We start from the raw sequence: 51,285 nt of genomic DNA, 5'->3' as shown, positions 1-51,285 counted from the left end.
ACCTTTTATCTATTAACAAGAAATACTTTTTCATTCCTGTAATGCTTGATGTAAGTATCATTTTCATTGATGCAATACTTTAGGTACACTCTCTGAAACATCAGATTTATACAGTATGGTCCTTTATGAAACCCATATTGAAACAACAATTGCAGCGATATGCCACAGAGTGACACTGCTACTCCGTACAGAAACACTGCCCTCCTTTACTCATGATATGCACACCACAATGAGCCATAATAAGCATTCACAATGAGCCACCTTTGGGTCCCAGGACCATGGTTTGAGAGACAGCTCTGATGAAGACGGAGATCAGAGGACTAACAGATGAACAGCGAGTGTTACCAGCTGCACGCAATAATGTCGGACAACTTCAATAATCTCTGACAGGAATAATAATAACATGTACCAATGGTGACAGAAGCAGTTAAATGCGTTTCAGTAGTTTGGATTAGCTCAGTGACATGTTAAACTCACAAAACGGTTGTGTTTGAAGATTAGAAGCAGCTTGTCTGTGGTAGTTCATAAATCCGCTGGGTTTAGTTGTGATAAGATGTGTTTATGTGGTGGGCTGTGAAGAAGGTCCAGAATTCTGATGTCAAACAAACTGGTTAACAAGATGTCATCATTAGAAGGTAACATTCGGTAGTGAAGCTTCCCTTATAATTGCAAATCATGGAACTCAAGCTTCTCTGTTAACATGAAAAGACACTTCACAAATGGAAACCTGTCCCAGAGTTATTCGCAGTGAATAAGAAATGACAGGACAACCCAGCCAGACCCCACACATGACTGACTCACACTACTCGACAGAACCAGCAGGCTCTAGGGCTGTAGCCAGCGTTTTAGAAAAATGGGCAACAGCCCCCCACCCAATACATTTGACTGGTTACTCGAAAGTTAAAAACATTCTGTGCCATAAAGTACAAGGATTAGCCAATTTCTACTGACGGATTTAGAGCTGAGATTCTGTCACATGTGTCTCCCTGTCTTTGTTTCCTTGTTTGTTGTTTCTCTGTTCCTTCATTCTCTTTATTCCAATGTTGGGACAGAGGTTCAATGCTTCTGTCATTTGCGTGTGTGTGTCTGTGTGAAGTATGAATATATTTTGGGGTGTCGGGAAAGGGTTTTTGCTTCGCTATTAGTTTATTCACAAATGAGGAGGGTGCTTTATGAAAATATTATTTGTTACTTAAGTAACCGGCAAATACTGTTTGTGAATGTTTGTATGCATGTGTGAGAGGGGGGAAACGAGAGAAACAGTAGGTATGTGTGTAAGACTTGATGTCATGTATTCCAAATGTTAGGACTGCATATAAATCAAATTTATACATACTGTACATATAAAGTTATATAAAGTATAATATATAAGGTTGTGTGATTTTCTTCCCTTAAATCTTGGCCAAGGCCTGTAGAAGTCCTTCAATTGAATCTGAGGGGAAATATTGACATTGTTCATAACTCTGATGACACATGATGAAGGGTTCATGCAAGATCCCCCCCCCCCCCCCCCCCTCCACAAACACACAGACACACTTTAGGCCCCTGGTTATTTTTTTTCCATTGGCTATACTGTGATCTGGTTGCAAGTTGATCTCTAGATAATCGTCTTTTCATTTTTCAAGCAAGAGCGCCGCGGTTCAGGCTTTTCAGATGTGCTGCAGGAAATCCTAACAGCCAGATCAGGATATATTCATTTTGAGGATCGAGCCAAAACGGTTGTAAATCACTTATGTTGATACTAACCAATGCAGTTCTTTCTAAAGTCAAGTCTGGTTAAAACTGCAGGGCCAAGAAAAGTCCTGCCAGTATACGTACTCAATATTTATGCCTTTCCATTTCCCCTAAATCAAAAACGTAGGTGATTCTTTCTACATCTCGTGGCCAAAAAAGATGACGCCTCTGCTGTGTTACGAGTTTTTGTAAACAAATACGGCTGTAAACCATTTGTCCTAAACATCTTGACTTGGCCCTGGATCTAATAAACCCCACTTGGCTCTACCGTGTCTGTTGAAAAGTTACTGGCACCGTGACAGACACCAACCTCAACACATGCCTCAGGTCCTTCTGCTATGAATAAATGCTCTGTAATTAGTCTGTTCCAATAATTACCAGAGTTAATTCCCAGACTTTAAAGGAGAATTTGTCGTTCAGAATAGTAATTGTATACAAGTGTTAATAGGCCCGAAACAGAAGCCTGCCATGCAGCTCCTTCACTGCTCTGCTCCTGAAGTTAAATCTAGCAGCTTTTACGTTTTCAACAAAGTGTTCCTTCGATTTCACTTAGTGAATAGTTTTTTGGAGAGGATGTTGATGGCGTAAATAAAGAGCATTGTTTGTATGATGATGAATTAGAGGATGATAAAGGGAGGAAATGATGAAGGTGAAAGCGAGGATGGAAATAATCACGGCATGACGATTACCTCGATAATGTTAAAGAAGATATTCAAATCAACTTTGTGTTGGAGGTGATGTTTAATTAAAAAATAATTCCCTGAGCATCAGTGCAACAAGAGAAAATATGATGTTGGCTTAAAATAGGAGGTATGCAGGTCGGTCAAGATGGTGATGATTATAAAGAGGACGAGAGGTGGGGATTACTAATCATTATGAAGAGTGGAAGATAGAGCAAACAAAAAAAGTATTCGGTCAAGTCATGAAAATGTGACAATAATCCGGTACAAACAAAATGTGCGTCAAACAGATGTGCGCCTGTGACGATGATGATGACGACGATGAAGGTGACAGTGACGCTTGATGGCCTCGAGAATAATGTTGGGATCCAGGATAATGATACTGTAAACATCAGGTAGTGGGTCGAGAGAGAGAGAGAGAGAGAGAGAGAGAGAGAGAGAGAGAGAGAGAGAGAGAGAGAGAGAGAGAGAGAATCTAAAGATGGTCATCATTATTGAGCTGCGTTCATAGGTGTGGTGGTTTGAGGGACAAAGATTATAGTCGAAAGACTAATCGGAGGAGGAAGTGAGTGAACTCCAAGAGGCTGTCATCGTGAGAATAAAGACGGTTAAAAAAAGAGAAGAAAAGAACCACATAACTCCGCGTGGTGGGAGTGTCCGCGCGAGCGGGGGACAGCCGCTCCGCTCCGCCGAGAGCACGACGTTAACTTGCCGGGACGCGGGGAAGGAAACGTCTGCCGTGTGCGACTCGGTTCTTTTCTCCGCCCCCCCTCCTCCTTTTCCTCGGTGTCATGTCAGTCCGTCGGGCCGCTTTGGTGCTCCTGTGCGCGGGGCTGGCGGTGACTTCACCGGAGCACGAGGACGTCCAGGAGAACAGCGCGAGGTGCACGTCCAGGTGCCTCAGCCTGCACGTGACCCAGCTGAGGGCTGCCTTCAAACACCTACAGGTACCTCTTCTCCGAACACTGTAACCTTACTTAAACAAATTTTGACGGGGGAAAAAATATATACTGGGGATTCCGGTTCTAGTCACTGGAACCCGAGTCGTTTACTTTAATTAGCTTGAAAGCGAGTAGACAATAATTACCCTAAACTGTTTCTTCAGGTGCCTTTCGGATGTTATTACAGGCCATTTGCTATCGCTGCATTCGTTGTTACTTTGAACACTGTTTGCTATTGTTTGTTTCATCTTGAGTAATCCTATTTTATAGTTTTAAATAATAGATCTGCTTTAATATTCAGACTATCCTTTCCCCCTAAAATATTACACGGGGATATTGAAGGGTCAAACTAAGAGGTGTGGGTTCAGGCACGAGCACTTTCAATCAATCAAGGGCAGTCAAGTGTCAAATTGACACAAAAGATATCAAAGAAGAATACAAATGCTGTCTTATATATTCCACTGACACGAGACCACAGTGAAACAGAAGCAACAGTGCATAAGTGGCTACATTTGTGATGCATTTTGCCACAGACATTAACATTACATTCAAATTGCACGTTAACACATTATTCAAACAGCACATTAGTCATATTTATTTGGTTTGATTAATTAAAAAGGCTCCACTGATATTGCTTCATACAATTTTTTGTCCATCCTTAAAATTCTTTCCTTTATAAGGGTCGTTACAGAATGAACGGCCTCGCATATCGACTTTCAGGTGTTGCTATACACAAGAGAACAAGCACAAAGGAGACTTCGGGATTTCAACTAAAACAACATTTGAACAAATGTTTGGATATTGCTCAGATTGAAGTTGCCCCGTGTTAGTCCTCAGACGGCTGGCGAAATTGACAAGATTACTCATCCCAGTGAAATCGCTGGCCCGTGTTCTGTGGCCTTTGTAGTGAGGAATGTGATTAACGGGGACATTAGGACGTTACTAACTTTGAAAAGCCACTTATTGTTAACGGCTTCAGCATGTGCATGCTGTGTAGTGGGTGGGAAAGTCATTAACCACAGGGTTCAGCCCCAGTTGCTCTGAGGTGTGTAGAAGAAAGTGTGTCTATTTATATGTGTGTGTGTGTGTGTGTGTGTGTGTGTGTGTGTGTGTTTGGGTGTGTGCATATGTTCATGTATATAAAGTTTGGTCTGGTCCCCAACCATCCAGAATAGGCCCACGGCACCTGTGCATCTGGTAATGAGGGTGGCCCCATGATGACTCTGAAGGGAGATGTGTGTGTGTGTGTGTGTGTGTGTGTGTGTGTGTGTGTGTGTGTGTGTGTGTGTGTGTGTGTGTGTATATATGTGGTGGGTTTTCTGGAATGGAGGTGTGAGAGAGGAACTATTTAATTTAAACTTTAGGAAGTGAAGTGCAGCAGACCGATGTTGAGCATCAAAACGGCAACCAACCAACGGATTGGGAGTTAGCAAACAGGCCAGAAAGGAAGTTTCTACTTCGGTTTCAAATGTAAAAGTAATGTTGCATTTGGGGGCTACATGATGTGTCTGCTTTGAAGAATGTGTTCACATTCGTATCCCAAATCCTGGGAAATTCCCCTCCACGAACTATCGCTCATTTAATCGTCTTAATATTGTTTTAGTGATGTATTCTGAATGTGGATAGCCAGTCTGAACCTCTTCACTCATCCTCAATTCAACGTCAGCATCCATTTGGGTTTTCCAGTGCATTTGCAGTTAGTGGAGCTCGTGGTGTATCGGCCTCGCAGTCCAGATAAACTGGCGCATGATGCCCCTGATGATGAAGGTTACGCAGATGTGGGGGATAACTTCAGCTCCGATCTCTCACTCAACCCCATCAGTCATCATTCTCAACCCATTCTTGACACTGAGAGACAATAAATGTATTGTATTTTTTGGGGTCCCATTTCACCGTCATGATGTCTGTGAAGTTTGTCTGATTTGCCAGAGTTGACAGCATGGGGTACATCGAAGAAAAATTGTGTCTACTTACGGAATTTCATTCAATCTGCCGCAGACTGTTGACAAGTTGACATCGCAAACACGTTAAAAACATTGTATATTGTGGAACTCCATCATTTCTTATTTGAGTTTATTTCTGTCATCCTCCTGGCATTATTTATTCCAAGAAGTGTTTAGACTAGGACGCTGAGGTAAATATTATTACAAACTATAATCTTTAGTTTTGGGATTAGCGTTTGGACAAAATGGACAAAATGAGACATTTCCAGTCGTCTCATTGAAGTTAAATTGCCGTTTAAACTTTGAGTAAAAACAAGTTTCCTCTGAGCCACGTCCGGGGGAATCAAATATTATGGGACAGTGTAGCAGAACACAGGGATTTATGGGTGGGAGAGGCTGTGTGTTCATTCATTTAAGCTACATAACATTTAAAAACACAATAATGGCTTTTTTTGAGAACAGCTCCAGTAACTATAACACCAGTGACGGCAAATAGAGCTTTACTCATCCACCACCACGCTCAGACACTAAGACACAAACACATGCATTGCTTCCTCTGGCTTCATGTGGCTGAACCCGGTGTTTTGGGCTCTAACTCTCTCTCACTGTGTGTGTTTGTGTGTATGTGGCCAGTGTGTAGCCACAAGAATGCGAGTCACCACTTTTCTATTTACACCTCTTTTTCTGCCTCTTCTCTGGGTTTTCCACTACTTCCCCTCGTATGGTGTAATAGTGTAACTATAGCTCCTTCCGTGTATGTGTGTGTGTGTGTGAGTATATATTTGCTGGTATGTTGTCATAGTCCCAAATTCCTCCTTGATGTAAACTCCTAAAAATAATAAGAAAAAAAAGTGCAGCCTTGCCCGCAGAGCTGGATCTGGATTTTTTCTGCACATGCATAGTAGCTCAAATCAGTCGGTTTGTCTCAAACACTCACAGGTCCGTGGTGCTGAGGAACCGGTTAGCGGTCCCAGCCAGGGCTGGTGGCCAGTGTGAGTCTGAATGAAGTGCCTGTGCATTTATATTTGTGCGTGTGTGTGTGTGTGTGTGTTTCTCCCAGCTGCTCTGCGGTAGGTAACTCTAATCTATCCAGGAGCCGGTCACCCAACCAGTCACGCTCTGAAAAAGACCAGAGACAAGGGTCAGGTCAGGTTTCACAGCGGGACAGACGGGGAGATAAGTTCAGGTAGACCGACGCGGTCAAGCACGAAGACAGACTGGGGGGACGGGAGGGAGGGGGGGGGGGGGGGGGGGGATAAAAAGATGTGACAGGAGAACAGGCTGGTAGAAGCACACAGACAGGTGTAGCTAACATACAGGCAGACAGACTGCCTGACGAGCCAATGCCCTGGTTAAAGACTGCCGTGCAGGTAGACAGGTAAGCAGAGAGACAGGCAGTAGACAGGAGGGGGACAAAAGGCCCGTTTGATTCACCTCAGAGATAAAGCATCTGCCTCTTTCTGCGGCTTCGGGACTGCGCTGTCATTCGATCAGCGGAGGCAGCGCGAGATGCTGATAAAGACGTGGCATTGTAGGAGCGACTCACCTGAAACCAGCACATTCCAAGACAGTAAATTGCAGCTGGAACGGCATCGCATCGCATCTGGCTGGCTTTGTTCTTTACCTTGTTCTTTTACCTCATAAAAACCTTGACAGCATATTTCATCTGATACTTGAGCAATAAAACCCGACCGGTCCCAGTGGCGTCCACTCTCGTACTTGCAGCCAGCAGGTTAAACAGCAAAGTTCTCCTTTCCCGACTTCACTCGAGGACCCTTCGTAGCAGATTGGGTTAAAATGAGTACGGTTGTATGTACAGTAAATACTTGTGTCGACTTTTGGTTTCAGGGGGACACAAACGATGGTCTTCTGGGTGAAGGTCCTGTGTTTTTATGACCCTTTCACCCGCCTCTTCTTCCTCGTCTCCATCGGAGTTCCAGGTGAAAGCCTGCGAGTGGTGTTAGTCTTCTCATCTAACTCGCAGCAAGGACGCAAATAAGCTTCTTTCCCAATATGGGAAACATTTTCTGATAACGTCTTGATCGTTTTGAGTTTGATTATTTTTATTGATGGTGTTTTACCGTCGCTGCTGTGGGACGAACGAGGCAACATTCAGGACCGAGTAACAACCAGTTTGTTGTGACTCCAGTTGTTTACAGGATGTGGGGCACCACAAACACTGCGGTTGACACACTTGCACAGAAACACACGCACGCGCACACACTTACACACACACACACATACACACACAGATGGGTGTTCTCTTCTGTCGGGAATGCTCAGACCTCAACATGAGCTTTTTTCGGAAGAACTTCATATTCTGTTTTGTGGAAGTTAGTCAGGATACTGGCTGTGGCTGTGATTTCTTCTGGGTCATCTGGGTGTGATTAGCAGAGTTAATGCCTCGTGTTGAATAGACTCTCTACTGCGCCTCACCGCAAACACTGACCACAACACGCGCACACACACACACACATAGTATCTACACACACTCTGCCTTCGTCTCACATGCACACAAACACACAGTCACTTTTTATCGCTGCATCTGGCAGAAGTAGGATTTATATCTCACTCTCTTTCAAACACTGAAGGGTGTGTGCAGCTGTGCGTGTGCATGTCGGCCTTGCGCACGTTGTGTGTGTGTGTGTGTCCCTGCTTCTTTGCTGCTGTTGCGTCCAGTGCGGTCAGAGTGTTATTCTTAAACAATGATCACCTTGGACGCAGCAGTCCTCAGAGCATGTGGAAGTCCTTTGGTGCGAGTGTTTCTTCCTCCCTGGGCTGGTTCTGGTTCTGGTTCTTGACGTCTCTCGTGTCAGAGACAAATTTTCAGGGTGGAGAAAAAGTTTTAAGACTAAGTTTTTTGTGTTGTGAAATCCAGCCATGTGGAAATCGATCATGAAAATGAAACCGTATTTTAGCACGTTTTTGCTCTGTCATACCGTAGATCATAAAACGGGATGGATTGAAACTCGATTTATTTTTCATGCAAGGCTTGTTTCCTGCCGTTTGCTTTACAAATTGCACAAAATTTCTTGAACTGGTTTTAATATATCTAATAAAGAAAAACTTTTTTGCAGTTAAATACCTCACACACGTCTTTAAGCATAACCATAATCAGTATGGTGCTACATACATGCAGTTTAAAAATATCTTCGACTGTGGATGAAAATAAAGTTTTAAAAGTTGGCTACCTAATAATAAAACAACCACAGCCAGATGAAGAGATTTCAGCGGAATTTATTGCATCCTGTTTCTTAAGTAGTGTGTGCCATTCCCAGCCAGTCTCCTTTCTGTTCCTATTAACTAATATTTATTTCCACTTATCGTCTTCTTTTGTCTGTCTCTCCCCTCAACTTCCTCCCTCGCTCCCATTTCCTCTCCGTCTCCCAGATCCAACTTCTCTTCTCTTTTCCCGCTCGCCTCGATCCGATCCTCCCTTTTCTCCCCCAACTTTGTCTCAACCTTTCCTCAACATGTGCAGCTATTTTGCCACACACACACACACACACACACACACACACACACACACACACACACACACACAGTGAGAATCAACAAAACTTCACTCTGACCACTATTTAACAGCCATACGGCACACATCAAAACGGCCTTGATTGGCTCTGACAGCAAATATGTCCCATGAAATTGACTGGGGATCAATGAGCATATGCGTTAATCCACGTGTACGTGCACTAACGCGTGTGTTGCCGAGGGTTCTGAGGTGGAGTGACAGAAACAGGGGGATGTTATGGCAGGGAAGACAGAAAAAGAAAGGGAGCGTATAAAAAGATTAAGATCGGGGATGAAGATGTGAGGCCAGCAGCGGGGGCAGCAGCTTTATATCTCCCAAGTGAAAGTCTGGAGATGTTTAACTGTCCTCTCAGGTCTTTCAGTCAAGCATCTAACATTATGTCATTGTCACCATTTTTTTTGTCCCCTCCTGTCATTTTTAGAGAAGTTGGCAGACCTCTGGAGATGCCGGTAGTGGGATATAAACTGCTACTATAAGAGCCGTATCCTTGGCAACGTGGTCCGTCTTTATGTATCATGTAGCTCCCTGACGGCGTCTGTTTTGCGTAGTCAAAAAGCGCTTTGAAGAGAGGAGGAAAGAGGGAAAATGTTGGCAGAGGAGAAAGGTGTTTCTGTCTCTGTAGTGATACCATGACAGCCGGTCCTGTGTTTCTCCTTTCATCCGTCTCTCCTTCCATCCTGCCCTCCCCACAGACGTGTTACTAATATATTCATCAGAGATTTAACCATTCGTTTTATGCCTTACTGCTTTCTCATTCTCCCCCCTCCATATCCAGGGAGGCTTGTTAAGCAGCAGTCCCAGTATTATCCCGTTTGAACAGATTACTGTTAAACCAAGGGTGTTAAAGACATACTGGCACGGGCAAGAAATACACTTATACACTATGCAAACAAATTATGTTTCACAGACAGAATTTCTGCTTGTGCTTTTTAAAAGGTGCAAACCATTTTAAACGTTGTTGTATGATTTTTGGTTGCACTCTTGAAGTCCTGAGGTCTCTGTGAAAACTCTCTGACCACCTGGTCACTGCCGCCAACAGCTGGCCGACCGAGGCAATGTTACGCAGCTGCAGCAGTGGCCAAGGGTGAGAGCAGGAGAGGAATGAGGCAAACGTGATTTGTAGAGAGCTCTGACCATTTTAACACATTTTTCTCAATGGCCAGTCTCTGTAGAAATCAGGCGTGACTAATGGTTAGTCAGTCGGATTGTGGGAGCCCTCCCCGTCTCACAGTCAGAAAAAAAGACATCCGACCAGAACTTATTTGACTGTATCTGATGTGGGAAACGTCACTTGGATGAATAAAATAATTGCATGATGAGTCATAGTTGTTTTTACTCATAATTAGTAAATTATTACAACACAAATCTGACAAAAAATACCCCAAACTTGAAGTGACATTCTATATTGCTGAGCTATATAGAGTGCATCCCATGTAATAAAATAAACAATTAATATAACAACGCAGAGGAAAAACAATGGATAACACATGCTTGTGACTCTGAAGCCTCTCAAAATGCCAAACCATGACAATGAACAAATGATGCCGTTTTTCATGTCTGATACAATTTCTCCACAACAGTAATCTTACAATCACTTCATTTAAAATCCTTGGCTGTCGTAGTGACAGTGAATTCTTTAGACTGCTCCATGCAGCATCTTCACAGAGCTTATATCATTGTCATACATCAAAGTCAGATTTAGATTCTTTTTAGCAGTTATTTCACAAATTATTCACTAATAGTTAGTATCTGTTTTCAATGGTGCAAGTGAAGTGAGTTAAATCCAAATCTTCTGTTCCGCTAAAGCCCTTAACCCCTAATCTCTAACCCTTAACCTCTGCTCTTTTACCCCAACTCTAACCCCTTCACCCTCACTGCGCCAGAAGCACAAAGGCTACTTAAAAGAGCAGAATCCCTGAGAGGTGTGTGTGTGTGTGTGGAAAGAGATGAGCTTGGTTTAGGCTAAACAAAGCCCGCTCAGGAAAAGCTTAGAGAGTCGTTAAGGAGGCTTATCACACACACACACACACACACACACACACCCACACACACACTGGGGACTCCTACAATCCCTGCAGGCACGCACATGACAATAGACAGTACACAACTGCACACACACCAGTATTGTAATAGTTGTTTCGATGTTGAATGATGACATCATGATTGTGCTGAGCATGACGAAACAAAGAGAAGCCGTTGAGCCACACCGGCTCACTCTCCTAAAAACAGCTGACAGGGTTTCCATCCTCATCCAAACCATTTAAGTAAAAAGGGTTGAACGTAAATCAAACCAAATCACTTCATGGGAAGCAATAATTAGAGCTAATAAATCACAAAACAATTTGCTAATTGGTTGTTTAAGTTGATATCTATTTAACTATATATGTGTGTATATAGTTAAATAGATATTGTCAAAACAAGTATTGTTTGTGCTTTACTTTATATATGAACATGTTTAACTTCTTTACTTTGATTTCAAACAAACAAGCAAATGGAAGCCTTGTTGTAGGATACAGGATAAAGGATACGTGTTGCACACCTCATAGATTTGTGCGGTCCTTTGCATTCAAGTGTGGATGAGTTTTTCTTTAAATGTGTTTTGTTTGGTTTGAACGTCCATTTATAAATGTGGAAGGGACCTGAGGACGAGGAATCGGTTTGATTGTTCTGTATTTTTGCCCCCGTGGTCATGAGATGACATCACTCCATGTCACGGTGGTCAGAGTAGCCGTGTTTACTGGTGGTCTTGACTCACTTAGCAGTAACTGTGCAGACACACACACACATGAAAATACATCTCACCATTTGACGTGGCCTTTGCCTGGTGCAGCAACCACACACCCAGTCTCTTAAGTCATTTCGTGCCCACAGGATAATTTAGTAAATGGGAAAGGTTGACTGTCTTTCGGTCAGGTTTACTCTGGTTATGCTGACCTTTTTATTAACAATATTTAGCTTTCTGTCTCTTGGTATGTTAGACGGAGCCTTCGCACAAATGGGTCAAATGTGGGCAGAATGTGGTAAACACAAGGCTTGTCTGGTAAAGGTTTATTTCACTCTGTTTATTTCTCTTTCTGTCTTTACAGAGTGACCAAGTTCTGGTTTGGTGTGAAAACCACAGACGCTGCGCGCAGGTAAATACTCGTGCACACACGCTTGCACAACTTTACTCTTAAATATATTTTACTGACGTTCATTCAATTTCCTGAAGGCGTACTCAAAAAGAAACATCTCTGTCCCGTAACCCTGTTCTTAAACCAGTCATAACCCTAAAACCAATTCCTCAATGTAGGAGGAAAGACCAGACGGCCAAAACCATAAACCTCCATGTTATGTTTATATTATAGATAGGCATCTTTGTACTACATTTCCATCTACTTGTGTAGTTGTCCCGATAACGGGTGCAATAGTATAGTTGATCGACAGAAAACTGAGTCTCCGCGAAGAATCATGCTGACTGATTCACTAAAAAGGAGCAACCCTGAAAGGCGTTCTTGATTTTTTGACCGTAGTAAGTAGCCATAAGTATGCTAGCAGACAACGAGAAAACCCGAACACACCTGACGGGTCCCTCTCCAACTCTGAGGGAGAGAGAGTCTTTCTTTGCAATCTTAACTCTCTGCCACACGTCTTCTGTTGTTTTAAGTTCAAATAACATCTTCCTTTTATATCCTCATCATCCATCCAACCTGGAGCAAAAATAATCCCCTGTTTATGCACTTAGCACTGCCTGCCAGGAGGCTTCACCATGTGTGTGTGCGTGTGTTATTTCATTGTTTGATTCAAGAGGAGTTTCCATGCGCTGTATATTTAGCTGCCCGTCTCAGCTGCAGGTCCGGCGTGTTGCAGCTTCCTGGACGTTTCTGCTGGTGTTTCACAACGCTGTCCAAAGATTTGGAATAAGACACAACCTGCACTCCATAGTTTCTTGCAGGTCATCATGTTTTAATTCAGAAAGACTACAAGACGAAAATAGATGATTGTAAAAACAAGAAAAGGATCTTTAGACTGAAAAAGAAAATTGCCATTACTAAACAAATAATGTACCAGAAAGTATTTTATGGACTGAAGGATGATGCTGTGTAATCTGCAGCCAAAACAATGTCTGTGAAATATCTGTCCACCATGACGTTTTACTTACTGACCTTGCTCAATATTAATGACTTGTTGAAAGATTCTGTCTGGTTTCTTATTGATGTGCTTTCTGAACTCTCCATTCGTGGTTCAGACCTAAAAGCTTGATCCGGGCTGAAAGCACACCTGAGTCATTTCTTGTAACGCTTCCAGGCTTTTCCACAAATGCTCAGTTGGAGGCAAAGAAAAGAGGCAGACGTGAGAGCGATATAGTCTGTGCAGCGTGTATATGGGCAGCGCGTGTGGCGATGGAGGTCAGTTGGGGCTAATATGAGCAACAGAGCTCGCCCCCCCCCCCGCCCCCCCTCCAGAGCTCCCACCAACAGACCGTTTCAGTGGATACCGCACTGAGCAAACTCACACACACACACACAGCTCCTTTGACCTTACCCAAACATATCACTATATCCCTTCCTTCCCTCTCTCCCTTCCTTTGTTTCTGTTCCTAATATTTAGATTTCAACAACAACAACAGAGCGAAATTGAGAAAATATTTTCTACTCCTGCATTTTATTGCCTTGGCTTTGTGTCTTGCTTTTGTACATGTGTGAATAGCAGCGTGGCACTGTGCTGTAACCACCGTCCACCAACAGTCCCTGCGAAGGCTGCCACAATTTCCCCCCTCAGACAGGCTGATACTGCACAGACACGCAGTGTCTCTTCTTGCTCCTTTTGAATTGCAGTCATTATTTTCTTACCGTTTTTACAGTCTGTTGAAAGTGGACGCAGCCCAATTTGTAGCCGCCCAACACAAATAAATTAGAAGAAAAAAGCAAGTATCCCAGTCCTCAGCCCTAATTTCCAAAGATTAATCAAAGTAATGAAATATGAAGCGGGGGATATCCCTCACTGTTTAATGCTCCCTGGTGTGTGTATTTGTTAACAGGATGTGCAGGAGATATTTAAGGCTGGTGAGTTTGTGAAAATTCATTATGCACTTTGGGAGCAATATACAACGAGCACAGTCCACTAAATTATTGTATTATTGACTAACTAATGTTCCTGCTTCTCTATTATGCATTCTACATTTGTTCGAGTAACATTATTGTTAAAGGAGTTAAATGATAGATCCCAACAACAACTTCTAACCAACTATAGAGAGAGTTTATAAACATTTGAGTCCCGCTCTTGGCCAGAGGGATTACAATGCGATTCAGTTTTGTTCACCACTTTGCTCTGGACTGAAACAGCTAATACAGATGTTCATGTTCCCCTCAGGATGGATTTTCCTAAATATTGTGATCTCATGAGTTCTTATCATCATCCATCGTCAAGTCCAAATATGTATTTAGCCGATTCCTACTGCAGCTGTCCAATTAATAGAGTAGGACTTCTCCAGATGTTTTAGTCTCTCTCCAACCATAGCTGCCACTGCGTTTCGGTTCTTGTAGTAAAAGGAAATGGCATCAAATAGGTAACACGTCATTTTAACTCCACTAGTCTCGACTGCTTGTATGAAAATGAGAGTCTTGGTAAACAAAACACTATACCTCAATTTTAGAAATGTAGACAGAAGCCAACGTGATACTAAATATTGTCCAATTGCAAGCATCCAAAATAAAACACTTAACCTGTATCAAACACTGCAAGACTGGAGACATTTAATTTGAAATTCGTTTATATCACAAACCAAGCCGCACAGCCATGACAACCGCGAGGACAAACAGCCAAGTAAATGAACAACGATGCTGTAATAACTTAAAGGCAACAAAAGAGGTGAACTAATATTGGCTTGTGGAGTCAGAACGCATGCAATGTTGTAGGACAAACCACCACGTTCACAAAACACCAAAGCAGCGTTTCAGGGAGGAAAGAGAGAGAGAGACTCAAAGAGGAGATTTCAATCGAGACGCTGGAAACGGGGCCCGCTGGCGTTGACAGTGTTGCTGATGAGATCAGATGTTTCCACTCTGCCGATGAACCTCGGCATCAAACTACCTCCAATACCTGCAGGCACACCGACAGGTTACAGGCAGACAGGGCAGCACGAGAATGACCTGATTCCTGGATAAACGGATCGGAGCAGACATCCAGGGGATTCGGTCCCAATGTTACTTGGTGCTACGGGACATTGTTCACAGGCTTTTCTTTGAACAGCTTTAATGTCAGGATATATAGGAGACAGTTAAGTAGAGCTGCAGGAAATGATATTCTCAGTTACACAAAGTTAGAGAATTTTAAAAAAGGGGTTGGAATGCCTTCATGTTCAGGAGTACAAAAGGAATGAGGTAAAAAAAAAAGGGACGGAGGTTAGCATGGTTTCATTGAGGACGCTTCATCTGTTCCTTTTGTTACGCAAGGGCCCGGAGGCTGTCGGTTTGAAGACGCACAAACGCACACCGAGCAGATGTTGCCTCAATACATATGGTTTGTCTCACATCACGAGTCAACCTTTCTCATGGAAACGCACGTGAGAGTTCACTAAAACTGAACTACAGCCCTCAATCAATTCCTCAATCTGTCCTTCTCCTCCTCCTTTTATCTTGCTCTCTCTCTCTGTTACACACATGTAAAGTAGAGTAATGTGTCCCAGGTGTGTGAGGCAGCAGGATGTCCACCAACAAACAGGTCAGACGCAGAACAAAGAACAGAGCTATCAAGTCACTGTTACTTTCCCTCTTATCGTCTCCCCATTGTTCATTCCTCATTGGGAGGATCACATTACTTGTAATCGCAGATGGAATAGTTTCTGGATGCCTAAGTGTCCCGTCATACTGTACATTAGAGCTCTAGTTGTACTTATATGCACGTTACTGATATCGTTTTGTCAAAATACGTATCAATAATAAGTATCAGCTCGTGTTCGCCGGGCATTGAGGGAATAGAACAGGTTTTCAAATCTGCTCCAGATTGATTCTGTGTTTAGATTTTCGGCTTTTCATGAGAGAGAGAGAAATCCCCCTCAGGATTTTCTCTGAGGTCATTGTGGGCCCATGTGTTTTGAGAGGTGAGGAAGTTAACCACTAAACCAACGCAAAGCATTTGTCTCTTTGACTCTACTCCTGATCTTTTCCTCGGTTCCCTTTGCTGCAGCTTTTCCTCTCCTCCCACATGCTCCTGACTGATGTTAGCTCTGGGTTGTTGTATATGTTTTTTAGAGGAATTTGTTGTGCTACTTTTTTACTACAGGGCCTCCTGTACTAACGTTTTTGCCGCCCGTGGAAGCGCGCCTCTGTTTTGCGGTGAAAATTCTCTGCCTCTGCAGGTGTAAAGTAAGACATAGGCCAAGGAGACGAGCCGAAACGAGTTTTGCTACAAGGATCACACTTTTTGAGTGAACACAAAATCATTACGCGTTACAGGTTAAGCAGCCATGCAATATTACAGTTACTGATCATTTCAAAAATATATTTTTGCCAAATTAGTCTCAGATAAGTCACAAATAAGTGCTACAATTATTTTTATTTTGTAATTTTCATGCAGTTATGCTCCTGTAGTTTGGAGTGGCCCTCTATGTTTTTCATTATACCTTTAACCACAAAACTTCACGTCACAATGTGTGTCTCCAGGTCCAATTTTGAGTTCTGACGAATTTATTTTTGCAAATAGAACTTTTTCTATAACTTTCCAGTTATGCTTTGTGTTTAATGTGGCGAATAAGAGAACAACTTAAAGAAGAAGAAACTTCAAACAGAAACCTTATGTTGGAAGCAGAACCTCCAGTTCTAAAAAGGGAAGCTGATGAGGACTTGCCTTTAACCTGCGTTCTTCCTAAAAGACAGCAGGGGGCGACTCCTCTGGTTGCAAAAAGAGGTCTAGAGTAAGATGGACGTGAAAGCAGAGTACCTTAGGGCAGTGGTTCGCAAACTGACCTAAAGGTACCCTTCCGACAGAGGGGTCGCGGCTTCATCACCGACCCTAACACACAAAAAAAAGCGAAAGTGACATGAGGACTGGACATGCGTTGTGTTCTAACCACGCCCCCCCAGAGCCGCTCAGGTTACAATGCCGCTTTATCCTCAAAGCGGGGCCCTGACAGAAAAAGTTTGGGAACCATTGCTTCAGGGCATGGTTACCTCGTGATTGACAGGTCCTCACGAAGCCGTTGTCGGGTCTTGGTTTTCTTGTCTTAGAACTTAGATCCTTCCACAGAGTGTGTTCAACTGATGAAATAATTGCATAATTTTGAATCCCTTTAAAATGTCTTGTTCAGTGTTTTGTCAACTTAGCCTCCACCTCCTGTGTCACTGCTGGCGGAAAACAAAACAAAGGTGTGGACGGCCTAAAACCAAGACATCCAAACGTAAAACACGGGGATTTCAAACCGTAGCTTCAAATGTGCCGTTTCACCACATATAAATAAAGAAATATTATAAATATGACTACATGTCATCTAGGTCCCCTGAGATCGAGCACAGGCATTGCTAACCCGCTACAGGACAGCTTGTGTGTAGACAACTTTGGATTCTTTCGTTAAGTGGATAACGGGTGGATGTTTGTTCAATTGAACTGGTTATGGATCAACAAGTTGAACACAAAAATGAACATAAGGAGTTTTCACATTGCAGCCACTGAACAAATTGTACATGAAGAGTGAGCACATCTGGTCTCGGGCTGTATTTCTTTGTCTCTCTCTCTCTCTCGTTCTCGCTCCCTTTTCTCTGGAATCGTTTCACTATTTGTCTTTCATCTCTACTTTTCAACTGACACTCACTTCGCCGCCCCTCCCCTCCTCCTATCCACTCTGAAACCATATCTCTCCTCCCCTCCCTCGCCTATTTCCTCTCCTCCCTCTCGCTGAGTGTAGCTGTCACCCCTCTATCGTGGCAGGTGAGGCCATAAAACAGCAGGGAAGGCCAGAGGACGGGCGAGAGACGAGGTGTGTGTGTGTGTGTGTGTGTGTGTGTGTTTGTGATTAATTATAATCGCGGCAATTAATGAAAGCCCTGCTGTTACAGTGTGGTGGTGTGTGAGGCGCTAACTTCTCTGACCTGTGATCAGTGTCTACCGCTCTCTCTCTCTCTCTCACACACATAACTCATCATGTCGCCTTCAAGGCCAGAAGTGTCCGTTTGTCTCTCAGCTCCTCTTACACTAATGTAATGCGTGTACTTTTCAGGCATTTATAAAGTCTGACTGATATTTGAGTGTAATGTGTGTTTTCAGCATCAATCTTCTTCGACTCCTTCTCTTCCTCCTGCCTTTCTCTCCCTATCGAATGTACACTAATACTTATGATTATCACTTAAGTAAAAGCAACATAAACTACTATGTAACATGCAAATGGTTTGCGTTGAATAGGTCCCATTAACATGAGTAAAATAAAGGATTATTAGTATTACTAGCAAAACGAACTCTAAATATCAAACAATCCATAGCATTTATTTAACTGTTGAATGAATTACTGGATTATCATTGTTATTGCATTAATATTTGGGCGGTGCTAAAATGTTGGAGGTATGCTCAATGTAGAGCTATGGAAGTATCACAACCTTCACCACCACAACTTCAGAACAGACTTTTTTACAACCATTTCAGACCATTTTATACTTCTGTTACACAAGGTGCTCTGTATTAAAATGATAAACAACCAACAATTAGCCCTGGAGGAAAGGGAGAGCAGATGAAGGATGTCAGGGGAGGTCTTATGGTGAGGCAAGGAAGGAGGTAGAGAAAGGCAGCACGGAAGTGATTAGAGGTCAAGGAGAAGCAGAGGAGCGATAATGTGAAGACAGGAGACCAAAAGAACAGAGGATTGTGGAAAGGGGAGGGGAGGGGAGAGAGGAACAGGGGAGGGTATGAAAAATTAAACATGTCTGTAACTGATTAAAGTGGCGGCAAAGGAGGAAAGGGGATTTTGGATGCAGCGTGCATGCGTGTGCGTGAGTACGTGTTTACTGGATCCCCTTTAGCGGACACCTCAGCGGCCGCTAAGCTTCCTGGGGTCCATACAAAGCATGTAGAACATGACGTAAATCAAACAGTTAAAAATAGTAATAATCAATAATACAGTCAGATAGTGCAGTTGAGGATTAGGATGTATGTTGTCCAGTGCATCAGTAATCTAGTATGAAGAATCAGATGAGTGCAAAGCAATGAAAAACGCCAAGATGTTAACGGCCTGAGGTGCGCCTTTAATTGTTTTTTAAATAACAGAATATTACCTGTATGAGTTATGTGAGGAGGTAGTAAATTCCAAGCATTAACTGCCCTTAAAAAGGGTTTGTTGTTGGGGTTGGAGGTATTATGTGACCTAAGAATATTAGAACGAGGACGAGGACAGCTAGATTTGAAATAGCCGGCAAACCAGCTTCATTTACAGATTTGTTTACCTATTCATCAAACAGAATACAAAAGCTGAGACATTAGGAGTCAGCAAGTTTAAGTTTTATAGTCATTAAAAAGAAGAGAGAAAACCATTGTGCCTTAAAGATGTGCATTGATTTTAGTGAAGCGCATATAAGCACAACAGAGAAGGTGCTTTTGTCATTGGTTCCCTTATTTTTACTTTTATATTGTCACTTTTGGTGTCCATTATAGCCCACGTAATTCTAAGCTGACCACAGCCCTGTGGAGAATCCATCTGCAAACGTCTCACTGCCACGCTTTGAGCCTGCTGAGTGTTTAATACTCAGTAGGGACACTTTGGAGGTGGACTATCAATTCATGCTAGACCAAACTTTTCCTACCATGACTTGAATGATATGAGCCAATAACAACATTAAAGAGCTATCATGCTTCACGCCCACATCCACCAGGTGATGAAACCAGCACATGTGTCTTCATGGTCTTTAGTTTTTTGATGCTAAAATAAGCCAGCGAGAAGTTACTCCGTAGCATTTGTCCAGTAAATGCGCAAACGGGCCTATTTGGAGAACACGTTTTCCGACAGTAGCTATTTTTGTGTGAAAAAGCAGGTTTTATTGCTTTTTGTTGATTCTATTTGTTCCCGGGAATCAGTGAGATGGAATATATTGTAAAAATGATTAAAGCCAGGCACACTGGGGAGCTGAAGGAGACAGACGGAGGGAGCGGGAGAGAGAGGACGGGGGTGGAGGTTTGGGGTGAAAACCGCAGTTTTTATATGTTGTCTGGGTTTAATTTGCTAAGAGCCATCATTCACAAGTTCACTGAGGTGGCAAACCAGATGAGTGTGTGCATGTGTGCTCTAGGCGGGTGTATTTCCTCAGTTTTACCTACCTGCTCACACAGAGCTCTGCAATGCTAAAACCTATTTCTTTACGCCTAAGCTACTTTACGGAATAGGCAGTTTTGGAAATATTTTATTTTAACTTTCTGGAGTTACACTCTCATAAGTTGATTTTAAACATACGGCTGTAGTTCGTTAGACTGGAAACAGGGGATACAGCAGACCTAGCACACTGCCTTTTACTGCACCTCTATGTGTGTCTGACTATGTTACATTTTATTTTTTGTCTCTTCACTCCAAAAAAAAATTCAAAACAATACATGAAGAAAAATTCTCTTTTTTATGGATTACAAGTGACAGAAAACACAGCAAAGAAACCTTCAGGCGCATTGTTTCAAATTAAACAAACAAAATATGAAAAACCCGCTTTAGAGGTGCTTGTTGGTGGATTTGGTTTCCATTGGTCAGCGTCAGGCTAGCTATCTCCAGTCTTTGTGCTAAGCTGCAGTCTGTAACTATATATTAAACAGACAGACTCAGATTCTCTCAACTAACATACTATAAATTGAGGAAATAAGTAGACGCTCCAATGTTGAACTAATGCTTTTGGTCTAGATTTTCTTAATTTATCATGTTTTATTCTGACAGGTTTTGATTATAAAACCGTTACTTGTGCCGTATGCATCATTTTTTTGCTTATTTCTATTTGTCTTTTTATGTGCAGTGCCTTCAACCATGCAAAGAACTGTTGGAAACCAGGAAGGTGCTTTCTCCAAAGTCTTGTGAGGTAAGACAGAAAGAGCTTGCATAGTTTATAACTGTGTGTCTATGTGTTTGTGTCCGTGTGTCTCTGTGTGGGACTGCACCCTTGGTGGCGGTGTGCCTCCTGCACCAGAAACGTACTTTTGTTGTCACCACGAAGCTGCTTTTTGACTGTGAATGCCATGAATGAGCATTCCTATGTCGGTTTATGCAAGCTCATGTGTGCTATGCATAACATTTTTGTGACATTGTATATGCGTGAGTTTGCTGCAGTTATAAGTGTGTAATGTGTGTCTGGCCCTAAATTATTATTTCTCAAGCCAAGGTCTTCAGATAAGTTTTTCATCACAATAGCTGAAGCATGTTACTGTCTGGAAGGCTGACTGGCTGGCTGGTTGGGAACACAGGACGATTCAGAGCTGTTTGCTAAAACTTGTGTTTACATTTTGATGATTTGCAGCCATGTGCACAGACGCAGGCGTATATGCACACACAGACACACACTCAGACAAGTCTGCCTTTAAAGAGTCCGCAGGAGTTTACCAAAGGAAACACTTTCACCTCTGCGTTGTGTCCTTCTCTCCACGTGTGTTCATATTTACACATTATTTCCATTGCGTGACAACTGTAAAAATAACAGCCCCCCCTGTTCACTCTCTCAGAAGCAGACAGAGTGTGTGACGAGCAGAGAGTTTCTGACCTCGCTGAGGTTGTCTCGCCAAGGGGACTGCCCTCCCCCTCAGCGAGCCACTGGATTCGCTGCAGCCTGCGTGGAGAGCTGCTCGCTGGATAAGCATTGTCCGTCCTCCAGGAAATGCTGCCCTAATGGCTGTGGACACACTTGCCAAGCCCCAGCCAATCTATATAAAGGTAAAGGAGGCTGTTTGGGGCTTGTTGTCTTTTTTTTAATCTTGTGGGCTCTATTGTCTTTTTTAGGGCTCTTATTCCTATTGTGTTTAAATGTACTTGTGTACTCTGTTCAAAAGTGTCAGCCAAATGGAAGCAATGAAATTTGATGTAATGAAGATCCTTAAATATTGTCCGCTTCCCTGAGTGGAGCTCTTCAGGAGGACAAACTGCCTGTTTGTCAAACACAGAGAAATACGGTTTGACATGTTTTGCATTACCAATTTTTTCATCAACCTTTTATTAGTTTACTTACTAGTTTTAAATTGACTGACTACTTAATGTGTGCGGTCCATGTATCACCTATTCCTTGTGTCACTAAGTTGATAGTGAAGTTACTTTATTTACATGTCAATCAACAAATCTGTAAACAATATTGTACAATTTTATCCTTAAGACGCCACAATCAAATTGTTTTATGTGTTATTTACATGTCTTTCCTTTTCTGCCTTCATGGTTGATGCTTCCATGATTTCCTCCAGGTGTCCCTCTGAAGCCTCGCAGAGAGATGAGCTTTGCGGAGGATCCAGAGGGCCGTGTGAAGGTAGTGTGGGTGTCAAAGTTCAATGTCACCGTGGAGCCGGTCGTTTACATGCTCCAGTCCCGCTGGAATGCCGGGATTCATCCCAGTGAAGACCATGCCTCTCCATGGACCACCGTTGCCATGGTAACTACTGTACAGTAGCTATCACCCCCCAGAGTCTTTATTTATGAACATTTTGAGTTGTCTTTTATTATTAAAAGAGAACATTCTGTCTTTAGGTTATTGGGGGACAATAGTTGACGTAGGAAAGCTTACAGCGTGAAGAAAACAAAGACATAACAATATGACACGTAACTGATTGTCATTGTCAGTCATTGAAGCTATAAAAATGCTGTGCCTTTAACAATGGAACATCCCCACAAAGTTTATAACATATCTTTAACTCATAACTCTAAATTTGACTCGAATGATGAAACTTCTCAAATATGGAGATGGATTTTAGACTCTATTTCCACCTCATCAGTCTGCTGCCTTGCTGTCTAAACCTCTCCAACCCTGGCCGTCTCTTACTCTGCCAGGGTAAACCGTACGCCTGCGTGTGTGTGTGTGTGTGCGCGCGCACCGTACGTCCGCCTATGTGTGTGGCTGTGTGAGGTTAGATAAATAAGCAGAGCTTTAAAAGGAACCACAGGCAGCCACAGTCGTTCCACCGGCTGACTCTGAATGACTGAACGCTCATTATAGACTTAAATAGATGGCAGCTTGTGTGTGTGTGTGTGTGTGTGTGTGTGTGTGTGTGTGTGTGTGTGTTTGTGTATGTGTGTTGGGGGGATGAGTAGATTTTGAGTAGTTAATTGAATTTGCACCGTCGGAGACAAATCATGTAAATTGTTTGCAATTTCAACCATAGTTAGGAAAATATTGTGTTTTCCATAAAAAAAACTCCAGCAGTTTAATTGTTAAAAAAAAAGTATTTAAAAATTTGGGGAAATTAGACGGTTCTGTCCAGACATCAGACGGCGTGCCCACCAGCACCTCTAAAGCTCCAATTAAGGCCTTGCATCTAATTTGTTTAACATCTGCACCATACCTGAGCTGGATGCAGTCCAAGTAATAGTCCAGTACACTTCTGTTGGCAGAGCTTCAACAAAACTGAGCGATAGTTTGTTAGTGAGCTTTAGAGGCAGGTTTTGTTTCTGCTGATCAAAGCCCCATAACCGTTTGCCCACCTGTTTCCAGTCTTTATGCTAAGCTAAGCTAATCGCGTCTGGCTGTAGCACAGACTGGAGAGTAGTACCATTCTTCAAAAGCTCTCAGCAAGAGATCTATTTGTGTACTTCGAAAGATTGTAATGTCACAGTACACCTTTACATCCCTGTAATAAAGTAAAACGTTAAACGACCGGTGGTCAGCAAAAACACATTTTGGAGGGATGTTAAGTTACTGTTAAATCTTTATTGAATCATGGGAAATTGTTTCTGTCGGATGGAGAGAAGTAGTGAGAAGGCTTTTGAACAAAAGTATTTCTCGGATGTCATAGTTATTTGTGATGTATTTGTATTTGTAGACGCTCTCTGAAGATGTGGTTCTGTTGGATTTGAGGCCTCATCGCTGGTACCAGTTCAGGGTAGCAGCCATCAACAGCCACGGCAGCAGAGGCTTCACCACACCCAGCAAACACTACATCTCCACTAAAGGTAGTACAAACTCAGTTTCAACACGTGCTCTTATTTTCTCTCGTTCCATACATATCCTTTCATGAGAGATGCTACTTTTCTCTGAAGACAAGTCCGAACCTCAGGGAAACCCGTCTTCTCCTTCCACGTTCTCCATATTTATTTTACACATTAGAGTTGATGGATACGTTTTGCACACCCAGCAGAAATGAACAGGCAAAATACGTAATTTCAAATGCACATACCCACACATATAAATGTATACAGTAGGCCAACCACAACCACTACTCATTCATTTATCAGTGATAAATCCCTGTTGGAGGTTTGTTAGACAACACCCACACACACACACACACATGCTGACACTGTAGGAGGTCTTCGCTCTAATGCTTAGCAGGCTTAGGTCATATTGGTGTTGTGCCAGGATTGGCTAGGGATATGAATCCCCTGCCATGATAGGCTGAAGCTCGTCGGCATTTGAATAATGACTTCAGGTTGGACCGAGCTTTGGAAAAAAGGGGTCTTTATCAGTTGAGCACATCAAGGAGATTATGAAGAGGTGTCTTAGATTTTCCACTGCCCTCAACAAAGAAAAAACTACTAGAATTCATTATGTAATATAGTGAATATACAAGCTGAGGAATGTTTTACGGAAACCATTCTGTCAGCCCCTGGTTGTCCATCACCAGGTTAGGTGATTCTGTCCATAATGTCAAATTACACTTCTCTGGCCTGTATATAAGCCAGAGTTTATTTTTTTCTCTTACGAAAGGAGGATCAAGGGTATCTGAGTCTGACTGTGTTTAGCAAACCACAATTCAAAAATTAAAAGAAATCAGAAATGAGAAATCTATTTCAACCCAGTGATGGTGCTTACAATTACTACATCACTGAGGACAATGTGAAATAATTAAATGTATCAACATATAACATATAAACAATATTGACTTCCTTGAAGATTAAAATACTCTTGTGCTCTATTTAAAGATCACAAATGGCAGAAACATTACTGTGCTGTCATGTAAACTAAACTCCAAATCACCGGCCTGCGTTTTTCTTGCGAATGGATTGAGCTTTATTGGTGATGTTTGGTGGATTTTTTTCAGTTTTCCTCTATTTCCAGTCTTTCTTCAACGCTTAGCTAACGGGTTATTGGCTGTAGTGTCACCTACAATGGACATAAATTAGCATGGAATCTGCGCCCAGTATTTAACTCTGCAGAAAGCCAGCAAGCTTATATTCCCAAATATACAATTAATCATCTAAGACTGTGTGTGCGTGTGTGTGCGTGTGTGCGTGCATGTGTGTGTGTGTGTGAGTGTTGAGGACCAGGGTTAAAGGTTAAAGACACAGACTTCTTTATTCAAAGGAGTCCGTCTTGTGTTTCCAGTTCAATGGTCTGATTAGTCGGGGGCTGGAGGTCAAGGGTCAGATCAGGAAGTTTGCAGATGTCAGCATGGTTTGAGTTCCTCCATTGTGAACTGATGCTAACCAGAGAGCGAATAAGAATTCCAAATGCTCCCTTTCCTATTCAGATATGAGGGTTGCGCTGTACCTGCCTGCCGTAATAACCAGGGAATGTCTGGTTCAGAAGAGTTTGATGTCTTCATCTAATGAAACAATGGACAGAAATCCACTCATTGAAAAAGAGACACACAGTGGAAAAAGCCCTCAGTGTGTTTAGGTTCTGTTCTACCGCTGGCGTTGAAATACACCCTGCTTATTCCGAATACGAACCACGAACACACACAAGCCAGGTCCTCCAAACTCACCCTGCTGCCTTAACTTTGATCTCTGCACCGGAGTCAGCCGAGCGCAGCCTGAAGCCTGTGGGAGGCCTGCCATGGGGGATGTAGTTCTAATCAGATACATTTAGTTGTTTTAATCAAACACAGGATTGGGGTTGAGTTTCTAATGAGATACAGAGCCAGTGCTGAAAGAGCAGCAACCTCAGGATTTAATCATGGAGGCCAACAGTGACTAGTGGAGGTTGCCTTTGGTTTGTGATGTAGTAGCTACTGAAAAGGGCAGCGTCGGGCTCAAGTATCCCTCAGCTTTGACGCTGTTAATCTAATTGGCTTTGAAGACTTGAATGGGACTAAGGGGAATAGGAAATTCTCCTTTTGCCCCCCAGAATGACATCTCTATTTTGCTGAGCTGTAATGAATTAAAATTCAGTTATTTGACTATTCGGTCAAGCTGTTGAACTGCATCTGCGTTGTAGGAATCATGAGCTTAACCCCAATTAGTCTTTGCTAAATATCCGTGTTTTGTTGCCGTGAGCAATAGATGACCTGGCATTGGACAGCGGATGTCTTCTCGTCTTTTACAGTTTTATTTGATTTATGGACTGTAGTCTCTCTCCAACTCCCCAAATCCCCATTAAAGAAGCTCTGACATGCATGTGCTACCCAGGGCTGAGAAAAGTACCAACCAATATGATTTCTCTCTTGACTGCATTTCTCTCTCTCACTGCAGACCCTTCACCTCCAGAACCACCAATTAATGTCAGAGTGAGCAACCAAACTCTGGACTGGACAGCTTCCCAAACAGGCCCGCAGCTCACTAAGAGGTATGCTGATTAAATGAAATATGATAAGATAGATCGATGGTATTCAATGGCGCTGGATTGGTAGCTATGCATCCTTTCAGAAGGTTGTGTGTCAGTGCTGCATGCAAGTTACAGTTCATCCCCAAACCTTCTTCCAATCATATTGCGGCATCCTCTATCTGACCTCATTAGCATTACAACACACAAATAAAGTTCAGACCATGTTTTGGATTACCAGCAATTTTGTAATTGAACACCTAATAACCAAGATGATGATGAATTGTGTACAGAGAAGGAATAAAAGATAGGACACTTGACTTTTTCTTTGACATTTGTTTGCATCCGTATTGTGGTGATGTCTGATGACATGTGGTTGTTTCTCCTCAGGTCGGGGGGAAGTGGAGTCACGGTGGCGGTGTTTTTAAGCTGGGAGCCCCCGAGGGAGGGAGACCTGCCGGTCCACAACTACAGAATCACCTGGATGTCTCGCCACGCACACACAGCGCACAAACACACACAAACGTTGCATACACACACGCACACTGTGCACAATAATATGCACACACGACGTACACACTCACGCACACCAGAGCAGAGTAAAAAGGAAAGCAGCAGCAGAATTACTCAAGGGGTAAGGAGACATTTTAATAAACCGAATCATACTGAGATTGTATAGGGATTTCATTTTTTCATTACTATTTATTACCGTCCCCATTTATGTTTTTTCTCCTTTCTGTGCAGTATATTCAGATACACATATACGGCCACACCTGTACTTATAGGGACCCACAAACCCGCCCACCCAACCCATGGACCAAAGTTTAGCCTGTAAGAAACAGTTCAGCATTCGGGGAAATATACCCTTTCTTGCCAAGTGTTAAATGAGAAGATTACGATGCTTACGTCTGTATGATAAATATGAAGGCAGAGCCAGGGGACCGTTAGCTTATCTTAAAGATTGGAAGTGGGTGGAAACTTTTTCGGTCACGTCAAAAGGTTAGAAAATCTGCTTACCAGCACCTCTAAAGCTCACAACTCAACAGGTTATATCTCATCTGTAAATCTGTCCAAAATACTAAATGATAAAAATGGCCCATGGGATTATATGCTGCTTTCTCTTGCCCAGAATCATGAACTGTGTTGTCTCCGCTGATCCTCAGGTGACAATAAGACTGCAAGAAAAGAGAACTTCTCAGTTCATTCTTGGCAAGCAAATAAGCTAATAATGTTAAGTATTATATAAGACTCTTATATTCTTATATGTTACTTATAAGTTAAGTAACATATAAGACTATTTAATTCACCGTAAAACCGTGTTTTAACCCTAAAACACTTTGAAGTGATTAACGGGCAGAATGTCGCAACTCTTGAAAGGCACTCTTCAGTTTGTAGGTTCAATTCAAATGAGTTCTTTCAAAGAATAAATTAAAAGCACACACACACACACCCCCAGTGTGCACAAGGTCTATATAGCTGCACCTGAGACATTTTACAAGGTCTGTAAACCAATTCAGCGAACACACACACATTCCTTGTTGTCTCATGGCTGTGATTTTGTAGGGTCCTACACGTCTCAAACAGACAAAATGCAAATGTAGGTGTCGGTGTGACTTGGAAAGACTTATTTTAATATAACAATAGCAACTTGTATGTTGTGTGCATTTGAGTTTTGCCGTCATATGCGTAAATGGGGGAAAAAAAACAGGAATGGATACTTCAAATTAAAGAATCTCTTATTCATCCACTTATAGCCAGTTAAAAAAGATAAACGAGAATTAGGTGGAGGAAGAGTGGAACTGATCAGACATCTGAATAAAAAATTGAAATGAATGTAATGAGCATAGCTTTGATGCATGTTAAGGTTTCGGAAGCTCTCGAGGGAGGCCTCACTCCTGGTTCTCGTCCCGGCCGGAAACGAGGACACGAATGAGTCAATTCGTTTAAATTCAAAAATCAAAAGTTATTTAATAACTGAACAACATAATAGGGATTACAATTACAAAGTGAAATACTAAGCGAACAGTGGAATATTTCGCGAAATAGAGAATCCTCTGAGCAAGTCTAAAGTGACTTATCAACGCGGCTGCAGGAGAAATTCTAACAGTCTTTTCCCCGCCATGGCCCTTTGAAACCTCTTGAGGTGTGTCTTCCTTGGTGCATTTGAATGTCATTGGCCTCTTCTCCAAAGGGTCACCTCCTCCATTGTCCCCTTCACGTCGAGGTGTGATGCTGCAGCTGTAACCTGAAACCTCACTGTACTAGCTGTCCCTCACATTCCAATGCACTCAATGTAGATACAGTTGGCTTTATGCCTCAATGAGTGAATTTAACAAAGCATACATCGTTTAAGTCTTATCTTATAACTAGTACACTTTCATTACAACAACCCATCATTAATGATCACCGCTCATCACACTTCATCATAAGATCTAAGACAGTTCATGTGGTTCAATTTTCAAGACATTTGCCTCAGTCGGCTGCCTCGCAATAAGTTGTTCATTTTATTACCTGACAGGAGAAAAAACTCCCAAAAAACCCTCCTTGGGGATAAAATTGGGAGAAATCCATAAAGAACGGCAATTGGCATCCGTCCCCAGGTTTTAACATCACATTGTGACAGAATGTTAATGTGTACAGTGTTTATATGATTTAAATGACTATGAATTGTGTTTGATTGAAATTGCATTCACTTCATCTAACATGTTAATGTAATAACTAATATCTAATAACACACAAACTATAATTCTAACACTAAACATCATTACACGTACTACAAATTCTATGACTAGGGGTGCACTTCTGGCTTAAATCCCTAACATGCACATTGTTTTGCGCTCTGGAAACTTTACATCCAACCAGAGTTTATTGAAACTTTCAGAGATAATATAACTTCTCTCTATGGGTTAGGATGTTACCTGATGCATACACACTTTTACTTTTCTACATACATATGTTCCTTGTAGATCTGAAAAGCCAATATTTTCTTCAGACAGACATGCTGTTATCTTAATGGGTCATAACTTTGTTAGAGTACTATAACGACATGCAAGTAGGGCTTCATAGCATTGAAATAACATGACAATTTTGTCAAATGTAGATTGACTGACAGCTGAGAGAAGTGGCTTTCTAGCATTTGAATAACATGTTTGACTCAAGTCAAAGCATATGGAAATGTACTGACAACATGCTAGTCATTACAGCACAGGGGCATTAGTGAGTGAGTGTTCAGTTATAGAAGGAAAGCATGAGATGTGTGCAGAGATTGGGTTTATGTCTAGATGAGTGTTACTGTAGCCGCAAGGCTGCGCCCGGTGTTTCTCAACTCAAAGAGTAACTTCTTAAGAAATACAATAGGTTTCTTGCTGTATTTTTTAAATTATATGTAATGGTGTTTATAACAGTCAAGAGGGTGGATTTTACCATCATGATTATCATGGTGATGTAATATACTCACAATACATGCCAGTCCAGTCAGCAGTGCCAAAGTACCCATAATCACAGTAAACATCACCCATATTACAGCTCTGGGGCAACGCTTATGATTGCCTGTGCAGCGACTAAACATTTCTTCCTTGAATTCTGGAACAGTAATCTTTGCAAAGGATCCATCAGCTTTAGACACGCTTAACTGTTCTAATATATATTCACATCCAGAGTAGAGAAAAAAATAATCTTAAATATCGGAGCTTGGAGATTTGAATGCAGGCACTCCGGTATGGACCTGGCTATCCTGCATAGTTATGGCGATCCCAGACTGAGCCCGGTGGGGCCATTTATCTCTCGTCTGCTCCTCTAGTTCTGCTCGGCTGGGACGCCTGGAATTTAACTGAGGCACACACACACAGTCAGCAGCGTCACAACAGGTAGATAAGGAGCGGAATAACATTTCTGTGTGAATTAGTTTTTTATATCACGGAAAGAAGTGACGTGTTATTGCTTTTAGCACATGATTATACTTTGAGAGGTTTAGCAACAATCCTGAAGTAAAAGGGCAAGTTGGAGGAACAAATCGGTGCTTTAAAATATACATCAACCTCTTGCATATAATATTCACTGACATTATGCACCACAACAGAAAAACAGTGTATGTGTGTGTGTGTGTGTTTTACATACACACACACACAGACACACACAGACACAGCTGTACAGGCCACATGTTTTTTTCTATCTTAAGGGTAATGGAAATACTCCATAACCATTTTGTCTACACGTCACTAAGAAACTGCTTTTAACTTGCTTTTGTCTCATTCTGTCTTAAGTGTACACGCACGCACGCACGCACACGCACGCACGCACGCACGCACGCACGCACGCACGCACGCACGCACGCACGCACGCACGCACACACACACACACTTGTTATCATCCAACCATCTCTTTGTTGTGACTACCTCATACCCGAGCAGACAGACATACCTGATTGACTAAAAGTCTGTTAATGAGCTGTCAGTCAAACAGCAGAGTAATGTAGAACAGGTCTGGACTGTCCGCTCCAGCGGACTGACACACCGCTGGAGCCCAGAAGCACCGTTTCCAACGGCCAATAAAACTTCTCCGCTAATGTTCCCGTTTATAAATGTGTTATAGGCGCAGTGTGAGCTGTGGCTGCTGGGTTTGCTGCCTGCTACTTCCTACTTCCTGTCTGTCCAGACAGTGGCCTACTGGGGCCAGATGAGGCTGAAAAGTCACAGAGCCCAAATTGTCTTCACCACCATGACTCATACAGGTAAACAAATAAACCACTTCCCTAATCACGGTAGACTTGGTATATTTGACACAAACCGTATACAACTATATTCAATGATCTCCTCATAATTTCAGTAGAATGTGATTTAATGATAATTTCGTATGTGTTTTACAGTGGTTGTAACAATTTGTATACAATATTAGCTACGTTATAGAATATATGTAGCTGGATTTGAATTTTAGTTTTAGTTGGAATACAAATATTCAATTTAGTTACCTAAACTGTCTTCTAGCAACAATAACCTACATAGAGACTCACTCAAGGACACATTTTTCAGTTCGTTAACTTCATCATGACGGTAAACGCTGCATGCCCATGCATGAATCCACAGCACCCATTTGCTAACAGAGCGATACATCAATGAGTAAATTATTGCAGGTAAGCAGTTTGGTCAGAGCTCCTGAATTTACTGGCTGTCAGCATTATTGGTCTACCTGTTTAAACTTGCATATGAAGTGGAAAGTGGCAACCTTAATGGTCATCAAGGCAGCACAGGTGTTTATAGGTGACCTGTCGGTCAGCCTAGCAGAGAATTAGAGCCCTCTGCAGCTTAATTATCAAGCCACATACCAACAATTTTATATGTAACATATTGTCATTAATAATTAGGCTGTATTAATATTTGACCCAGTCCAGTTAAAACCAATTTGTGAATCCCTTGGAATGCTAACTACCAGCTCTTGTTGCCAGTTTACTGTATTCCTGGCACAATATAATATACTTATAAATTCCATGTGTTATATAACAGGTTTCATACATCTGGTGATTCATATGTATTTTTTTGGAATGTCGCTTGTAAGAGGTAGTCACAGCAGCTACTCTATAATGCTTACTTTAGAGGTGTTAGGAAAGCACACCTACTTTCAAAGTTTAAAATGTCTGACTATACAAGGTTTATTGTGAAAATGTGCAAGAAAAACCTCAGATATTTATGCACTTGATTTTCAAAATCTTTTGTAACTTTACTCCACACGTCAAATCATCTCCTCTGTTCTCTCCTCCAAAGCTGAAGAGTTCTCCAACGAGCTCCCTTTTTCCTCTTCATCATCTCTTCCCTCCTCTCCCTCCCTCTCATCCTCCTCCCCGTCTTCTTCTGACCTTCCCCTTTTGTCCTCTTTGCCTCTCCCTGAATCCCCCCTTAATCCTGTCCCCGCTGGCAACCTGCGCCTGGAGGTCGCTGCCCCTCATTACCATGACAACCAGCTGCAGGTCAAGGTGTTCTGGAAGTGGCCTCACCAGGGTGAGTTCATTTTGAAACCCGAGAACGAGTTAATGACAGACAAGAAGCAAGGAAAATCTGTAGAAAACCAAAGAAAGATGAAAAGAAAATGTATTGCAGTTAATGGTTTTTAATTGTCTTTCCTCCTATGACACATTTCAAGATATCTCGCCTTGCGCTGACAGAAGCTACTATTTTTTACACTCAAATAAGTTGAGGTTGAGTCATATTGTTGCCAGTATTTACCCAAATTTACCTCACATTGAATTCGAAATCAAACACACTCATCATGCATCAACAGTATGTCTTACCAGAAAATGTAAAAAGGAGTTCATGTGAAAGAGAATTACAGAGAATAACAGAACTTGAGTGTTAGCGTCATCCTATCATACTCATCTTAGAACTGTAAAATTCATGAAATTCAAAAAAAATAAACACAAAATGTCAACACCTGTCCCCTCATGTAGTGAATTTGTGTCTTTTGCTTCACAGGCAGGCAGCGGCATCTTGGTCCATACATTTTGCGGTGGCGTCCACATACCTGCACCACTAATGTAACAAGCACAGAGAAAACAACAACTGTGCAGGTATGACTATCCAGACTTGGTTTTATGTGTCTATGTGTTTGTGAAACTGTGTCTTGTTTCTATGTGAACTCAGTTCAGTCTGGCATGATCTGATCCTCTGTCTGTTAGAAACTTTGTCTCTCCGCCATCATCTTGCACTGTCTCTGCCTAAATTAGTTTTACCATAAGTCTGTCAAATCACTTGTCGAATTATTCTATAATTAAATACAAAAGAATGGAATATAGGGAGAGGTTTGAATGAGACTGCTCTATGGGAAAATAGTTTGTCAAATTAAATGTCACTAAATGTGTCATTGAAATAAAAAATGGCAAAACAAAATCTACTTTAAATCCAAATTGATTCACTACTTTGTTGCAAAAATGCAGCTATTTCAAACCCAAATCACAAAGTGATGCTGCAATACAAATTCTACGAGAAAACTGCCAGCGTACATTGCACTTGATATCTGCCCACAGCCCATTCATCAGGAGGAAGCCGGACTCAAAAACATCAGCTAACATTATCCCACTGTTATCTTGGTGTCAGCCTCTAATCTTAAACGAAAACAGACTTAGTGGGTTGATGAATTTAAAAGTGCTGTGGGCAGTTTTCTTAGGCCACAGAGCACAATTTCTGTTCAGCGAAGTTTAGCTTTTTCGAACAGTTAGGCCATTCTTCGCCATTTGAAGTTCCCACGCTGTCAAGTGCCGCTTTAAACAGTATTGTTTTTGCTTTAGTATGGAGCTAACAAGCAGCTTATGCAAGGCCGGTTGCAAAACAATAATAGTGTAATGTGTATATTTTAAGGAAACTTGTGATATGTCAGTTTTTGGATGTTCTCTCTGCAGGGCACCCATCACACCATCAGAGGCCTGCTGTTTGCCTGTAAGTACCGGGTCGCCGTGGCGATGAAGGCTGACCAAGGGTCGGAGGCTGTTGCCTGGGTTACAACACCAACTTGCTCCTCCATCAGGGTCAGACGAGGCAAAGCTTTGACCTGCAACACTGAAGGTAAGACTACGTATATATATTATTACAAAATTTTAACAGCAAAGAAATCTTTTTTTCATATGCACACAATGAGCTTGTTAAATGCACTTCAGATAGCTATCACATTGTTCAAACAGTTCTAGATATAAAATCTACTAGAGTGTTCTGTCATAAATGAAGGAAATGTGTTGTATCTTTTGTTTGTGTCAGAGCGCCTCCTGGCCGGCAGAAAAGTGGTACTGCGTCCAGAACGACTGACTGCAGACTTTCAACAAGTAAACGGCACCCTACTCATGAAGCTTCGCTGGAGGATATCCCATCATGCACTGGACTTGGCCGCTGTGGAGGGGTTCCAATTCACCTGGACACTGCAATCAGGAGTTAACATGGCAACGGAAGGGCATGAAGACACACTTATCTCCCAGACACAGACCATTGCACCTGTGAGGAACAGAGAGGTTTAGTGTGTGTGTGTGTGTGTGTGTGTGTGTGTGTGTGTGTGTGTGTGTGTGTGTGTGTGTGTGTGTGTGTGTGTGTGTGTGTGTGTGTGTGTGTGCGTGTGCATGCCTTTTCAGTAGGGGTGGCAAATGGATAGGTATTCATATATTAAGCTCCTTTTTTCGTTCTGTTTAGTTTATACTCTGAACTTACCCTGCTTCATCCTCCTCAGTCTCAGCGGTTGGTGATGGTTCGTGGTCTTCAGGCTGACAGTGTTTACCAGCTGCAGCTCCAGGTGTTAACAGCAGAGGGCAGCAACGGCGCCTCAGTCTCCAAGACCGTACACACTCCAGCCATCACTGCCTCACTTTGATAGGTAATGGTGATTTCACAGGAATACACTACACTGTGTAGCTGTGTGAAAAATACAAATACTACCTTTTTTCCGCGTTAGATTAAAACATATGTTCATCATGTTATGTTTCCATAATATGTTTTAATGAAAAGATAATGAAAGATAACGCCCTTAATTTTTTTACTTATTTCTTCCAGGCCCAAACCCCACAGCTGTCACCGTCTACCACACAAATCTCATCTTCATAAACATGAACTTCTACAACAAAATGGTGTAAAAATTGTAAAAAATAACTTTACACATATGTGATGCTTGTTTTGCATCATGTATTTAACACACATGTATCCTTAAACCATATTTGTTTTATTTTTTTATAACGGAAGCCGCAACAATTTAAAAAATGACTATGATTGGCATTATTGCCACAGCAATGCTGGGCATGCCTGTGCAAAGCAAGACTCCTTGCCGATTAAAGTAATCAGGTCATTTCTAATCCTTTAACATCACTGGAGCCAAATGTTAGTTGTAAAGAGACTTATACTGCCTTTTGTTTTGAAGTACAGAATGATATAGCACTGAGCATATGTACAAATAGAAATATATAGCAACAGGCTGACTGTATTAATTTCAATGCATAATCTGCTGCATTAGTTTTTTGAAGCCAGAATGTGTGAAGCCTTGAATAAAGCTGAAATATATTCAATAATAATAATAATGTTTAAATGAGCAACATATTCACTTAAATCGTTTTTAATTTGCATTGTTGATAAATTTGGGGTATTCTGCAACATTACTTTCCGTAATCATAAACTCATTACACTACAATATGACATTTACATAGTTAGTATAGATATTCCTGTGTTAGATATTTCTTTGTTTTGCTAAAGCATGAGCACTATTTTCAAATGGGAAATTACTGGTGTCAAGCAACCATAAGTTATCATGTTAATATTGTCTCATATGTAACCACTTTTTAGCTAGTGAAAATGTACTTAATCACATATCTTTTTAATTATTAGTTTAATTTATTTTTTCCTGTCTTTTTGTAATTAAATATTACCAAAATACAATGTGTGTTGTCGGTGATCTGTAAGTTAAACATTATAATAACAGGGACAATACCATGACTTTATTTTTTTTAATTTTTTATTTATTTATTATATATTTAATTATATGTAATTCATCACATTACTAATTACAATTACAATCGTTATTATTCAATTAAGCACCATCCTTATATTAATTTACACATTACATCTTAAAAGGCAAATAGAAAGAGAATTAAACTGGAGTTAAATTACGGTTGATCGTCTTGCTTTCTCTCATGAAGTTTAAATTTAGGAAATGATGCCGTAATATTTAACCTATAAATACTCAAGGGATGTGGAAGTGGGTTGAGGGGGTCCCTGCCCATGTTGGAGTCGAGGAAAATGAGGAGGTGGAGCGCAAAAGGGCGCTGAAGAGTGGGAGAAATATAGTCGATATAAAGATGAGTAAGGCAGAAGCTAAAGGGGTGATTAAGGGACAAATTAAAACGATATGGCAGAATGAATGGAACAAAGGGAGCAAAGGAAGACAATCAACCATTGGTTGGGAGTGCAGGAGCTAGTGGACAAAACAGAAAAGAGGAGAGGGTAATGACAAGGCCAAGAAATGGCCATACTGGTCTCAACAGTTCCCTCTATACGGTTGGGAAACATCGAAATGGAAGTTGCGAATACTGCCAAGAAGAGGAAACTGTGGACCATGTTTTGATGGCATGTCAGAGGTACGAGGCAGAGCGAGAAGTCCTGAGAAAGGGGCTAAGAGAGCTGGGAGGGCAAATATAAGCAATATACTGAAGAAGGGCTTTAGGGAAAAGTGTTGGGAACTGCTTTTGGCATATTTAGAGAATACAAGACTAATGAATAGGATTTGAGAGTTTTTTGTTGTTGTTTTGTTTCGATTTGGTTTAGTTCTAGTAGAGGTTCAATTTTCTTACTGTAAGTTCACACTCCAGATCAGTGGGTGGCGGTAATGCACCCGAAAGCTGTTTGCCAACCTCCAAAAAATAGCAAAAGAAGAAGAAGAAGAAGAAGAAGTGGGTTGAGGGGCGCATCCGGACCCAGACGACGTCACCAGACCGACGCCGTGACGCGAACAACAAGCGACGACGGCTTGAATTGTTGTTTGTTCAAATCGTGGTCAGACAAAACTCAGTTTGTGATTTTATAGAGAAGGTATTGTACGAATTCATTATTTTCTACTTCCCATCATGCTTTCGTTTTGTACTACATATTACATCTAAAATTGAGCCGTGCATTCGTCTTCAGACGTCGCCAACTTCCTACAGAAAATGGAGGAAATGTGTGTAGTCGGTGCTTTGTGTTTACGCTTGTATTTTGGCTGCAGTTAGCTAATTTAGCTATCTTTAAGGAGATTACTTATTCCAAACTTTGTATTCTGCGATTATGAATCGGATTCCTGCGTTATATTCTTGAATCGGTTCGATCTAGCAGCCCTGGTTGCCAGTGTCACACCATCTGAGGTAACGTTAGTTTTTTTTATTTTTTTTTAACTTCCTAACTTAACGTCAATGATTGAACGAATTTCAGCATACGTTGAGAAAGACGCTAATGATTATCAAAGCTGCTAATAGCTCATTTACGTACATTGAATATTTGCAGCTCAAGAATTCTTGTTGCAATGTTACAAACATAAGCTACGCTGAATGCACCAGTCGTTTCTAAACGAAGTGACTTCTCAGTCAATCAATTCACTCAATCTAATCTGACCGTAGTCATTACGTAATGCAAAACGTGATTTAAGCTGCAAGCTAAAACAAATGAGCAGTTCTCCACCTGTTCATTAAAGATTCTATCACTGTTTCAATTGGCTCGCACGTTAATTAAATGAAAGAGGAATCGAGTCATTTTAAATGAGTCCTGCCTTGCACACGAACACTGCAATTATTAAATGATACCGCTTACGGAGTCGGGTTTTTATTATTACATTTATTTAATATGCTCTAATTAAGGGGCCATGGTGGTGTTCCTGTTCCATTAAGAGTCTACCCGTCACGAGGAACATCTTGTGCGTGACGTGTCCGACTGGGAAAGGCTTGAGAATCCCTTTTCCTTCTACACAACTAAAGTACTCCAGAGGAGGACGCGGAGGGACCAAAATACCACACATACACACACCTAATATTCCAAGGATCAAAAGGAAGGAGAAATAAGTTGTGTGGAGTCTCTGGGATGGGGTTGGAGAGCCAACGGAGGACGTCATGGTTCACAGCGGCTCTGCGTCCCCAATGAAAGCATCACCGTCACCTCATTTAACTGCTCCTGCTCCGGCCCCTCCACCTCAGGCTGCTCCTCCTCTTGTGCCTCCTCGTGGAAATACTACAGATCAGGACGTGACCCCTGCCAAACTCCTCGCCACAGACCACACCTCCAACTCGGTCCTAACCCCCGTCGTCCCCGATGTCCCCGCGACAAAATCCCTTGGTGCTCCCTTAAGCCGAGCTTCCTCCTGGTCCTCCACTCACTCGCCTTCCGCTACTCTGAGCCAAGTCAATGGCCGTACGTCAGGGAGGAAGAGGACCCCGAAAGCCTGTGACTGCTGTGGCCCCGGCAGTACAGGACACAGTGTCCCGACCTTGGGCAGGTGGAGGGGCAGAGGGAGAGGGAGAGGAAGGGGGGCTGGAAGGGACCCCAAAGACACCCCGAAAAGGAAAGTGGAGGGCCAGCTGACACACATCAAGTGTTTCGATCTGACGACGAAGAATGTGGTGGAAGCAAAGGACGATGGCGATGGCGGCCGCGAGAAGGTGCACACGACTCTAGTAATGGCTGATACACCGTCCCAAGTGGATATTGCTCCACCTGTCACCGTCTCCCTGCCGGATGTGCCGCTAAGGAACCATGTTACTCCAGAGAAAAGGGACACGCAGAAAACGGAGGACCCGTTGATTGCAGGGTCAGGGAGTAAAGGAGGCGGTCATAGTGGGGATGTGGAGATGATGGTGTCTACAATAGCAGGCCGGGGAGCAAAAGTGGGGACAGGGAGGGGAATGATGGGACCGTTGCCTGCATCAGATATGGACGTAGAAGGTGGAACACAGAAGGGAGGTTTAGGTGTTGTTGTCTACGGTTCTAAAATGGATGGTGTGTCTCCACTAGTGTTTGTGCAGAGGCAGGGACAAAACAAAGCTTCAGATATGGACCATGGTGGGCAGGATGATCCCAGCTCAATTCAATCTTCATTTGGAAATGGAGACACGGTAAACCTGAGTGACACCGAACCCGAGGAGGACACAAAGGAGGGTGACGTAATGAGAGAGATGGAAAATGGCCTTCTGGACTCTGACATGCAGGTGGACGAAAGTCGCGACCAAACAAACTTCCCACTGACTCTGTCCAACGGAAACGTCACCAGTCCAACAAACGCTGCCCACTGCTCCACTCTCATGGAGGTTGAAGCGTCCCATCCGGCCGTGGTTGCGCCTCCATTGCAGGGCCCCGTTACAGTTCTCAGCGTGCAGTACAGCTGGGCATTAAGAGACCACGGGCTGTACTGTCAACCTGGAACCTGGGTGGGGGCGGCCATGGAGGCAGCATCCGAGAAGACAAACGGACAAGAGCTGGGTGGAGGAAAGCAGAACTCTGAGCGGCTGGAGCAGCTCACTGATATGATCCACGGTAAGATGTGTTCTCAGCTTTGTTGAAATGATGCGTGGGAAGTCATTGAGCTTTTTACGTGAAAAAAACTACAATAAGTGCTGAGGCCGCCGCCTTTTTCTTTCATAAGACATTTTGAAAACATGTGGCTTTATCTATGAAATGTTTAACTTTCACGGGATACTTTCTTATTTGCGAAATAAGGTTGAAATTATAGGGCTAAGACCTACATGTATGTGTAGGCAGTTTACAGTGAGTTGCACATTTCTTCCTTCTTGTCATTGAGTAAATTATAAAAAACAGTCCACTAAGCCGACACACATTTTTGTCTTAATACCAACCCTGACTCAAGTTATTTTACATGGTTGAATAAAATGAACATCTGCACATAAAAAATAGGGATTTTTCTCTTACAATTTCAAGAGACCCCCCACTTAATTCTGTCCTCTTAGAACGTCTGCATCATTAAAGTTTAAGTGAATAAACAGGAGTGCAGCTTTGACTTGAACAAGCCAAAACTGTTTCAGTGAAATGAGTTGCATATATCAGCAGTGTGTGTTTTATATTTGAATAACATGTTTATGTTACTAAGCCCAGAGCGTAGGATTCACTGATAGTTATTTCTCCTCTTTCAGAGTTTCTGGAGAGCTTCTACCTGAAGTACGGCAGTTTTAATCCTCTCACAGAAAGTGATGTCCTGGAATACCTGAAGAAGAAAGGCAACTCCGACCTCAGCAGCAAGTTAGTCTATACACACACACACACTCACACTCACACTCCCAGGTCCGATCTAGAGGTTGACCCTAAACCATTTGAGTGTGCGAGTCTCTAAGGGTTTGAACTGCATGTGTTTGGAATGCAAATGGAACAGCTCTTTGCTCACTTGCGTGATGTCGCCATGACAACGTCAAAAAAAAACATGATGTGCAATTGTGGGTATTTGTTTTATACTTCATACTCCCTGATTTAAAACCCTCAAACACTCAACAATTTGATGGGGGGGCACAAACCCTCAACGAGTAAACAGTAGCGCACCTCAAGGTCCAGGAGTCCTTTAAGGAGGAGCCGGGGATCAGGACACACACACACACACACACACACACACAAAATCTGCCTGAAACCACATAATTATTAAATGATACAGATGAAAGAGTTACAACAATCACAGTGGACCAGAGAAACATAACATAAAAGCATATATTCAGATTTATTTTTCAAACAGAACATTGACAAAAAAACCCTTCACAATGCTGTTTTTAATAAGTACGCTTTAATGAGCTTGTCATGTTATTGTAAATTAAGACGGTGGTCAGATTATTCTAATGTTAAAGTGGCTCTCCAAATAATATGTTTCGAACATCACACTGTAGCTGGTTTATTTACATTGAGAACTTGTAACCTTTTTTTGAAATATTGATATTAATCTCTCACCTTGTAGCTTCTCTTTTCCTTATCTGAATATTATATATTATACTCCTTTTTAAATATCCATGAAAGTATAATGAATACTTCAGACGATTGCGTAACATTTCTACTGCCTGTTTTTGTTTTAGGGAGCTGGACATCAAAAGGAAGATGGCCCGTTACAGGGCGGGGCTTGCCTCTGCTCCCATCGCGGGCTTCATGGTGTCTTATAACAAACACACCCTGGGCCTGGAGGACCTTGGCACGCTGGAGGAACAGAACTGGCTTAATGATCAGGTGAAGGCGGATGAAGCTTTGTACAATTAAATCATTTTTCATTGTTGTCTTTTGTGACCGATTGCATTTGTTGTTTTAGCGATGTCCGATAGTTTTAAGATCTTTTTCGGTTTTCCGTTCTGCTCAGATTATCAACATGTATGGGGAACTCATCATGGAGGCGACACAACACAAGGTAAGTGACTGTGTGATTGTATGCTAGAAATTAAAAAATACAGCAAAAGGGTCAGTGTATGAGTGGGAAGAGGTAAATTGCACTTGTTAAAATTTGGGATAATATTTGGATTTTTTGATGTGATTTGAAATGAAATTAATGTATTTGTTTATTTTGTCTCTCGCAGGTCCATTTTTTCAACAGCTTTTTCCACAAGCAGCTGGTTGCCAAAGGTTATGATGGCGTGAAGAGATGGACTAAAAAAGTAAGGATGCTGAAGCAGTTTGGATTCTCAGTTGTTTTGCCAGTAGTAGTATCATAACTTAAATGTCACAATTATATTTCTTTTTTCCGTTGCCATTCAGTTAAAGCTTTCTTTCATTGAGTCATTGCCGCAGTTTGCATCTGGTCTAAATTCATTGAGCTAACTATATAAAGTGCGTGAAGTATCTTCAGTAATGCATGAAATCCCCACCAATCACCTCACCGTAAACAAAGTCAAAAAGTTTACATGGTGTTCGATTGACTGACTCACTGATTTGATTATTTCAGGTGGATCTGTTTTCCAAGTGGCTGCTACTATTTCCCATCCATTTAGAAATCCACTGGTCTCTCATCACAGTCACCATGGCAACCAAAACCATCAGTTACTACGACAGCCAAGGCATCGTCTTTAGACACACCACAGATGTGAGGGCCTCTGCATGTTGATGCGTTTTGTAGTTCCTTGTTACAGGTCTTCGGTTGAATTTCAACCTCGGAAACAAGTTTTTCTGATCAATTATTGGACCATAAGGTCCTGGAATGAGATGAGTTCTTGCTTTCTGTGTTTGATGGCGGTATTTTCAGACAGCAGAATCTGCCAGTGAAAATCCTGGTTTTTCATCCTCAGTTAATTTCTAGATCATTGTGTGAAAAGCTAATTACCTGCACTTAAGCAGACATTTTGCTTATCTGCGGAACTAGACTGAGAAGTGTTGATCTTTTATCCGCCTGAGCCTCCACATTGTTGTTGTGATAACGTTTAGTTTTTCCATAACTATTACTGTACTGGCACTGGAATCTGAATCGAATTTAAAGATGTTGAAAGTAGTGAACGTTCATAAAATCGGATAAATACTATCTCACAGTGGCAAACTGACATGTTTGCTATTCCTTTGACGTCTTTGCTCAACATAACTATGTTTTGTATGTGGCTGCTTCCATGTCAGAATATCATGAAGTATCTTCAGTCTGAAGCCAGGGAGAAGCAGCAGGCCGCGTTCCAGAAAGGCTGGAAGATCACCATCATCAAGGTAACTTTAACCCCTGACCTTAATCCTCATGCTGTGTGGTTCGCCTGGCATCCTGAAAACCTCCTATACATTGGCTGGCACAGTTGATGTCAGTCAAATGGCAAAAGGTGCAGCCTCGTTCGAGTTGCTGAAGATAAATGGATAAAAGACTCACAACACAATGTAAATGACCATAGCGGCAATATAACTCAAGCATGTTTGCAGGATCAATTGATGCTAGTGAGTGAGCAAATCCTTTTCCTGTTGTATTTGCACTTTGACAGTCCATGACAAGTCTGTTGCATTCTTCCCCCTCAGGGTATTCCTCAGCAGAAAAATGACAGCGACTGTGGAGTTTTTGTTCTTGAGGTGAGACTTTTTGTTTTTTTCATAAAGTGAAGCATCGCTGTGTCTCCAGTGTGTCTTTCCTCCCCCAGGCTTCTGCACATTTCATCACTGCTCCGGCTCTAAGGGGGTTTAATATGGACACCTGGCTGTGGTCGTCTTCCCCTCACTGATTTTTCTCATTTGTCTTTGTCAGTACTGCCGTTGTCTCTCCGTGAAGCAGCCTCTTCTCTTCAGTCAGGAGGACATGCCGCTTATCCGAAAGAGGATCCACAAGGAGCTGTGTGACTGCCACCTCAGTGACTGAATAATGGTCACGTAGACTCAACGCAGCTCGCCTTGTCATACGGGACAGTCTGTCCTTACTGACCCTTTGTGCTCCAGGGGACTCGAGCTGCCACTCTGCCTGTTTGACAGCACGGCAGCTGCTCCTCCTTCGGACTTTTGCAGTTCAATGGCGGTGTTTGGCTGAGCAGATTTTTCTTCCTTGCAAGGAACTACTGACGTGGCCCTCTCCCGACCCGCGGAAATGCTGGACCCTTACCCCTCAGGCTGTTTGCGTGTTTCACATTTCCCAGTGGATTTCAACCCAGTGGACAGAAGGGAGCTCTGACTTGGACTGAGAACAAAAAACATTGGACCAACCCGATGAGACGGACCTCTCATCCCAAAATGGAGTGGCCTTTTTCCAAGAGGAACATTTTTAACTGTTCAGTTGTGATGGACTCCACAGCAGTTTCACAGCCTCATTAAAATGGGTGTTTTCTAACATGTTTAAGGTCATGATGTGTTGATTCAGTGGGCGAACTGGTCACTTAAAACTTGAAGGTTTGTGTTTGGTTTGTTCTTGGACTAAAGATATTTGCACGGTTGGAAGCCTATTCATTGAAGAGTCTAGAATATCCACTGAATGTACTGATCACATATACTTCCTGACTGCCTCGCAGGGTTCAGACTCGCCACCGTACCGGCTAATGGCACACTAGCAAACAGGGATATTAAGTGTTTTAGTGTTTTGTTTTTTTCGAAAATGTTGTTTTATTAAAATTCCAGTTTTTCCACCACATTATTTATCTGACTTTTGTTGCGACCACATTCTTAAGATACAAGCATTTTTTTCAGCTGAAATCCAATCTATGATCATGACCAACAAAATGCTTCTTTGTAGCGTGTAGCTGCCGATGTGAGGACCACCGTTTGATTATCAGTTGTAGTTCCACTGGCTGGTAACAGAACGAACAAGTGGACCTCAGCTATTTTGATTTATCTTCTGTCTGACCTAGATTTTATTGTATTCTATTATGTATTTACAGATTGTATTGTACTTTTACCGGCCTACTACTGTACACGCTTGCTTTGGCTACAAACCAGTTGTTTCTTGTCTATTTTTATTGTTGTTATTAAAAAAAAGCCAATGCTGCTGGAAATTAGCTTTTCTTCTAGTTTGTTTTGTAGGACTAATGTAACTGAACAACAAAAGTGCAGAAACGGAGGCAACAATATGTATTTACTGGATCAATTATGTCTCTTTTAGATATGCTTGTAGTGATAATATCCCCTTCCAACAGAGTTCTCTGCACAGATGCCAATATCTACCCTGCAGTGCCTGTTTCTCCTTCTCCAGATTGTCTCCTCTTATCTCTGATGACCGTTTCTCGAGACCCCCAACTTCAATTGAATCAACCTTTAAACAAACATTCTCACATCAATGTTATTTAACTCAAGATTCCAGTGCAGAGATAAGTGTTATTCAAATAAATCAAATCTCTTTGAGATCAGGTCTCTGAGTTAGTGGGTGATCGTGAAGCATCGATGTGATTTGAGGGGTTTGTGAAAGATCTTCAGAATGTTCTGAAGCAGGGGCCTAATGAACTATTGCACTTTTACAGAAGTGGGTGCTCCTTATCTTAAGTTATTATCCCTGGACTAAACCATTTCTGGGGTTCAGAAACATTGGCCATTGCTCAAGGGCTCTTCAGTGAGAAACACATACTGAGATGCCTCACCTGCCGACTCGGTGAGAGAAAAGTCTTCTAATCACTATGCAAGTGTGGTGACCTTTGTGCTACATACTTCAATGCACACATGTCAAACAAATCTGGCGTCCAGTGCGGCCCGCCGCCGGAGTCTGGACGGCTCCTGACGGCTTCAGGAGTGTTATCAATTACTTGGACTGATTAGCGATTGCTTAATTTCATTGTTTGCGTAAAACTGTTCTGCAGAAGAGGAAAGAAAATGGGAGATGAGGCATGGGGTTAAGATTGTATGAAAAGAGGGATTTATCTGGAGGAAATGAGAGGGAGGTCAGAAAGAGAGCACGAAGCTCATAAAAGTGGAGAAGAAAAGCTTAAAAGCACATTGAGATGGATACGGTGAGCACTGCAGGAGCAGGATTAGGAAATGGAGATGGACGGTTTGGAAGATTGTTGAGGTCAGAGCTGCTGCAGGGATCGCAGATATCAGTCAGAAAGCCAAAAATGTGGATTAGAATCTTTGCGAGTAGTTATTTAAAACATGTAGGACACTTTGACAAATAAAAAGTCACATTCACAATTCACATTCACGTCGTTTTAATGGAAAGACTATCCGGCAAAAAGTAAAGGGAGATTTTAAGAAGTCGGGGATCCACTTGATTAGACAGACTGCTGAAGTCTCATATTAGCTTTAGACAAACGTAGGAAATTTATATTTGCACAGATGCTGTGGTTTTTGTCCATCAGCTCTTGAACAGAGAGCTCATTAGGAAAGGCATCTCCTGCTAGTAACAAAATGCAGAGGCCCAGAAACGTCTCTCACACAGAGAAATAAGGGAAAAATAAGAAATGACACGCAGAGGATGGGGCATCCACATCCACATCTAATCAAATTTACGATTGAATTCCATTCATTTTGTAAATCCCCAAATCCCAAATGACACATTTTACAATCGGTCCACATGCGACATCCTCTGTCCCAAAAACCCTCACATTGGCACCGTAGAATAGAAACTCCCTCACGATCACCACTGCGCCTCCATGGGTACAGAGCTAAACCCGCCATAGATTAACTACACACACCGGAGCAAACATGAGCTATAAACACACAACAGATCCTATATGTACCTGATGATTCCAACGAGAACTGTTGTTCGGTTATTCTTTCATTCTTTCAGGGTTAAACCGTCTGTAAATACCACACACAGTAGTATTTTCTTTCCAATCCCTTAAAGAATTCTGCGGTTGACTCAATCACTTCTTACCCACTGAGTGTTTTATAACAAGGTGGAATTTGCCAATCAATTATCCCTTTGACCCATTTAAGAGACATTTACTTCCCACTTGCAACATTTCAATTCAGGCATCATACCGAGCTGATCCGAGCTCACTGCTCTATAACGCATGGACATGCTAATCTCCCTTTATCATCCCCTCCTCCAGCAACACTTGTATCACAGTACCATAGTGCCTGTGCTGTTAACCAGTCACGAGATTGAAGATGCAGACATGTATAAATGATTTTGAAGCATTGATTAAGCAGCTTTTGCATATATTAAAAATCACAGTTGAGTTTGCGGAGCTTGTTTTTTTGTATCGAAGACGTTATTGTGGATGTTGACGCTGTTTATGCCTTTCCTGTTCCGGCTTTGATATCTGTTTCTCTGTCCGCAGTAGTTATCGTCCCAAGGTTTGTGAGGACGTCGACCTTCTCCCCCCTCCACACAGACCATGCATGAGTTTATCAGGGGGGTTCTAGCACAGTACAGATAAACAAACACACGCACGTTTGTTCTGTACTGTAAAATCAGGAAGCGTTTGGGTTTGCAGGAAAGCACTTAACTGATAGATATTCAACAGTGAGTAAGGAAACCTCACTGCACCAAGGGGAATGTTTTTGGGAGATAGAAACTCTAAACTGATTTGCAGGGGAGTCTGATTCTTTCAACTCCAAAGTCTGATGCGCACTGCAAAATGTCTTATTTCAATAACATACTGTGGTGCTTTTCCTCCACATGAGAAAAGCGTCTCTGTGTCTTGTCAGAGTCACTTCTGCTTGATGTGACTGTTCGAGAGGAGACAGAAAATGAACAAGAATAGAATAATACGGCAGTATTTTGAGCCAGAGAAAAAAGATTTTGATACATTCTGCCAACCCGTTTTTCTGTCCGATTGAAGGGAAATCCTGAGCCTCTGTTTCATGACTCACTGGAAGACAAAGACACTGAAACAACTGAAACAGTACTTGCGTTTTTTGTTTTTTTTATTACAAACCAACGAATCGCATGAAGCATTGAAAAGCAGCCTTATTAACAATATGCTCATGGGCCATATTGTGTGAGCCACAATATTTGTTTCATTTCATTTCATTGCAACAAGCAGTTCATCCTACTCAGTTCGTTAAACTAGCAAAGCAGTTTTGGTCTCCAGAGATTGAAAACACATCCTCGGGTTCGTCGTAGTGATTGTATACTCCATGAACAACAATACAGATGCCAGATGCATTAACCAATTGGGCAATTTGGGCACTGGTATTCATGTGCCCAAACCACTAAACGTATCTTTCAACCATCAGCAGAAAAACATACTGCATGTGAGAGTGTCCCCAAAATCAGTTAAATTATTTGTATGAACTCAAACAGCACACACGTGTCTTATAGCCTTTGCTGAAAAAGAAAGACAGCAGTGCAATTTACCAATTTTTCAGCACACATAAGGTTTTCCCTGTCTCTCTTTGTCACAGTGGTGTCTGACATTAAAGAAATACCCCACAGAGGACACTCTGCGGGGGACAGTGGAAAAACATGAAAAAAAATACAAAGATACTCTGCTGCAAATATATCTGCATTTATTCCCCTGATTATTCTCCTAATGGATCTAAATGTATGTGCGTGTATTTGTGTGTGTTGGGGGGTGGTTAACGATTTCAGCTAAAGCATGTGGCCGTGTATTATAGATTATACAATCGTATGTCTGTACGAGTGTATTATTGGTGGAACGTAGCTGTCAGAAGAAGGGAATAGCTGTTTGAGGTCTGGATGTATTTTCTTCAAGGTCTATTTGTCTGTTTCACTGAGCTGCTCGTGTGCCCTTGTGTGCAACTGAACCTGTCCACACATTTCCCACGGACATATAATAATAATTATTATTACCAAGTCCACCTGCAGGATGCTCTCTCTCTCTCTGTCTGATTGCATACTTGTGGAATCAGGCCGACACACAAAGGCCGCAGGCCAACTCTGCATTGCATATCTATTTCTACATGCATATATATGAATTGTTTGATTTGGCTTCTAAATGAATTGTGCAGACTTCATGCAGTCCTAAGAAACCAGTGTATATGCAAAGATTGTATTCTTATTTTAAGCCTTAACGCCAGTGGAAAGCGGCATGTGGAGGAAAAGCCCTTTACGCAAAGACACACAAATGATCTGTAAATGGAATCATACTCTCTCCACCCTTTTGTCTGAAAATAAGACTACAAACACAGAATGTCTGCTTCATGGTATGAATACCAATTGCCTTTGTGTCGTAGCGTTTTTTCATCTGCCGTCTTTGAGAACCTACAACTACTGTTTAGTTTCAGAAGCTAGTCTTTGCATGTGTGCCTGAATACATTTAAAATATATATGTATTTTTTACATTTAAAATATATATGTATTTTAAATGTATTCAGGCACAAATAACCCTTGCACCGATTATTCATAATTCATTATTCTTGTCTTAGTGTGAATTTCTGTATGAACATACTTAAACAAATAAACCGAAACATGTGTGTGTGTGTCTGTGGGCGGGTCAGCGGGCAGGTTGTCGAATGACTTTGTCCATATGCATTCGTGAATGTCATGATGTGAAAATAACACCAACTGTGCCCTTTCCAAAATAATGAGACCTCATGAGACCACAGCCACTCAGTAACGTGCTACACTGAGTAGAAAACACAGAAAAAAAGTTTAAAAAAGGAGTGTAATTGTGTGGCCACACAGGTAAAAGTGGACCATACATGACCAGTAGTACAGACAATGATTTGCTCGTTACTTACTACTTTGTTCAGAGAGATTGAGTAACTTAATCTCCTCTTTTGTCAAGAATGAAAAAAAATGAATAAAAACTTCGCAAAGAAACAATGAAAAACTGTAATGTGGTTCCTTTCCACAGAAACATTTATCCTACTATTTAAATGAAAGAAACATGTTAAATGTACAACGACAATTGTGTTTCCTTTGATCATTTTCTATAACTTCCATAATAATAATAACGTAAGCAGGTGTATCCTAGAAGCAGAAGACCAATAACAATAGGAAGATGGTGACTGACACCTAACCCTAACCATACAACTTGAAGATGGAAAAAGTAAAAAAAAAAGTAAAAAAATGTTTTTTTCTGCAAAGAAACATATGATCTAATTTAATACATATTGTAACATTGTTTCCAACGTTACCTTCTTTTTTCATGCATAACTTGTGGTGTAAATGAGTTTTTAAATGTCAGCTGAAAGTCCAAACCAAAGTGCCACAATAGGCTGCTTTGTTGTATTATTCATTTGAAAGTAGAAATACTCAGTAAGGCAAGATCAACTGAAGAGATGGTGATGATTGTTACCTGTACAACCTGCCAGCATTGCCCCTTTCTTAAAATTCCTGCCCTTCACCTTGGCAACACTACGCCCCATTCTGACCCCGCAATGAAGGAGTTACGGTCAGAATCCTGCACAAACACAACAAGTGTGCTGTTCAGCCCGGCTCAGTGGCTCTCACGGTCAAACTGATCTCACCTCCTGTGCACATACACAGTGGGAAGGAGCTGTTTTTGTGTGATGCTGTGGGTGTGGGTGTGTGTGTGTGTGGGGGGGGGAGGGGGGGGTGAGGCAGCAGTGACAGAATGGAAGATGTGTTTCTCAGGTGTACAGAGGTGTTTTTTTAAACTCCATGTGAGTCCTTATTTTAGAGAAAAGGAAAGCAGCCTCTTTTAAAAATGTGTGGAAAGTGAATCTACAGCGTCTTGTACGACCAAGAGAGCGAGTATGGATACTTCCTCATAGTTATACAGATGACAGTGCTGCAGTTTCCCCCTGTGTATTTCCTATTATTTATTACGCTCAGATAGGTGTGTGTTTGTGTACACGCTCATGTGCACACGTCTCAGCACCCGTCCCAGACTACCAGATGGCAGTGGCTCCTAATCACGTTTGTGTAACTTAAGTAGAAAATCCCCCTTTCAAAAAAAACCCCACACACATACACTATTACGCGACACAGGGCCCTCTTCCAGTTTGTGTACATATGTAGACACACTTTATTGCATGCACTAAAGTCACACACATCACATCATTATTTCAAATAAAAAACGAAAAACTTGGGATTTGTGGGGAATTAACAAAAGAAAAGCAGAGAGTCTCTGGATCCATTTTCAAATATACAAAATGCAGTGTTATAGCTTAAAAAGGTATCATTGGTCACCCCCAGTGGCATCATCTCTCATGAATACGGAGAAGACCAATTCTCCTCTGGCTTGGACTCCAGTGACATCGCTCAGACACTGAGAGGAATGCAATCAGTGCCAAAGCGCCATAACAAAAAGAGGTCGTATCATACTAGTGGTAGTGTTTTAATCTCTGTAGTAGAGTCCACGCAGCCTCAAGCTCTGATTTGTAGATTTTAATTTAGAGGCATGTTAGTTTCATACATATATATGCAAATATGGGTCTATGCTGGGGAAGGCATTGAATTGATCTTAATTCAGAAGCATCACTTCTGTTTTGTTCCCTCTCAATCCAATCTACTCCTTTGTTTTTCTTCTAGAACGCAAGTATAGCTGAACTGCAGCTTTGGGAATATGAATATGGAATGTGACTAGGAATATGAATAGACCTAAATAGATTCATCTCATCTCAATCTGTTGTCACGTAGAGGTGATGTTTACATCCCGGCATTGATGTTTATGTCCTGATAACATATCTATTCCTCTTGTGACTGTATTAAACCCAGTATGACAGATGAGCATCTCACAATGGTGCTGCATAAACCATCAGTGTGTGTATGTGTCTGTGTCTGTGTGTGTGTGTGTGTATGTTGTGTGTTTACAATCTTCACCTCCACAAAGCAAAGGGTAATCAGATGTTTGCCCACAGATAGCGCGCCTCTCTTCTATTAGCCATGAACTTTATTATGGAACAAACTCACAGCACCTTTTCAATATCTGTAGAGTCCGAGGAAGCAGCAAGCAAGTGGTTTGAAAAGCTTTGTCCGTGTCGCTGTGCGTGTAGACGCTGAAAAGGATTGTGTGTATATATATTTGTTAGATTTCCTCACAATGGTGCCCACAGGCTTGGGAAGAAAAGAAGATTGTAACTCTTCAGGGTCGCTGCATCCTAGGAAAACAAACCAAACACACCATATGCTCAGTGGCTTCAAGTGGATGTTTTCCTT

At 41.9% G+C, this 51,285-nt stretch overlaps 2 protein-coding genes across 3 annotated transcripts; both read left to right on the top strand.

Moving 5' to 3' along the window:
* Positions 1-2,881: 2,881 nt before the first annotated feature.
* On the top strand, positions 2,882-35,819 carry anos1b (anosmin 1b). The gene is made up of 15 exons (XM_040185372.2): positions 2,882-3,361; positions 11,917-11,964; positions 20,779-20,841; positions 21,479-21,686; positions 22,205-22,389; positions 23,774-23,903; positions 26,361-26,454; positions 26,821-27,064; positions 31,021-31,159; positions 32,187-32,420; positions 32,892-32,986; positions 33,815-33,977; positions 34,167-34,399; positions 34,627-34,770; positions 34,947-35,819. The coding sequence occupies exons 1-14, from the start codon at positions 3,206-3,208 to the stop codon at positions 34,765-34,767; spliced, it is 2,133 nt and encodes a 710-aa protein (XP_040041306.2). The 5' UTR covers positions 2,882-3,205; the 3' UTR covers positions 34,768-34,770; positions 34,947-35,819.
* Positions 35,820-36,688: 869 nt separating this feature from the next.
* LOC120824103 (uncharacterized) lies at positions 36,689-44,312 on the top strand. 2 transcript variants are annotated; one of them, XM_040184688.2, is made up of 10 exons: positions 36,689-36,968; positions 37,766-39,431; positions 40,046-40,151; positions 40,964-41,111; positions 41,239-41,286; positions 41,453-41,530; positions 41,818-41,955; positions 42,477-42,560; positions 42,858-42,908; positions 43,081-44,312. In XM_040184688.2, exons 2-10 carry the CDS (start codon positions 38,015-38,017, stop codon positions 43,189-43,191), a joined length of 2,181 nt encoding a protein of 726 aa, XP_040040622.2. In that variant the 5' UTR covers positions 36,689-36,968; positions 37,766-38,014; the 3' UTR covers positions 43,192-44,312. The 2 variants fall into 2 exon arrangements, with proteins under 2 accessions (XP_040040622.2, XP_040040623.2); XM_040184689.2 differs by having other exon boundaries at positions 36,863-37,276.
* Positions 44,313-51,285: the final 6,973 nt, after the last annotated feature.

Source organism: Gasterosteus aculeatus, chromosome 8 (assembly GCF_964276395.1).
Source record: "Gasterosteus aculeatus chromosome 8, fGasAcu3.hap1.1, whole genome shotgun sequence".
Lineage (NCBI taxonomy): Eukaryota > Metazoa > Chordata > Actinopteri > Perciformes > Gasterosteidae > Gasterosteus > Gasterosteus aculeatus.
The sequence above is the reverse complement of the archived record's forward strand: the minus strand, read 5'-3'. Positions and strand labels throughout refer to the sequence as shown.

Coding starts and splice junctions, on each gene's coding strand:
- LOC120824103 (XM_040184688.2), top strand. CDS start 38,015: ATGGTTCACAGCGGCTCTGCGTCCCCAATGAAAGCATCACCGTCACCT. Junction 41,956..42,476: donor TCTTTAGACACACCACAGAT/GTGAGGGCCTCT, acceptor CTTCCATGTCAG/AATATCATGAAGTATCTTCA. Junction 42,909..43,080: donor GTGGAGTTTTTGTTCTTGAG/GTGAGACTTTTT, acceptor TGTCTTTGTCAG/TACTGCCGTTGTCTCTCCGT.
- anos1b (XM_040185372.2), top strand. CDS start 3,206: ATGTCAGTCCGTCGGGCCGCTTTGGTGCTCCTGTGCGCGGGGCTGGCG. Junction 3,362..11,916: donor CTGCCTTCAAACACCTACAG/GTACCTCTTCTC, acceptor CTGTCTTTACAG/AGTGACCAAGTTCTGGTTTG. Junction 26,455..26,820: donor GGCCCGCAGCTCACTAAGAG/GTATGCTGATTA, acceptor GTTTCTCCTCAG/GTCGGGGGGAAGTGGAGTCA.